This window comes from Lissotriton vulgaris, chromosome 1_2, assembly GCF_964263255.1.
Source record: "Lissotriton vulgaris chromosome 1_2, aLisVul1.2, whole genome shotgun sequence".
In the NCBI taxonomy this organism is placed as follows: domain Eukaryota; kingdom Metazoa; phylum Chordata; class Amphibia; order Caudata; family Salamandridae; genus Lissotriton; species Lissotriton vulgaris.
In genome coordinates this window covers 306,079,921-306,152,009 of record NC_141686.1, presented here as the reverse complement: position 1 = coordinate 306,152,009, position 72,089 = coordinate 306,079,921, and the positions used below count along the sequence as shown (strand labels likewise).

At 45.5% G+C, this 72,089-nt stretch overlaps 1 protein-coding gene across 1 annotated transcript; it reads left to right on the top strand.

Annotated features, from left to right (window-relative positions):
- Positions 1-12,348: 12,348 nt before the first annotated feature.
- LOC147736571 (NXPE family member 3-like) lies at positions 12,349-71,697 on the top strand. The gene is made up of 5 exons (XM_086953774.1): positions 12,349-12,420; positions 34,676-35,391; positions 63,056-63,126; positions 68,447-68,656; positions 69,967-71,697. Exons 1-5 carry the CDS (start codon positions 12,349-12,351, stop codon positions 70,491-70,493), a joined length of 1,596 nt encoding a protein of 531 aa, XP_086809900.1. The 3' UTR covers positions 70,494-71,697.
- Positions 71,698-72,089: the final 392 nt, after the last annotated feature.

Below are 72,089 nucleotides of genomic sequence, written 5' to 3'. Positions count from 1 at the left end.
GGGCCAAGTCATTCTTGTGGCTCCAGATTGGGCAAGGAGAAACTGGTATCCCGAGCTGTTGAGCATGAGCATCGATCCCCCTATCAGGCTGCCTCATCGAGAGAATCTTTTGTTGCAGCAACAAGGGAGGGTCCTGCACCCGTACCTGCACACCCTTTACCTTTATCCTTGGCGATTGAGCAGTAGCAGCTGACAGTTTTCAAACTTCCTCACAAAGTAAGTGATGTTTTTCTGGCAGTCAAGTGTATCTCTACCAAGTGGGTATTCTAAGAACTTCAATTCTCTACCTGCACCCCTTTCTCAGATTATTCTGTTTGGTCTATCCTTGGCCCAGCAGGGCCCTGCTCTAGTCACAGCTACTTATGAGGCATTTCAGCCTTTTTGTGGTTGTCAGACCAATATTCTTTGTTCAAGGCACCTGTTGTGGCTAGGTTGCTCAAAGGTCTGCAACACATATTTCCTCCCAGGCCATACATCAGGCCCCAGTGGGACTTAATGATGCACCCTTTGAGCCACTGTAGAATTGCTCCCGCAATTAATTAACCATCAAGACCGTTTTTCTAGTGCCCATTACATCGACCAGAAGGGTCAGCAAATTGCAGGCACTCTCTGCTGGTCTCCTTACACCATCTTCTATCCGGACAATCTGGTACTCCGGAACATGCCTCCTTCCTCCCAAAGGTTGTGACTGCTTTCCATGTAGGCCAGAGCATCACATTGCCTAACTTTTTTTCTCCACCTCACACTTCAAAAAGAGAGTTGTCGTTTTCACCTTGATCGCACAAAAGGGTTCCTGGTGGACGATAAACTCTTTGGGGGGTACAAAGGGGCTAAGAAAGGTAAGGCTGTGCAGAAATGGACCATCTCAAGAGGGATAGTGCTCTACATAAATATCTGCTACGAACTGGCCAGGAAGCAACCGCCTGAGGGCCTGCATGCTACTTCACCAGAGCAAAGTCTGCGACCACTGAGTTAGCCTCAGGATTCCCTGTCCTGGTCATCTGTCAGGCAGCAATGTGGGCATCTCTGCAAATGCCTAGCAAGCACTACTGCCTGAACAGTTAGGTCTGTTGTGAAAGGCACTTTGTAAATGTAAATGTGTTTGTATTTATATAGCGCACTTCTACCCTGAGGTCTCGTAGCGCTGTATTCATACCGCTGTGGAACCCTTCCTGGCTTTCCTGTGAAATGTCCACTCCTAGGCACCCCCAAGGTGCAGCCAGGCATCCAAGCGCTGCTGGGGCCGTTGTGGAGATTAAGCAAGCTATTGCCCAGAGTCACAGAGTGGGACCCATGATTAGAATAGGCACCGAGGCGAGAATGATCAGGTCCGGGGAGATTGAGTCCAAGAGCCGCCGAGGCGGGAATTGAACCCTGGTCCCGGGCCAGACCTCTGCATCAGGGTCTGCCGCTCTAACCAGTGAGCCACACTTCTCCACTTTGTCTGTTCGGGTCTGTAGGACTTCCTGGTTTAAATCAGCTTTGCATGCCCACCAACCGGGAGGCGTTGCTTTGGTTTTGTACTCTAAGGTAAGGAATTGGTGGCTAGAAGTCTTTATCAGATGAACAAGTTACTTACCTTTGGTAACGCCATACCTGATAGAGACTATGTAGCTGCAGATTGCTTACTGGTCATCCCATCCTACACATTCGCAGAACTGATTACAGTGTGAAGGTTACCCTTCTAAGGGCCTTAGAAGTTCAGTCAAGTTGTCAGTCTTCATTGTGGCTCTGCATTCCTGGAGTGGAAAGTCACGAAAGAACTGGCATCAGCTTGCGCGAGGCGCTACTCATCACCATACCCAAGCCCGGTAAACCCCCCGATCTCTGCGGCTCGTATAGACCCCTTAGTCTACTTAATGTAGACGCCAAAATCTACGCAAAGGTCCTGGCTACTCGCCTGGCCCTGTTGGTGCCCGGGTTGGTCGCCCCAGAACAGTCCGGGTTTGTCCCATGCAGGAATCTAACCTACAACATCAGAACAGTGTTAGGCACGATGCAGCACATTAAGCAGGAGAATAGCGCATTGGCGATATTTCTTGACATGGAGAAGGCGTTCGACTCGGTTGAATGGCCCTTCATGGTTCGGGTGTTGCGCAAGTTGGGATTGGGCGAGCAATTCCTTCAGCAGGTCGGCGCGCTGTACCATCGACCCTTCGCTAGGCTCCGCCTGGGTGACAGGGTGACGGACCCGATAGACATTAGCAGGGGCACCCGACAAGGCTGCCCTTTGTCGCCGCTGCTTTACGCACTGGTGGCGGAACCCCTGGCGTGTGCCATGCGGGAGTACCACAACCTGGAGGGGGTTAGCTTCCCCACATATAAGATAGGGATATCCACCTACGCGGACGACACGCTGTTGTACGTCAGAGAGCCGGAAGTTAATTTGCCTGCGGTCCTTCGCGAGGTGGTCCGCTTCGGCTTGCTATCGGGCCTGAAAGTGAACTGGGACAAGTCGATTGCGTTCCCGCTCACTCCGGTGACGCGACAATTCGACATGGACTACCCACTGCAATGGACCACCGACTCAGTTCGCTACCTGGGCATACAACTTCACTCGGACCCGGAAGTGCTCGTTCGAGACAATTACGGGGTGGCCTATAACAATCTAGTGGAGGACGTGGATAGGTGGATTCGCCTCCCACTCTCCCTCTCGGGTAGGATCGCACTAATAAAAATGGTGGTGCTCCCCCGATTTCTGTTCCTCTTCCTGAATTTGCCGGTGGTTTTATCCAAGACCTTCTTCCGACAGCTCACCTCGGTGCTGGTGAAATTAGCTTGGGGGGGGAAGCAGCCCAGGGTTAGTTGGAAGACTTTGATTCTACCTTGCGAAATGGGGGGACTGGGAGCACCGGACCTGGAACGGTATTACAGAGTTGCCCAGGCGTCACACTTATACTCATGGGTGCACGGCGACGCGCGGACCCCGCACCTTATACTGGAACGGCTGTTTGCAGATCCGCTCCCTCTACCTGCTACTGTCTGCCTGCCCACAGACCGCACAACTGGTCGGTTGGTCTCGCTGAAAGCGACCAACCACGCCTGGAATTGCCTGGTGCGCTCACGGGGCTGCACGCTGCTTTACTCCCCACTGTTACCGGTGGAATGGGCCCTGTGGCTCGACCCGCTTGGTGAGAAGGGAGTGGTCAATGCGCTGAGTTCTCTTGGCGTAACCAAACTGGAAGACCTGTTTGAGGGCGGTGTGCTTAAAACCTGGGACCAGCTATCAGTCGCCGGGGCGGGACACACCCTCATACAAAAATTCCAATACCACAGGCTCCGCTCGGCCTTTCGTGAACTACTGGGGCCGGATTTGGAGGAACCTGTAGAGATCCCGGAACTGACCTATATACTGAAGTCCACCTCCGCGGCGAAACTCATTACACAGCTTAACAAGCTGGGTGTGACACAGCAGTGTCTGCAGCCGTCGAAGGCCAGAGAGGCCTGGCAGGCGGACCTAAAATCCCCCATAGACGATGGAATGTGGCGCTACTGCTGCACAAGCACGCGCAGGATCTCCCTAAACGGCCGGCACCACTGGGTGCATTTCAAATATTTACAACGAGTGTATTATACCCCTGCTCGCCTCCATCGCTATGGCCTACGCACCTCACCCGAGTGCGAGCGCTGCCGGACTCCGTCAGCTGATTTCTTCCATTTGGCATGGCTATGCCCAGGAGTGCAGGCATTCTGGGGGGAGGTCTTTGCGGAACTTGATCAAATATTAGGGGAGCCGTTGACTCGTGCCCCGGCCTTGGCGCTACTCGGTTACTCGAAACCACTAGCTCCGGGACTGCGTCGTCTGGTGGACATGGCGTTGCTCCTTGCAAGGCGGGTGGTGGCGACCTGCTGGATGAGGGGGCCCCTCCCCACCAAGGCTAAATGGCTACGAGACCTGCAGTACTGCTGTACCCAGACGGAACTGTATAGCGATCTTCTTCCGCCCAGAAGCAGGCCCAAGAATTTTTGGGACCTCTACAAAGAGTACAAACAGAGAGGCGAGGAGGATGATACTGACATCGCGGAGGAGATGGAACTGCAGGATAGAGCGGTAGAGATCGAAGTCAATACTGAGCACGGGGACACGGGAGAGGCGGAAATGGGGAGGCCCCTGGTTGACTGAGGGTAGCTGTGAGAACCAGTAGACGAGCTGCTGTAGATGGTGGAATAAGGGTAGGTTTCTGGGGGGACGGGGTGGGGACACGGGATAGGGGCACTTGGGAGGTGGTATAGACGGGATGGGTCAGGCAGGCACACAGACACACACTAGCGGGCGGGGGGGGGAGTTTGTTGGGAGCTGTTTAAATTTTCATGGTAAACTAGACGTTGGATCGCTGACTAGCATGTAGACAATTGATTGCTAGTTGACACACCACTACGGTACACTACCGGCACTGGGTGCCCTCGATTTGAATTGTTGTGCTATTTCTTCCTACTTTGCCGCCAGGCCTCCGGGATGCTGGCACTAAGGCTGTGTACGACTAACACCTAACAAGTACTGTGTATCCGGTGTCGATCCCGGTGTTTATTCATGCACATGTGATAATGCTGGTGATGTCAATGGCTTTGCTGTCAATAAAGATCTGTTGAATAAAAATAAAAACTGGCATCAGCTCTCGGGGGTGGCATTATGCAGGCACCACACATTGAATTGCCTGCGCAGACACCGCCAACACAGATAGGAACGATGCCACCCACCGCTGCTTCAAAACCTCTGAATCTATTCTGATGCCTGGGGAATTTTCTATGCATAGGAATAGATAGAGTCTCTACCAAATAAGGCATTGCCAAATGTAAGTAACTTTTTCTTCTGGTGAAGAACAGGCTGCAATGGTTAGAGGGACCAGGTAGGCATTTTCACAAGAAGAGGGGTGTGGAAGGGGAGAGAAATATGGAGGTATGGTCTCTTCGGACCATATGATGAAAATGGCATTACTGTGCAAAATGAAGGTAGGAAGCATGAGTGTGTCTAGAAGTCCAGTCAAAAACACAGCAAAGTAAGGACAAAGCATGAAGGAAAGGAAAAAAAACAGACCGCATGGGATACACAGAGTATGTACAGTCTATATGCGGGGGCTCCCCTGTACCAAATTGAACGCCTACAAGTGGTTCAAAATGCCGCAGCAAGACTGATTGGCAATATCCCTTTTCGACACCCGATCTCTGCATTTCGTAAAAAGCTGCACTGGCTTCCTATAGCCAGCTGCATCAAGTTTAAAACGCTCACTCTTGCTTTCCGAGCTCTGAACGGAACCGGACCAGAATATCTAAGAAAGAGATTGAGACTTATCTCACTCAGTTAGAGACTTACGCTCCAACAACCTTCGTCTCACCACGCTTCCGCCGTACAAGAATTGGTGGCAGAGCCTTTGCGGTCCTTGCTGCCAAACATTGGAACAGCTTACCTTTAGACCTTAGATTTTCCCCATCCGAAGCACTGTTCCGTAGCCATTTGAAAACATGGCTATTCTCATCTAATTAGATAGATCCTTCTCCTCCTGCTGACAGCTTTAGCGCCGGGACACCCCCGTCGGGGGTAGCCGTGCGCTCTACAAAATTCATAAATAAATAAATAAATAAATACAGGGGAGTAGAAGAAAGAAATGACCCAATATTAAAGGGAGGCCAGGAAAAGAAGTCTTCTAGAGTTCATACATCTTGAGGTGGGTTGAGGCAACAATTGGGAAGGTAACGGACTAAATGCAGGGAATGGATCCAGGTTCGAATGGGATCTAAGGAGAAATGGTACATGGAAGGGTGCAAGAAGGTGGGGAAATGGACAAATACATGGGGTCAAGGCTCTGTAGGGCAGAGGACTGAATTGAAGAGATAGCCCAAGCATACAGAATACCAACCACACCACCAGGGAAGCTGGCACAAAGATACTCCCTGTCAAATTGAATGCTTGAGGTTAAAGCAACAGGATACTCACATAGGCTCCCCAAGAATTGTCTGCAAAACCTATTAAATTGCCTTCAACTAAGCTGTAGGTATCACACCCCACAATCCTCGGCTTTGGGGAAGCCACAATTGTGCCACAAGATCAGCAGCCTCAGGTATAGGGGTAGATTTACTAAGAATTAATGCAACGCAGTGCAGCAAGGCAAGTTTGTTCACAGCATTACATCAATGGGGAGAGCTCAGAAGGGCCACATTTAAAATATATGGCATTCTTCATCTCTCTTCCACTGCTTGAACACTTTTTGCTGCTTAGCACCAAATTAGGCACCCTTGCATCTGGACTGTTTATGTGCAGGATCCTACAGAAAAAACAATTCAAAGAGGCATTTTCCTTTTTCTGTGTGTGGAAATGTAGGAAGAATTTAGTCTAATTTTGGTTTCTGTTCTCATTGAAGCAAGAGAAAAAAACACCTTCCCTTTTCCCTTTGTCCTCTTTTGGATTAATCATCTGTGGAAGAAAAGCTTGGCCCTCTTCATGATGCCAGCATCAGTACAAACCATGACCATAAGATCATACACGAATTACAGTGCCCCAGATTCAGAACAGCATGTTTGCAATCACTGGCCCAGCTAGACTACGTGGTGATGGTGACTAGTCATGCTAGCTACATACTCACTGCATAAGTAATAAGAACATTGAAAGAAATATGTTAGGTATGGAAGTACATATGATTGATTGTGACTGTGTTCATGTCTAAATACAAAAGGAAAGGCTTTAGAACTACGATTACTAAAAAAGTATTTTCCATCCCTATCCTACCTGATCCACACAGCAGTAAAAGCACAGAGAGCAAGAAAAGTTTACCAACTATTGACAATCAGAGGCATTCACAGGAGGACGCTGACTCAAAAGTTAGGGGAACTTTATCGGATAAAAGAATGTCAGACATTTTTGACATCAGGGTGACCTCACCAAGTAGATTGGCTCAACTAGGGCCAATAAGTAGGCACGTTTGAAATCATTTCAAAGTAACAAACTTTTTTGTTTTTCAGAGGACTTTCAATTTGACACTAGATTTAGCGCCAGCGCTAGGAGAAACATAGGGGTGCGCAGCATTCTTGTGAATAAGGCACATCTCTGCATTTTCAGAATGACAGGTGACGTTAGCAATTTATGCTTAACGCCACACTTGGCCATTCTTCGATAAATATGCCCCTCAGTTTTTCTGGCCATCACTAACAGTGAGCTGTGGAAATAGATGAATATGGTCAAATCCGGCTCTCCGGAAGACTTGTCCCCCATGGATCCTAAAGAAATCTTCTCACGCTTCTCCAATCCTGTGATCTCCGTGCTCAATTTATCCCTAAATCAGGGCATTGTCCCCCATATTTTCAAGGTGGAGGTAGTCATCCCACTTTAAAAAAAGCTGGGGAAGATACCTCCATCTTGAAAAAACTTCACTCCTTCCTTACTTAGCCAAGACACTAGAGGCAGACATTGCAAAACTTTTAAGCGCATGCTTAGAGGACTCCACTTTTCTTGATTCCCACCAGGCGGGGATTCACCCTGCCCACTCCATGGAAACTGCTATTTTCTCCGTAATTGATGATATGAAACAAGAAGCAGACAAAGGAGTGACCCAGGCACTGGTGCTGTTAGACTTATCCGCGGCCTTTGACACAGTAGATCATGACATCTTAGTCAAGTGCGTCAAGGCCGCAGGTGTGCAGAGATAGGCATTATACTGGATAAAGTCCATCCTTTTTGGATGTTCACAATCGGTACGTATCACCCATTTTAAATCGTCAAAGTTAGAACTTATCTGCGGAGTACCACAAGGGTCCTCCTTTTCCCCCCATGTTTCAACCTCTATATCCGCTCACTGGCCCACACATTACATGGAAAGGGGGTGAAGATATATGCTGCATATATGCAGTTGCTTTTCAACATTGATGACACAACAGAATCTGCAGAATTTTTCCAAAGCACCATGTTATCCATCGGTGACTGGATGAATTGACATCAGTTAAAGTTGAATTCAGATAAGACTGAAACTGTGATGACTAAAAACAAAAGGCATATTGGAACCCTTCCATTTAGCCAGTGGAGATGGGTGCTCCTCTTCCCACCAAAAAAGCTGTCAAGAGCCCAGGGTAATCATAGATGAAGATCTATCTATGAAGCCTCATGTAAGTGTAGTAACTTCATCTTGCTTTTTTCAGCTCTGGAAAATCCCAAAAAAATCAGGAAATATTTCACTCTTGAGGCTATTACTCAGATTTTAATCATCTTAGTCATGTCCCACACGACTATGTAAACTCACTCTATCTGGGACTTCCTAAGGGATCGAGTCAGAAGCTGCAGCTGGTCGTTCCAAACCAGGCTTCCAGGGTGGTCTGGTACCAGCCTTGATACTGTACCACTAAATCTCGGATGGCAACATAACACTGGTTGCCAGTTTCCCAGAGATCATTATTTAAAACTGGGTGCATTATTTTTAAATCTCGTCACAGCAAGAATCCTACCTTTGTGACCTTCAGGGTACGGAACTTTACCCCAACGTAACATTAGATCAGCTCATCAAAATCTGGTTGTGGTTCCGAACAACAAAAAAAGACACTCGGCTGCACAAGGTTTGCTGTGACTGTCCCAAACATGTGGAATCCTCATCCTTGTAAAAATACTAAGGGCCTGATTATGAATTTGTAGACCACAGGGCCAGCGGTGGCAGGTCGACGGCGGTGGGCCATCCGCAGTGTTACGGGTTGGCAGTGTTGCCTGTGCTGGGACTGAGGTTCGACCGCTGGCACGGCCAGCACAAGGCAGACCACCGGCACAGCGTTTGCAGGAAGACAGCCTACATTGGGCTGTCCAGTGGTGCAAGATGGCTGATTGTAGCCAACCGTATTACGAGTTGGCTGTTCCATCAGCTGACCACCGCGGTTGTACCACAGCCCAATATAGAGCGAAAAGGAAGGGTTTGGGGTGCATACTCACCCCAGGCCTGATTTTTCCAGCAGATTTTGAGGTGGATCCCTTCTTTCAGATCCCTACACAGGAGCATCTTCACCCCAAGAAAAAGGACACTGTCTGTGGTGAAATACTGGTTAGTGCATATCATACCACGTACCCATTGCCGAGACTGCCTACATATGGCTCGCAACACCGTAATTGGTAGATGTTATCTTACCATATATATATATCTTGCATATGTATGCATTCGACACATATGTAGTCGAAATGTACACAGAAACATCAATATGTATGGGGATACACTACCTAGCTGCTGTAGGACTGCCGCAGCCACTCCGCTGGCCCCGCAGATAACTCGTAAAATGGAAGGCAGGAGAGCTCAAGTGCAGCGGTCTTCTGTCGGTTCAAGCTCGTAATCAGGCCTTACTCCTCACTACCAGGGAGGGCTCCAACAGTCTATTGTTTTTCTGACACTCTTTAATGCATACACAGAACACCTCTTCTCACTTCTGAATAATTCAAACATCTCCTGTTGCCTGTATGTAACAGGCAGCTCTGTCTGAGAGTCTCCTCACGAGAAGGTATGATTTGTGGGTGAGATCCTAAAAATCCTTTAGTCATTGTGTCACCGCCACCTAAAGTTAAACCCTCCAAAAATTGAGTTCCTTTTCTTCTCTGCATTGACATGCAGAACTAGAGTGAAAACATAGTTAAATGGAACTAAGATAGTGGACTGCAAAGAATTGTAATGTCTGCATGCCCCCTGAAGAAAATACACTTACAGGATCGATGCCCAAGCTCAAAATGCTCACCACCAAAACAGATCCGTAGGAGGCATTAAATTCATCCTTCCACAAAATAATCTAAGATCTGTGCTACAAACCTTTGTTCTCTCTAGAGTTTCTTATTAGGTTTCCTTGCTTTCTGAATTTTGATAATTCACTGATTGCTATATTAAAAACAGCCCTAATACTGAAGCTCGGTTTTGAACTCACTCAAACAGATTGCCATAAAAACAGATGTATTTACACAATAGCCCTCATTATCCATTGGTCTATACTCAAAGCTTCCCCCTCCTCCCCCAGCTATCTATCCGACAATCTGGTAATCTGTGGTGGATCAAGTATACTCCAGAGTGCAGACTCTCTCCTACTGTAAACTGTAGCCTTCAGGAAAACCAGAAGTCTCACCCAAGCTTTCTCAGAGAGTGGTCCTAGAGTATCAAACTTAATCCCATCTCAATGAGAATGAGTAAATCTTTTAAAACCTTGACCTTATTCATTATAAGACACAACACATTTATTTCAACTGCAGTCACATTCAAATTCAAATATATCAAATTCAGTTCAGTGTAATTAATCATTTTTATTTTAACACTAGTAGGATTAATTTTAATGCATGACATACTCATTCAATTGTGGATCACATTCATTTAGCATAGGGCAAATTAATTTGATGTTAGTTGTGATGCCTGTCTTATTCATTATGATATGAGTAATGTTTATTTCAACAGATAAAGACTTAGGGGCTGATTACATAGTTGTGGTGGTTGTGCGCCCACCTCCGCACTGGCAGTCTGACCGCCATATTACAAGTGGGGATGTGGGACCGCCACAACAACCGCCCGGGATCAGTGTTCCTGTGACGGTGGTGCAGCCGTCAGAGGCCTCAATATGCTGGTGGTGCCACTGCGGTATGCCATACATATTACAAGTTTCATCACTGCCCTCCTTATCATGGCGGTGAGCCTGTCATGAAAAGGCTGACGGTGAGGAAACCAAGGGGGCCCCAACAGGGACTCCTGTCGCCTCTGTGCAGCGGGTGCATGCCGGGTGCCCCCTGTATTTTTCCACCCCTTATTCTTGCCTGGGGAAAAATAACCAACATTGTGCGCTTCTTCCTGTGTGGGAACGGGCTGTGCTGTTATCACGGCAGTGCATGTCTAAGGCACGCCTAGTTGCCTCGGATATGCACCCCCGTGGGACCGCCGCAGCATGACCGCCCAACCTGGTAATCTAGCCGGCTGTCTGACTACAATTTTGCTGTTCTCACAGCAGGCGCTGGTATAGCGGCCCGCTGCGAGACGCCAAACCCATAATCAGGCCCTAAATATCTAATTTGTCATATTCCGTTCAAAGTGTGTAAATTCAATTCCAATGAATATGTTTATTGTGTCAACATTTGTCATGTATGTTATAACAAGTCAGAATTATTTCAAGATGTACAATTATCAGTTTAATCAATGTTGTATTTAATTCAAAGCTTTTATGTTCATTTAAGTGTGGGCCATATTCATTTTAAGGCATGCCAAATTAATTTTAACTGCAATCATCTTCATCTGAGCATATGTCATATTTAATTCAGTGTAGGTCATGTTCATTTAGATGCTAGTCATATTTATTTAATCTTATCCTACATTTGTTTAAACATGTTTTTAACAAGGCTTGTATTCATTGCTGATTGTCTGACAATCATTTCATATGTGTCACAGTCATTTGGAAAAGTGTTACATTCAATTTAGTATGTGTCATATTGATTTTAGTGGATGTTGTATTCAGTTAAAAGCTTCTCATATTCATTTCAGTGTGGGCTATATTAATTTTAACGCACAATAAGTTAATTTCAACTGCAATCATGTTCTTATTAATGAGTAATATTCAGTTCAGTGTAAGTCATATTAATTTTGACACTAGACATATTTATTTCAAATGATCTTATATTCATTTGAACACGTGTCATATTTATTTGAACACTGCTGGTATTCCTTGCTCTATGCCTGACATTCATTTAATGTGTGTCACACTCATTTTAAAGAGTGTCAAATTCAATTTAATATGTGCCATATTCGTTCCAATGTGGGTCATATACATTTCAGCACCAGTCTATATCAATTCAATAAGGTCTATATTCACTTGAGTTCTGGTATTCTTTTGAGCCAGAGTTATATTCCTTTCAGAGTAGTTGCTATACATCTTGGTATATCGTTTATCCAATTTAAGGTGTGTGATATTCGTATTGGCCACTAGGTAATATATAAAATATACATTTTGCTATGTTCCATATTTGTTTAGACAAATTTTACCTTCAATATGGTGTGTCTCAAATTTATTTTGCAGTATTTCATGCATTTCAGGCGGTGTCTTATATGGGAGAGCTGGAATTTTGACGTGAACGGCTTCCCATAGCACACTCAGTGCACGGAGTATAGGAACAAAGGGCACTCCCTCTGCTACGGCCTCCTTCCCAGTCACACCGTGACTGTGGCGCCTGGAGGCGGAGCGCTGCATGTGAGTGCTTGGACTCTGTCCCAGCAGAGCCCAGTTAAGGGACAGTTGAGACTTCTTCGTGCACGAATATGCATAGCCCCTGCTGGGACTACGTGGGACAGTGGGGCCACGCGTAAGCCTGGCACTACCCCTCCGAGGCAGCAGCTTGGCATGTGGGGTAAAAGGGGTGTGCCCTAATGCCGCCTCATGGCGCTCTCCAACATGCAGAAGTGGTATTTGTTTGCTGCCCTTGTGACTGCTGGTTTCTTCTTCGCTGAGGTGAGTCTGGAACCTGCAGACCCCATCCCCCCTGTGCCAGTTCCCCTGTGCCAGTCCGCCCTGTCACTGCCCGCACGTGACACACCGACCCCACGCCCTCTTCAGCTGTGCCCTGCATTGCTCATTTATGCATCTACGCCAGGCTTCTCCAACGAGTAGCTCCTGGGCTATTGGCAGAGCTACTAAAAGTATGCGGCAGTAGAGGGCCAAATTATGCGGCAGGGTATGCGTAAATTATGGGTCAAGAAAAGGGAAATTATGCTACACATTTTTAATAGTATTATTTAATTCTTTTGTACTTTTTACACTCGTTAACACTGTCTTGGCATTGGGTGCACCTCATTACTAGTTTAATACCTAAATATAGCAGAAAGCTATGAAAACCTGACCAGTCAACCTTTGCAAAAGGCCTTCCCACTGCGTGGCAACTTGTGCTGCTGCCTTTTTAGTAAATTTTGAACATTTTGAGTTAGATACAAAAATGTTAAAATCTACAGATTATGCATCATAACATGGACTATGTGGCAAATACGACAAATCTATAATTATACGAAAATTGCAGCGACCACACTATTGCATAATTCCAGTGGCCCTGGCTACTAGCAGCTCTCCCGTGTGCAGCTCACTATCTTAGAAATATTTGCTTGGTTGAATTAATACATTTGTCACAATTGAAAAGCGTGTATTTGAGCCAAAAATATGTGCAATTCCAGATTTATGAGGTATTGTTTGGAGAAAGAATTTTGAATTTCTAAAATATATAAAGCTGATATTTGAGTGATACATTATGCAGCATTAGTGAGAAAATTACTAATATTATTACGTTCGTGCAAGGAGCATTGCAACTAAGGCTGTTATGTACTACTCATGTAGAGGCATTACACATTGATAAACCCTTCTTTACGTCACTGCTGGCAACCCTGCCTGGTGCTGGGGCACTGAGGTGATCACCGCTGATAATCTTGCATGATGTGGTAACTACTATAATCTTGCCTGGTACTGTCACTATTACAACATTATTAACAGTAGTACCTTGGGATGATTTTCATTAAACATAAGTAGCTCCCTTCACAGAAAAGTATGAAGACCTCTATGCCAATCAACCACATCCCCCACACTCCAGTCCCCACCCCCAAGAGCGGCTTCTTATCCTGTTACTCGTTTTGAGAGTGGTAATATCTACCTGGTGCCCTCCTACTTCCTGTACATGCATGATATTGTGAGTACACGCTCACGTGAGTACATGAGCCTGAAAGTGCACACTCCTGTGAGTCCACGCTCTAGTGAGTACACACTCCAGTGAGTGCATGATACTTTGAGTGCATACTCCTGTGAGCTCACGCTCTTGTAAGTACAGACTCCTGTGAGAGCATTATCCTGCGAGTGCACACTCCTGGGAGTTCACGCTTTTGCGAGCACAGACTCCTGTGAGCGCATTATCCTGTGAGTGCATACTCCTGTGAGTTCACGCTCTTCTGGGTACAGACTTCTGTGAGTGCATGATCCTCTGAAAGCATTGTCCTCTGAGTGCACACACCTGTGAGTTTATGCTCCTGTGAGTACACACTTGCATGAGTACATTATCCTCTGAGCTCACACTCTTGTGATTCACCCTCTTGTGATTGCAGACTCCTGTGAGTGCATGATCCTGTGAGTGCGCACTCCTGTAAGTTCACACTCTTGTAAGTACAGACTCCTATGTGTGCATGATCTTGTAAGTGCAAACTCCTGGGAGTTCACGCTTTTGCAAGCACAGACTCCTGTGAGAGCATTATCCCGTGAATGCACACTCCTGTGAGTTTACGCTCTTCTGGGTACAGACTTCTGTGAGTGCATGATCCTCTGAAAGCATTGTCCTTTGAGTGCACACACCTGTGAGTTTACGCTCCTGTGAGTACACACTTACATGAATACATTATCCTCTGAGCTCACACTCTTGTGATTCACCCTCTTGTGATTGCAGACTCCTGTGAGTGCATGATCCTGTGAGTGCGCACTCCTGTAAGTTCACACTCTTGTAAGTACAGACTCCAATGTGTGTATGATCTTGTAAGTGCAAACTCCTGTGAGTTCACGCTCTTGTAAGTATAAACTCATGTGAGTGCATGATCTGTGAGTTCACACTCTCTCTCATGGGTACAGACTCCTATGTGTGCATGATCTTGTAAGTGCAAACTCCTGGGAGTTCACGCTTTTGCGAGCACAGACTCCTGTGAGAGCATTATCCTGTGAATGCACACTCCTGCGAGTTCACTCTCTTCTAGGTACAGACTTCTGTGAGTGCATGATCCTCTGAAAGCATGTGTCCTCTGAGTGCACACACCTGTGAGTTTACGCTCCTGTGAGTACACACTTACATGAATACACTATCCTCTGAGCTCACACTCTTGTGATTCACCCTCTTGTGATTGCAGACTCCTGTGAGTGCATGATCCTGTGAGTTCACACTCTTGTGGGTACAGACTCCTGTGAGTGAATGATCTGTGAGTTCACGCTCTTGTGAGTACAGAATCATAGGAATGCATGATCCTGTGAGCTCGCACTATTGTGGGTACAGATTCCTGTGAGTGCATGATTCTGTGAGTGCACACCAATGTGAGCGCATGCTCCAGTAACGCTTTTGCAGTTGATTCTTCACTGTTTTGTTTTTTTGGGCTTCAATGTTCAGCTCTTCCCCTTTCTTACAGCTCGTGGACAGAGTCATTCTCTCACATTGATTTAAATCGTGTGATCACGAGCACTGATCTGAGGATCTGTTGGGAACATGTGAACCGATTTTAGGCTAAAAGTTGCACTACAAAGCAGTCAATGTTCACAAGATCATTAATGGAAGGTCACCCTACATGGGTACAGAGGGCTCTGGGGTACCCTGGGACGGCGTTGAGGGGCTGCCTGTGATTGAACTGGTACAGCCCTTCCAGTCCCCAGTGCATTGGGTTATGAAGGCAAGGCCAGCAATCACTATTTACTTTTTATGGTGCCGCTCCCCCTTCCTCTAGTGCCTTCAGGGTTGCAAGGTGGGAAACCTTGTAATGTCATTGGAGGGAGAGTAAAGGGTGTGTGATGTCACTTCCACTACACCAGTATCCCTGGAACCTCTATCCTGGTAATAAAGTTTATTGTCGACATTGTCATATCCATTGAAATAGACAATGCCATATATATCGATGACAATGGGCATTCCCATATCTACCCATGCCTATTAAAATAGGAAATGCTAAGTCTGGTGGCTCAGTGGACTAATGCACCCAATGTGGGGGCCTTTGTTCGACCTCATGGTCTCAGGTTCAAATCCCGGCGGGTCCACTCAGCCTTTCATCCTTCTGAGGTTGGTAAAATGAGTACCATTGAGTTGGGTAAAAATAAACATCTGTTATTCAGCGCCAAGATACCCTTGGGTGAGCGCACACTTTCCAAATACACGTTATACATCAAAATGGGCAACGCTATATCTATCTATAGCTATTAAAATGTGCACATTGTGAATATAAATACATCCATGGTAAAAATCACAAAATAAATAAGAGATGGAAACAGTGCAATATGGTGATGAACACAGACAGGATTTTACGGGGGCATTTCCGTTCCCTCTGTTTACTGTTGTCGATGGTTAACCAGGCAGAGCAGATGCAGGACGCTGCTGCACTGTATATTTTATATTGATGTTTGGTCTGCTCTGTAGTAAAGTGCTAAGGGCGGCCCTGGCTGGGAAAGGCGTGACGCCCTGGTGGGAACTTGTCTTGGTGCCTCAGAGGGAGTGGGATGGTCTCTGTCCCACCCTCCCCCCACCATTCCGCCCATGCTGTAAGCACAGGGGCCTCGTGAACTTACCTGCTATGGCCCTCTCTGCCTAGTAAATCAGTTCCTTTCAGCACACATGTTTTGAAGGTGTCTTCATGTCAGCCCATTAGCAGGAGATGCTGCCATTGCATCTGAAAGGAGTTTCTACCCTCTCACCTACTGGGCTGCTTCACCTGTGACTGCCTACAAGAAAAAATGGCAAAATTCCTAGAACAAATGTTATTTTACGTTTCACTGTTCTGTGCTTTGGCACTACAAAATTGGATACCCGTACATGTATTTTTATTTAACCAGCAGCAGGTTGCATTGTGGAACTTGTAGTTTTGCCTGTAAAAGTTTCATTCTGAGCTCAAAACCCCAGCTTTCAAAGTGCTGTGAGCTAAAATACCAACATTAGTTATATATGTGATACATGACATGGAACTACTTGTGAGCTAAGTTCTAAAATTTTACCAAGCTGCCTCCTCCATATAAAAAAATGCTTGCTTGTGGCTTAAAACCAAAAGTAAACTTCTCACATATGTTCTGAGGGTTCACTCTTTCGCTTACAAGCATTAGCAATGTGGGTGAAATTGTCTTGTGTGTAGTGAAAAGTTGTATGCCGAGCCTCACAACACAAAGCCATTACATGGACAGCCGCAGCACAACCTTTCCTAACACTAAGTATAAGTAAAGGATGGGCGAGTGAGAGGCGTCAAAGGATGTGTGTGGTTTCAATAAACTGGCATAAACATACAAGAAGAAAAAACTCCTGCAATAAACAGCTGATCCTCTTATGGAATTACCATACATTAATGTTCTCATATAGGATGATGAACAGTCACCTACCTACTATGGTAATTACCTAACATTTATGTTCTCCTTTTATTAAATTGTCTGACTTTTATTTACATTTTATGCATGTGATCCAAAAATAATTTTTACTGGCGTCTCCTTACCACAAAATAGTAGACCAAAGTAAATAGCCCCCACCCATCTTTTCTATCAACATGTTTCGGTGCTTGAATATTGCCCCTTTGTGCTCAGACGTCTTTTCCAGGAATACAGGTATTTCACATCAAATATTGTGAAATAATCCCTGCATTACAGTGCATATTCACCAGCCTCAGAAGGGTGGCAGGGATGATGTGGCAAATTTTCTCATGTCCCACTCCTTGGAAAGGTTACCCAACATGATACTGGTGAGGCTGTCGGCACATGCAGCACGTTTCACAGTGCAAGTCACTGTAATCGTAGTCAGCGGTATGGAACAGGCCATACCCAGGCTGTCAAGCCACACTCACAACTGACTGGGTATGGACAGGGTAGTTCATAGGCCATGACACTGCGTACTATGCGCCCACCTCCAATGCATCTACTACCGTGCTACCAACATCAGTGGGGCAGTGGAAGTTAGGCAGTGACGGCCAGGTCCCATAACTCTCCACGGTCCCATCTGTGATGCAACATATCTGGAAAAGCAGCAGCATGAATGCTGAGGAAAACAGCTCTTAGGTCAGCATGGACCACCTGACCTGCTGCAAGTGTCACCGACTGCTACTTTATTCGGCAGATTAGATACCAAATATGTATTGTGAATTGTTTCTCTTTAGCACCTTAGATTACATCAGTGCACTGAGAGGTCTTTTTTAAAATCAATGCGTAATTTGAGCCGGGGCTTACCGGTGCTTGGCACCGGCACTTAATTGTCAACACCAGCACTTATGACAGTCTGCCACATGGTGGTGCTGTTTATATAATTTAGATATAAGCACAACAGTTGTTTATTAATTAAATATGCATTACAAATATTTATAACTGCCGCCCAAACCACTCTTATTGCTCTGGGGGCCTGGAATAGTCTGAATTGTCACACTTGTAGGACTGTGATGGTTGCAGTTGTTTTGGTACTGACATTGGAGGCTCCTGATGTGGGCCCGCGTTTATTTGTTTGCAAATTCAGCACTGATTGAAATCAGTGAACAACATCCTCTCTGCGGTGCCAATTGTATTAATGACGAAAGAGGCAAGTAAGTTGTTTTGTTTCTTCTATATAAGCGTTTATTTTTTTATAGAAGGAGCAACATTATCGTCTATTAAACCATACGTAAGAGAGGTTGTATAAGATGCTTCCTGAACTATTTGAAGGAGCTCTAAATGTGTTAATCATGGTAAAGGATGCACAGTCAAGAAAGGTAAGAGCCTGGGGTCACTCTCTTTGGCCAAGCCTGGACACTCGTTTTAAAACCAGGTTCCCCGATTAGACATTGTGCACTTCAGATCCCGGATGGATAGCACATTCTTTCCCTTGTCTCCCCAGATGAAAATGTCTTACTGACCCAAGAGGCAAGTTGGTTGTCTTCTGCATCCTATGAAAGGCCTTTGGTGTTGCTATAGATGGAGCAACGTTTTAGGCTATTAAACAATATACAAGAGGGATTTTCTTACAGTGCACATCTTGAACTGAATTATTTGAAGGTTTTCTCAAATGTGGTGAAGACAGAAAAGGGGTAGTATGAAGAAAGGTAATTGCCCAGGGTCACACAGTTTGGGTAAGCTGGGATGCTATGATTGAAACCAGGGTCTCAGGGTTATGGCCTTACAACTAGTTTTGCCCTGGGTCCAATAACAAATCAATTCTGACTGACCTGGGCATTTAAAATACCATTTGTTTTTCAACAGGATAGAGCAACAGCAGAGGAAATACATCTCTTCATACAAAACCTACACCCTGGGTAGAAACAGTGCAAGCTTCCGTCATTCAGCGGGCAGGTACATCTAGGGTAGCATCAGCACAAGCTTTTTCCATGATATGACAGATACAATTCAGGCATCGTTGGTTCTTGGAATAAAGACAGCATTGCTTTAGCAAAGCAAGTTTCCCTCTCTCACAGAAGGCATAAGCGCAGTCTTTAATTTCCCGCAGAAGATATCCAGCAGGACAGAGTTGTGCAAACTTTCATGGCTGACAGAGTAGGTACATTTAAGACGTGAGTGACATGTAGGATTCTTTAGTTTTTCAAGTATTAAGACACTTTAGTAACCTAGTAGGTCATTGTTATTTAAAGCTGTCTTGCTGCTTCCTAAGTCCCTTTTCTATAGACAGGCACAGAGGTGCCAACTTCTTGGAAAAGGTATTGAATGCATATGCTCCAGACTCTGTGTAATCCCAGCCTCGGGGCTGCACCTGCTCAGAATAATGAGGGACGTCAGTGGTTTGGCTTCCTTTGTTTGGCTCTACGGACCTTCATCAGGAGGCTTTTCCAACCTGGATCTGAGGTTTAAGGCATGCCCTCCTGAGGCTGGACTGTGTCCAGATAAGGTCCAAGACCTGTGGTTTCGTTCAACAGGTGAGAAGTGTTAAACAAGGAGCCATGTTTTGTAGCAGACACTTCTGTCTCTAGTTGTGAGAGAAGAGATCCTCCTTGATTGAGTTTAATACATCATTTGTGATTCATGCAGGATTTTTATAGATATGGTTTAAGTCCCACCTCTGAGAGAGTCCTCTTTACATGTGCCATCAGCTCTGGGAAAAGACAACTGTCATGCAGTGGAAATATGTTCTGGCTAGAGGATTCCTACACAGCATAGTCCAGTATAAGATAGTAACACTTATGGGTGTGATACTAAGTTCTATATATGGGGATGTCCATGGGGTACCCGGCCACAGACATAGTACTGCTATTAGGAAGCCATTTTCTACCATCTGTAGTTCCTTTAACTTGGTGCATTCCCATATTTCGGTCCCATAAGTACTTTCGGAGTCTGCTTTTGCTGTGTACACTTGGAGGTGTATACTCATTTTCTTCCTCATAGGAGTCACGCAGCACTGTGCCTCAGGGTGCTGGCAGCTTCAACCTTGGAATTAAACCAAATAGTGGGTAATCATAGTTGTTCACACGTTCGACAAGTTGATTATTAACCCTAAATTGCTTCTACGGAGAAGGTGTGGGTTTATTGGGCTCTATTTTTATAACATCAATTTCCAGGTCTTTTGCTTGACAACCGTCAGTAAACCGACTGATTAGCTTCTGTACTGATGTAATGTTATGTTAAGATAGTTTGTAGAGCGCGCAGCTGCCCCAGCAACTGGGTTTCTCAGTTAGAGAGCAAGACCAGCATCATCGGCTAACAGGACTACTCACACTGGCTATTCATGCTCTGTTTCATTTAGTGCTATTTCTTAGTGCAAAATTTATCTTTGCGTCCCTTTTGAACACAAGGGGGAATTTTTGCACAAAGAAATAGCACTAAACGCAGAATTAATCTTCTTGCATAATTCCCCGTAATCCTTCTGAAATCTTAGGTAATTCTGTGTGACTTATGCTCACTCCTACCCATAATTCTCAAATCCCGCTGACCCTCCTTTAACTCCTCTCACCACCGAACCCTCAAGAAATGCTGCTTTACCTCTATCGAACCCATAGCCCTCAAGTCACCCACACTTTACTTTACCTCTACTAACCCCTGAGCCCTCAAGTTAACCTTAACTAATTTTATCTCAACACAGCCCTGAACCCTAGTCACCCTCAACTTCCTTTACCTCCATCCAGACCAGAACCCTAGTCACACCCACCTACTTTTACCTCTACCCACCCTTAAGCCCCCAAGACACCTTTACCTTCCTTTACCTCTACTCACCTCTGAGCTCTCAAGTCATTCTCACCTACTTTTACCTCTGCCTACCCCTGAGCCCTCATCACCCTCAGCTATCTTTATCTCTACCCCCCTGAGCCCTCAAGTCACTCTCCCCTCCCCTACCTTTACCTTTACCCACATCTGAGCCCTCAAGTCACCCTCACCTCCCTTCCCCTCTAATCACCCCGAACCCTCAAGCCGCGCTCACCTCCCGCTACCTCAACCCACTACATTTATCAACAACCACTACATTTCACCTCCTTCTTGTCATGAGTAAAGCGTATACCATTCTTCTGAAACAAAGCCCTCTTCTCGAATTCCATGTTTCATCATTTTTATACTTCACCACATTACTAACTACTTTTCCCACCTTGTATGGCCCATTAAACTTGGATAATCCATGTCCAGCAGCACCTGGTTTCACCTTTACCCAATCCCATATACTGATGAGTCTCTTCACAGGAACCTGTGTTGCCGTCTCATTCCTCACATGCGCATTCCAATAACGCATCCAAGGGAACAGTTTTTTTTTATTTTATTTTTTTTATTCTCATTTGCGTTCATTGGCTCCAATCTGTCAAGACAGAAGACTACCGCAGAGCAGAAAGTCAGGCAGTGCCTCTGTACTGACTCAGCTTCAGCTGGCGGGGATAGCGTAGGAGGGATGGTGAACAAAACCCCTTCAGTATCAGCTGGCAGGCCGTGAGGTTCTAGCATCCTGGCTGCTCTGTTAGACAATAGTGCCCGGAATACCGAGGCCCTTTAAGCAACGACACAACTGTGGCGGAGCCAGAAAGTGAGCCATGTCAGCATTAATCATCGGACCTGGGGGAAAAAAAAACCCAGGTGTCAACATGGCCTCTCCAGCAGCTTCCAAAAGGCTCTTTTCACCAGATTTCCCCCCTTGCCAAATCAAGTTTCGAGATCTGGAGGATTGAAGCACGCCATTCATAGAAGGTGGGTGGCAAAGCGTCTTTCCAGTGTCTACAAATTTCCCTGCGGGCCGCCAGAATGGAGTAGAACACTAAGTTGGAGGCAGCATTACGAGTTTTTCCACTCAGGCCAAAAATGACTAAGCCCAAATCGATGGTGACCTGACAATCCAAAATCATAGACAAATTACTACTTATGGAATCCCAGAATGGAGTGATTTGTGGGCATTCAAAAAACATGTGGATGTCGGACGCCGCCACCAATCCGCATCTTGGGCAGGAGACAGGCCCTGTCTGAGATAATTTTGACAGGCGGATATCGAAAACAGTAGTGATGACAGTAATCATGATCTATCGCTGAAACACGCTAAAATGATGGAATTGAAGAATACATTGACATCAGTATTAGATAAACGAATCATGCAGAGATGGGAGGCGAGCAAACTAGCTCATTTCCAATATGGGGAGGGGGCTGGAAGGCTCCTGGCCTGGAAAGTAAAATCGGACCGAGTGCGAAATCATATTGATTCAGTGACAACTGATTGCGTCACCTTCACAAATGATGCTGACATTAGAGACACTTTTAAAGATTTCTTCCAAACAATATATCAGGAAGACCTGAGTGTCACCTCTGAAGATGCTGCTAATTGGTTAAAAGATCTATCTTTACCATCTTTGACTGATGAACAGAGCACATTCTTAGATAGGGATATAACGAAAAAAATAGACCTAATCTATGACAAAATCACCAAAACCTCTTATAACAATAGAGATAACATAGACAGTCTCAAAGATGAACCCACCCAAAATGGAATATGTGGGCCCACTCTGACCTCAATCCCAGAAATTAGTCTTGCTGAAGTAGAAATGCTTCTCAAATCAATCAAATCCGGATCACCGACTGACTTATTACCAGCTTCGGTGGCTGTGCTATTGGGCAGCATTCTTGCCCCAAGCCTTAGAGCACTGATCAATATCTCCCTTAGGGAAGGTAGAATTCCCCACGATTGGAAAATGGCGGTCGTGAACCCCATTCGTAAAAACACCACGTTACCGTGGTCAGATCTCAATAATCTGCGTCCCATATCCCTCCTACCCCACATCAGTAAGATGACTGAGAGACACGTTAACATCCATCTCTCTAAATTCATCGAGGCAGCGGACGGTCTGGACCCCTCTCAATCTGGGTTCAGACCAAATCATAGCACAGAATCAGCTCTCCTTTCCGTGACCAATACCATCCGAATGGCACAGGATGGGGGAGGTTCTATGATTCTGGTGCTATTAGATTTGTCCGCTGCCTTCGACACGGTGTCTCATGACACCTTGATCAGTCGTCTGGAGGGAGTAGGAGTGCAAGGAACTGCTCTATCTTGGTTGGAAAGCTTCATTTCCAACCGATCCCAAAATGTTCGCTTGGGCTCTCACTATTCCATCTCTAGAGAGCTCACCAAGGGGGTTCCACAGGGCTCATGCCTAAGCCCCACATTATTTAATGTGTATGTGGCCCCCCTGGCGAAGGTCGCTAGGAAATTTGGTTTCATACCAATATCCTATGCAGACGACACCCAGCTGTTGTTCCCATTCCAAAATATGACCCCTACAGTAAGGAATTCCTTCTCTGCTGGAATGAGAGCCATTGCTGGATGGATGACCTCCAATTGCCTACAGTGCAATGTGGGCAAGACGGAGGTCATGCTTTTTGGGAACGCACCACTCCTCTGGACACCTGAGTGGTGGCCTCCAGAATTGGGCACAGCTCCTTGTCCTAAGGAAAGCGTGAAAAATTTGGGCGTTAAGTTAGATCAATCCCTGGTACTAAAAGATCATGCCACACAGGTTACAGGAACCTGCATGAGAGTCATTGGCCTACTCAGAAGGGTGTTCCCATACTTAGCTGACCATCACCGGAGAACACTCGTACAAACCCTAGTCATGAGTAGGGTAGACTACTGTAACGGATTGCTCATCTCCGCTAACACAGAACAGTTGAAGAGATTGCAGGTTGTTCAGAACACTGCTGCTAGATTGATCCTCAATGCCCCTGCGAGATCTCCCTCACATCCTTTACTGAGCAAGCTACACTGGCTCCCAATTCGCCAGAGAGTGCTATTCAAGATTTGTTGTACCATCCACAAATGCTTGTACGGTACTGGCCCTAGGTACCTAAATGAAATCTTCCAACTGTATCAGCCAGGTAGATCCTTAAGATCTGAAAATCAAGCCCTGCTGCAGATCCCTAGGATCAGAAGAGAAAGACAGGAAGGCCGAGCCCTAGCTTTCAGAGGTCCTACTTTATGGAACTCATTACCCCCATTCATAAGACTGAACTCCAATCTTACCACCTTCAGAAAATATCTAAAAACGTATCTGTTTCCCACCCAGCAACCCTAGTTAAGTCACTCATTCCTCTTGCTTCCACTGATCCTCAGTACAACACAGCGCGGAGATATCTCTTCGGAGATCGAATTCCTGCGCTTTACAAGAACCTAAATAAATAAATAAATAAATAAACGAAGCAAGAGGTAGAGCAGGCCATACAGGGAGCCAAGGGAGGTAAGGCTGCGGGAACAGACGGTTTACCATCAGAAATCTATAAAATCCTGTTATTGGTGGTGTCTCCGGTTATGGTGGAACTGTTCAATAAGATCTTGAGGGAGGGAGAGGCCCCCCCGGCATCCTGGGACAGCGCCTCGATAACACTAATCCCGAAGCCTGGAAAGCCCCTATCTGACTGTGGTTCGTATCGGCCTATTTCAATTCTAAATGCCGATTATAAAATCTTGGCAGCAATATTGGCTAAAAGGCTCGGTCAGGTAGCTCCGGATATACTAAATCCTAATCAAAAAGGTTTCGTAAAGGGGAGGCAGCTGTTCGAGCTCACATATGACCTGGTGGGAGCTATAGATCTGGCTACTAAGGAGACTCTGCCCCTCTCGGTCCTCACCTTGGACGCCACCAAGGCCTTCGACAGGGTAAATTGGCAATACCTGTCGGAGGCCTTGTTGAAGTTCAACGTGGGAAATAAATTCCGTAGAGCAATAAAACTGCTGTATGGAAGCCCCTCGGCCTCTATTTTGATCAATGGAGGTTTGTCCGAATCATTCAGGGTAACGAGGGGAACGAGACAGGGTTGCCCCCTGTCCACTCTATTATTCGATCTGTATATAGAGCCGTTCGCACAAAAACTGAGAGAGAACCAATAAATTAAACCATTTGTCTACTGCGATTGGACCAAAAAAGTGGCCCTTTACGCAGATGACATCATGATTTTCACACCAGATATAAATACTGCGTTTCCGGTGATTATAGATCTCGCTTTGGAGTTTGGAAAGGTGTCAGGATACGAGGTGAATGCCTCAAAAACAGAGTCAATGTCATGGAATGTTGACCTAAATACACATAGCGCGACATCGAGGGCTAACTTGAGATACCTTGGGATAGTCATAGATAAAAATATAAACACAATAGCCGCCCTAAATTTTGCAAAAGTAGCAGCGCAGTGCCGAAAATTGATGAGAGCATGGGCTCATCTTCCTCTCACCATCTTGGGGAAGGTAAATCTAGTAAAATGTCCATACTGCCAAAGATAACATTTCTATTTACCTCAATACCACTGTTTTTTGATCCTAAATTAATTGCAAAACTGCAGAGTGAGATATCCTCTTTCATCTGGAATAACAAAAATCCAAGAATTGCTTGGAAAAAGATAAGGCGTCGGAGGGAGAAGGGCGGGCTGGCGGGCCCAGACCTTCAGGCTTATGCATGGGCATTCCAGCTAACACATGTACGCATGCTTTTTAAAACACCAGCTGATTCAGGCCTGGGCCTTATGTTTTCTACTTTGTTGAGTTGTGAGGGAGTTGGGCAAGCCAGCTTCCTTTTTAAGTTTGGAGATCCCAAATTCTTTAAAAAGATAAAGTTGAAGATACTACAGGGGATGGCCAATACATGGTACAGAGTGAGATACTCGATTAATCTAGGATATTTTTCAAGCAGAGCTCCAATATGGGACCTACCTGCACCCCCTTCCTGGGCGGAAGACGCACTAGCTCTACCACTCAAAGAGGCAGGTATCGCATCTTGGGAGACTTATTTTCTGATGGATCTCTGCTTCCATGGAACTACTTTACTAACAAAGTCGGACCGAGATTTTCAAGATTTAAATACTTACAAATTTCAAGTTGGGCCCAGGCGCAGAATACACCGCCCTCGCGTGACAGCAGACTCCCTTTAGGGGGAGTGAGCGAACTAGAAGTATGCCTGCTTGACAAACCACCTTTTAAAAAAGAGATCTCGCTCTGGTACAACATGATCATAGAGGAATCAGACGGTAAATTCTGTCTTCCAACGCAATTGTGGGCGGAGTCTATGCCAGGAGTAGATGTGGAAGAACTTTGGCTAACCTCATGCATAGTATTGTGGGATTTGGTTAAGCCTGCTTGGCTTCGAAGGAACCACGTATTTACAATACATAGAGCTTATTACTCCCCGCAGAGACTGTCAAAATTTTCTCAGCCAAGGGAACAGTTTTGTCCCTGTTCTTCCTCCTCTTACCATCTCAAAAGACAACTTCCTGTGTTGGCATTTATAGTAGTCCGGTGGGCCCACAACATGTCCTTAATGGCATCCTGGACTACCTGGACTACCAAGCCAGCATTGCAAGCTAACTCCAAAGTTCCTTTCACAAATCTATTAAACCTCTCCACCTGGCCATTTACTTGATGATTATAAAGAGAGGTACGTATTAACACAAAGAGAGGTAGGGAGAGTAGGGACACCCTCTTAGTCCCCGGTATGCACGTTTCATGCCAATATCATTTAGAAACTCATTTGCATCCAATTATGTTCATTGTGTCCTGCTGTCAGTTACCAACACAGCTAGTATGCCCTCTGTCCTTAGAACATTACCCATCATTGCTATATTGGAACTGGTGGTAACATTCCTCGACAATACCACTACAACCTACCTTAACCCCACATCCAACATGATAGCAGCACACATTTCCTGTTCAGGTAAATTTGCGAAAGTTCCAATAAAACCTAAGCGCACTTTCTCCCAAACGAAACTAGCCTCACGCATGCCTTTCTCATCATCAATGGCTCCCACACCATTGATGACGTTTCTCAGAATTCAAACAAATCTCACATTCCTCCACCCACTATTTCACCTTCCCATCTAATGCTCGCCAGCAAAACGCCTCTTTCAATCTCTTAAGAGTCAATGTATTTCCCAAATGTCCTTCATGTGGCAGATGAGTCAACTTAGATCATACTCCAAACGGCAGTACAAGACTATCACTCCTCATCACCACCTTATCTCGACACAAGGACAACTCATCAATTACTTAGCAAAATGTAGATTTTCCACAGCCTTGGTGGGCTGAAAAAATGGATTTTATTGAAGGCACCGAGACTACTAGTATGCAATAATCCTTTATTGCCACCACTCAGCAGCATCTTAAAAGCTTCTAGAACTTAGAACTTTATAAATTCCAAACATATTATTTCTGGACGCATACCCTTGACTTTCTTTTTGACCAGCATTATATTGCTCACAAAACCGTCCACTCAATCTTTCTCTCTCACAACTGCACCTTTCGTAATCAACTCCTGAATCTCTAAATCTATCAACTTCATTTGATCTCTCGGAAAGACAAGCCTTCTTGGCATACAATATCGCACCAGACTCCCTACAAACTCTATGCAAAACCCACATACAGTCTCTAACACCCAAGGATCCCTTGTGATCCCCAACCAATTGTGATAAAACTGGGCAAGTCTGAAGCCCAATTTTAAGGGGGTAACAGAAAGTTCTAGACTTACCGGATGATCCGCTGCTCCATCTGTCCCCACAGTTGTATCTTCCCCTTGCTCTCTGCCTCAAGGGGTAAAATCCGCCTCCGCGGAACGAATGTTGTCCCTGATAACCTCTATATCCTCTTGAAAAGGAGCCTCTTGTGATTCCTTGACCAAAGCCATTTCAAAACACACTCTTGAAACACTTACTTAATCTCTTTCTTATATTCCTTCATAAAAGCTTTTCCGAAGAGGAGACCATCAGCCGAAGGTCTTTCTTTCTTTCTTACCTGCAAGATCTACTAATTTTGGATCTATTTTCAACAGGATACTCTTTCTTCTTTTTTCGATAATGCTGTATTGGCATTACCCATGAGGCATATAGCCCTCTGAACACATTGACAAAGTTCCTCTCCATCAATGTCACTCATAAACACATTATCTTCTTCAGCCATTTCAAATATTTTTGTGAGTGGGCCCATCACGTCTAATAGCCTGTCCTGGCATGAGCTCAAGCCTTTATCAAGGCCTTTTTAGGGGTCACGACCCCTTTTTTCAATAAATGCAATTATTTAGGCATCCAGGTCTGGAGTTGCCAAAACGTACTTATCTATAGAGGAGCGTGTGCACTCCAACCTCATTCTGACACAGACCTCTTTAGGTGTCTCACTCCTAATCCAATGCTGAATGTATTGTGCCACATGATCTGAGGGTGTCCACTTAGGTGAAAGTGGATGTTCAATTAAAAGGGGATCAAACTTGTTTTCACCCAAAGGATCCAACAGTGAGCCAACCTCCTTTTTCAACAGGCAAGTTACCATTATTGGATTCATCCGCCTCAGACTCAAAGTCTGATGAGCAACTGAGTTCAACCTCCGCATTACCGCAGGAATGAACGCACCCTTACACCCTTTGGAGCTCAAAGCAATTTCATTTTTACAGGACTTTTTATTGCCCATCCGTGATGGCCTCAGAATCTACCCCTTGCCTGTCATTGCAGCATACATACTCTACCAAGGTAGATTTTTCTTTTTAGCCAGCCCATCGCTGGTTGATACTTGTTTCCTCTTACGAGTTAATTTTTTTGCAGATCTATGGGCCCCTTCAGCTTCAGTAGCTGACCAAAAGCATTCCCCATCCACCTGGGATGATTTTAAAGCCAACAGTTCGAACTTTCTCTCCATTCTCATAGACACCTCAGTGGTGATTTTCTCTGTAGCCTTGTTAAGCTTCTCTTCCAAAGAGAGCTCCATAGAACCTTTACCCTGCTCCATAATACCTCAACAAAAAGAATACTAAAGTAATGGCAAGGTACAAAAAATTGAAATTAATTCAGCAATCTTAAACTAACACAATAAAACAAATAAGCCTACTGACTCCAAAGAGAAAATGTGCACCAATACCAAAGGGAATATCAATAATAAATACGAGCTGATCTGATCTTTCTCTGAAAACCAGAAGAACCTGCGCGTCCTCTCTCCTCTCTAAGCCTTTCTCTCCTCACAAAAAAACAATCCTTTCAGAACGCTCACGAACGTTCACATAGGAGCTGCCTCTACGGGGTTTATGCGCGGACAAATGAATTCCTATTGAGTTAGCGGTCTAGCCTTAAAGTTTTGCACACACATGCTCAGGGAACGTCACAAAGCATGCTCCTGAGCACTTGCCAACATCTGCCTCGCTCGCCACCAGGAGGAGTGCGCAGCAGTAACAAAGGTCCCCACTGAGGTAGCAAAAAAACCCAGCCAGAGTTACGAACGTTCCAGCAACGGTAAGATTGTTCTCATGACAACACGCATATCGCAAGTCCTAACCAGGAAATTGACGGTTAAGGGACATGATCGCCGGGTCTGACAGACGCAAAATCTCTCTAAAGATGTTAATTCTAGTTTACAAATACTACGGAAAAAACCCTAAAAATTACAAATGTACACACAAACAAAATCAATTCCCACAAAAGGTCAAAACTAACCCAAAAAGGGCATACAGGTATAACAACAACTGTAATAACCTCACATTAATAACCAAGTGCAAGTCAGTCAAACATGTCCCACCCAAAACAGAAATACATCACTAAAAACAAGTAAGGTATATTTGAAAGAATAGTATATTTATTATACTTATCTGAGTGAGCAGCAGCAATAAAAGAAGGAAGAGGACTGGTTCCTGGTTTGTTTTATTATGTTTGGAATGTTTTAAAGTTCTAAGTTTCTAGAAGCTTTTAGGATAATGCTGAGTGGTGGCAGTAAAGGATTATTGCATTCCAGTCTTGACATAAAATGGTCTCACACTAACACATACTCTCATGCCTGACTCTGCCTTTTATCAAAGTAACCACTACATTCAGAGTATTGTCCTCATCCATCCCTACCATCCAATCCTCTTTGGAAACCCTGCTCTCGAAGCCTTCCATGGCATACATCCCATCCTCATCACCAAACATAAGTAGTAAATACCTGCAGGATACACGGAGATCTTGATAGAATATAAAGTTAATTCACCTCCAAACCCTGTCATACCCAAGGCCAGGCACCACAAGACACCTGCCACTAGAAAATTCTAAAAACAACCTACATGGAACACACTGGTGGCATTTTAATACATAGCTAACATTCCTTTCCTAAATGTACAGCAGCATAAGAGGAGGTTTCATTGACAGAATGGAATGCCGACAATGCAAGCTCACAACACCGCTGTGCATTTGGAGATAAGTGTTTGCTTCTTTAGGTTTAGAAATCAGAGAGTACTGGCAGCAGCATACAAATACAGGCCAGTCCGATAGAAAGAAGTTCAAGTAGTGTCCGAGCTGAGTGTGAATTTCCAGAAGGCAAGGGAGATGACATGAGAGATGGTAGGTGGGTTTTCAGATTCAGTACACCCAACCCAGAACCAGGTACCTACCAGAAGTCCAAATAGAGGATCTAGGGACTTCGAAAGCAGACACATTTTGTACAGCTTCATCTGCTGATGGTGTTAATGTGATGGACGTTGTTACCTTTGTTGATGAAAGACGACCATCATTTGGAAGCTTGAGTTGTATACAATTAAAAGCCAGAGCTTGAGTTCTGGGGAGCTCACACAGGCAATTGAAGTCCAGAGGTGAAAAACACTAGCTCCCCCTTCAGCCTGCTGGTGCTTGGAATGGCAGCGAGTCCTCTCCGTCGCCACACCACAGAGGCTGAAAGCCATGTCAGGGTGAATCCCTGACCTGAGGAATGGTCCAGGCTGGCGAGGCCTTGGGTGACGTCTGGACACTATTCACGTGAGGCAGGCCCTTGCCATGAGACTTTGGTGATGGTCACAATCAGGATGCACAGACTGAAGGTCCTTGAGGTACCAGTGATGAAAAGCAGCCCAGCTGAGGGAGATGCCTCGGGTGAAGAGAGGCCCCGGTAGATGGCAGAGTTCAGGAATATGAGGTTATGTGGTGGGAGGAATGCATAGTAAAGTATTGGTGAGTTTGGTGCCACAAGGATGGTTAACAGTGGAGGTTATGTGATGATGTTGTTATGCTAGGGTGATATTTAACATATAGGTGTGAACTATGGATCTCCTACAGTGAGAGGCATAGATGCCGTCTGATTTCCTTGCCTCCAGCTGAGTCTTTTCCGTGCTATACAAACCTGCAAAAATATATAAATAGAAATTATCACTCAGGCCTTCAGAACAACGAATGCAGGCAAACTGCACTGGAAGTACCGCATCCAGAATTAACAATACCACAGGATTACATAATTCCTACATGCGCTATTATAACATTATTACAACTTTTTGCTCAATGAATGAATGAATGAATTTTTATTGTTGGTTAATAAAAACCATTACATAAAACCAAAGATACAAAAGTCACAACATTACAAAAGTTAAAATCAAGAGAGTTTCAAACAGATCAAGTTATCTGGTTGCCCCGAGAGTACTGAAATGCCAAGGAAAAGGTTCAAGGGCCGGCAAAGGGCTCTATGATCCGACCAGTGGAAGTCTTCAGCATTGTCCGTGCTTGAAAGATAAACTTCCCAAAGGCGGCCATGTGCTTTACCGTGGTCAGGGTATAGAGATGAAAGATCCCATCCTTTGCAGAGCGTAACCCTGAATGTCTTAGTAGTGGCCTAAGGTAAAGAATGCGGGGCAAGCGCAGGGCCGGGCAACAGAAGAGGAGATGGGTCAATGACTCCCGTTTGTAGCTGCAGAGCCTGCATTCCTGCGCTCCTGGGCTGTCCTTGCCGCACTGGAATAATTCCTTGAGGGGCAATGGGTGTAATCTGTAAGCCAAGATCTTATAAAGGGCTGCACTGCCCACTGCCTGCGTGAGATGCTGTTTAGGAGTGTGCTGGGTGTGCGGGAAACACAGGGTCTCATGCAAGTCTTTTCTTCTCCTGAGGGACTCCAGATCCAGTTTCCGTGATCACACACACACTTGTTTTTTAATCACTTTTTTGATGGCAGAGTATGTAACATATTCTGGATTCCAGGAGTCCATGGCAAGGTTGAGATGAACCTTAGCCGCTTCGAGGGTGGCCGACCAGAGGTTCCCTAGCTCTCTGAAGATACATTTCAAGACTGTCTTCAGTGTGTTCTCTTGTGCCGCCGTTGTTAAAAAATAATATTTACTTAAGGCGGCCAGCTCTTCCAGGTTTTGCTGGTTGAGTGAGAACTCCAGGCGAACAAGGGTGTTTCTGGTGCAGCTTAGGAGGTGGAAAAGTCTCTTGTATGCCCTGCCACAAATTTTTTCTAATTCATTGCTCAGTTTGCCCAGGAATGCCTGGAGGGCATAGTTGACTTTTTGCTCAAGATATAGCAAATAACTGCAGGAACATGCATCATTTCCCCTCATTCCCATGCCCTTTCCCCATAACCATTTTGCTAAATTTTACCTAATGAAAGGAGAGATTAAATTGTCTCTTCGGTGAGAAATCCCAGTCTTGGGAAGTCCCACTCTAGAAAGGATCCGTATCAGGTTCTGCTTTTGATTCTATATTTGCTGATACCAACTGCTTTAGAAATTGCACGACCAACCCATAAAATTAGCTTAGAACTAGAGCGTTTCCTTTATAGAAACGAGTCAGTGCTTCGCTTTGCACATGATGCTTTTGATATACTACATCTTTGTATTATTAATTGTACTACCTGGATTATATTTATGCATGCTGTATCCCAGAGAAAATCGATTTCACTCGATTGATCACTTTGAAATGTCATTTTACTAATCTTCTAATAAACCTTCATGGTTTGTAATCTATATCTCTCTGTTATTACTGAGGGGCAAAATCTGCGTCACTGTCAACGAAATGCTAACAAATGTGTGACTTCAGCCTCAGTTCAAGACAAAACACTTCTAGGTAGAAATTAATAATGCAGGCACCCCCGCCCGCCCCAAAATAAACACATTCTATAATAGATGTTGAATTCAACTGCTTCTGAGTCTAAATGTAAACAATTTATTTACGTGAAATTTGTTTTCAAATGCAATGGGATTCTGCATCTATCATGAAATTCGTTTTTGGGGGTCCTCCTACAATATTATTTTTTGTTTTTGAATTAATGGTGGTATTTAGCTACTACTACTTGGGCTGCACTCTGCGCTGGGCAGTATAGCTCTTTCCTTTACCTTATCCCTTTGGGTACAGATAGCGGAGTATCAAGATTACGCCAAGATTAGTGAGGCGCAGAGCCCATCCTTTATCTTAGCTTTATCTATCAGGGATACGCTTCCTTCACCAGCCACACTGACCAGTGATCAGGAAAGAGACACAGGCCCCTTCACCTACAGGACTGTTCTCACTCTGAGCAACAGAGACTGCAGTCCCACCCTTCACCCACACTATCTTGCAAATGGCAACGCTCAGGAAGACTAATCGGGATCTTCTCTTAGTAAAAGGACTAATCAAATTTCTAAGGAAGCCCTATCTCCTATTCCTCCACTTCAGCGTCTAGGTCTGCTCCCTCCCGCTTTAGGAATATCTATAATACAATTATATTGTCTGGGGAAAACAACCTCACTTCTGTCTCCTGCACAGGAACAGGTCATTGGCAACCGAACTGAAACCTGAAGGCTTCCATTACTCTGGTTCACTCATACGCACAATGCATGCTCCACGCAGACCACATACATACAGTACATAAAAGCACAATTTTACACAACTGGGCAGCAGGACTCCCCATCAGTGGCATAATCAATCAATCAATCAGGGGTTTATATAGCGTGCTAGTCACCCGTGAGGGTCTCAAGGCGCTTGGATAAAGAGGTTTGGTCACAAATACCGATTCAAAAAATATCTGCGCTGCTACCACCACTTTACATGCTAAAGCCACGACAGGGGAGGCTGTCGACTGTCTAAAAAACATGGGAGCACCCTTAGTGCACATTTACACATCACTGGACAGGTCAAGACTTTGCTCATATCAGGGAGCAGACCTAGGGGTACACACACACTTTCATCTACTTCATATACCTGTGCATGGTCTCAAAGCAATCTGCCTCAGCCTTCTTGGACCCATCACCATCTTCAGACGTTCCACATGCTTGCCAAAGACCTAGATGTTTGGGCTTGAGTAGAGAACTGTAGATAATTGGGCCACTTAGGGTTAGTGTATAGCTATTTCCGTGCTCTCACCTAGTGTTCTCTCCCCAGAATACTGAATACAGGAGTGATTGGGTACAGTGCATGGTTTAAAATGTTTCTTGCTACAAAGGTGTGTTACGGCATTGTGCATTGTCAGGAATAAGCATTCTCTCTTATTAAAGGGTCTAAATCGGGTCCCAGTCAGGTCTGTATCCAATATTCTTGCAACACGTTGATGCTGAGCATGATGGGAGCACACTCTCCTAACATACTTACAATCAGAGTGGGGGACCCTTACAAACCCCCCTGGAGACAGGCATCATCACCCTCACTTTCACTACTAGCCTCAGCTCAGGTCATCAATCCTTCCCTAGGTCAGACATACCCGGGGTGAACGGCAATTGGAACTACCATTAACTACCAGGTTGACTGACAAGCTGCAAAAACCACTACAAAAAGGGTCCTGATGTAAAATGATCATAGTTATAACTAATTATTCCTTTCTGTTTGATTATCCAGTTATTTCTACCCTTTGTGTCCCCACAGGTAAGCCCCATTTGGAAATGGACATTGAATCATTTTCAAGAACTGACTCCTAAGATTCTGGTTCCCACCACAGACGAGCACTCACCTCCATCCTCTGAGACTGAAGAAGATAAGCTCCTTAAAGTACTCATCGAGTGGCCGGAACCCCTGGGTGCTCTGACATTCAGCTCATCCACCAGTCCACAGAACTCCCACTTTGGAATTCAGCACAGCAAGTCCAGCTATTCTGTAGGAGAGACCCTGGAGTTGTCCGTCACTGCCAGAGACCACCAGCGGAAACCAAAGACATATGGTGGAGACTTCCTCCAGGCAAAGCTCCACTCTCCGCTGCTGAAGGCCGGGGTGACGGGGTCTGTGAGGGACCACCAGAATGGGACATACACTGTATCCTTCCAGCTTCTGTGGCCGGGGAAGGTGGAAATATCCATCCGGCTCATACACTCCAGCGAGGCCATTCATATCCTCAAGCGACTAAGGGATTCCCGTCCAGATAAAATCTACTTTCTGGGATATTTTCAAAAGAACGGAACCATGGAGACCACTGAGTGCAACATTGAAATCTTGAGAAAGCCTGTGTGTGAGTACCGAGACCCCAGGACTGGAGAGAAGTGGGTCTGTGAGCGGCCAAAGCAGCTTCCATGCAGTGCCTATGTTTATCAGAGCGCAGGAGAGATCCGGAACATCACAACTTTACAGGAAGACACCTTCTTTCATAAGTATGGTTTCTTCAATCACTCTCCTATTACTTGTAAGAGAAGTCTATTTTAGTTGAGCAAGTGGCAGTCTTCTTCAGAAAACACAACATAACATGCGCTGGATGTCCATAACAAATAGACTTAGGACTTGCAAGAGATAGCGATTGCTTAAACTACCACAATTTCCATGAATTTGTCACAGGGAAGACTGCAGTGAAATGAATGACAGTAACTTGGTCAAGTGGCCAAGGCTTTTATTAGGGAGGTAGCGATAGCCTTTGAATTCAGGAGCGGTATAGTATAGTACTTACACACAAGTAAGGTCATAGCTGCTTGAATAGGTCTAATGCACAAGCACCTTGAGTTTCAGAAACAAAGCTGACTGCTTGTTATTCTAGAGTAGAATATATGAGCAGCAACAACCGTAAGACAGTAGTAGAGATAAATGATTAGAAGCACTAAGAAAGTAAATGGATGGTAAAGCTCTACCATCTTGCAGTAATCATGAATATAAACAGATGATACTAAAAGTTCGTACTCCTACAATGCCTTCCTAACTAGATGTACCTAAGGTACCTAGCATGTGTGTAGGTGTTAAGCCAAGAATCCCTTTAGGATTTAGTCAACCCATTACCTTAAGTGAGAAACTGTGGGACCCCGTACTGGTCTCAAGTTGGACACCCTGCTAGGGATGTTAGACCAATGTGAGTGTCTGCATGCAGGAACCTCAGCGTCTCTGGTCAGTGTGTCGGCCGGGAAGTCTCAGTCTCCTCTGTCTGTCTAAGCAAAATGTGATGTTTATGTACCCATAGGTCTTCCCAGGGGTCCTACCTCGCTTTATTACTTTGTCGGCCTAAGGATGACGTCGCACCTGAGCTTTATACATAGATATTATACAGGAGATGGTAGTCCTGCTGTGCTTCCAAGAAACCTCATGCATAATGTATGAGATTCGAACTAGGGAAAAACCTGCGTTCTGAATGCAGTGTCGTATCTAGGTAAAAGGTCAGTCCCTGTAAACCGTTGTGTGTGTATTTAGGTGAAAGGTTGCAATGTTACCTGTGCCTATATTAGAGTAACTATATGGAAAATAACAATAGTATTCAACACAAATTACCCCACAGCACGTTTTCAAACCTCACCCAATGCGTCCCATAGAGGACAACCATACTTTATCAACTCTACACTCTTACAAGGGTGCCCAGGAACACGCTGAGTGCTATGTGACCTCTTCAGGGATGCAAAGTGCCACCTAAATGCAAAATGACAATGCAATCTCCAGTCAAAGTTATGTTATGTTATGTTCACAAGTTTTATAAAGCGCACAGCTGCCTCAGCAAAGAGGCGTCCCAGCACTGAAGCAGAACATAGAGGCTGGAGATCAGAAGGTACTTGGCTGTGGGGAAGAGATGGGTTTTAATAGCTCTGCGAAAGACCACTACTTGTACATATACATTAGTTTATGTACAACATTGAATTTAAAATAAACACAACAAAAACATAGGGTCCTGGCAGCTTCTTGGGCTGAGATATAATCCCAAGCACAATTCTAGCGCTTACAGAACTCTTGCACAAGATAAATCATTTATACTTCAACTTGTGTTAGGCTGGAGTTATGATAATGAACAACAGAGGTCTTCAGGCAGTGATCCTTGCAACTTGAAGACAGGTGAAATATTTTACATGCGTACAGCACTATCACCTGAGGCATATCCTAATCACTATTCACTCTAGAAGAGGTCCTGAGGAAGGTGGCTATTAATGAATAAGACCACCGAAACAAAGATGTGTTGATCATGTGTTTACTCCCTTGGCCAAGACACATTGATGGAAGACGGAAGCTGGATTTCCTCTCCGTGTCTTGATGAGAACTTTAGGAGAGTAGTGATTAGTATCTGGAGAATGCATTATTGAATGAATGGTAAGAATGGTTGGGGGTTTGTGGCTTGGTTTTATTATTCTGTCTAGAGATAAAATTATTACTATGGCATATTGCACTTTTAATGTAAAATTGGACAGACATGAAGCAATCACGCTGAATGTATGCACCAAAGGAGTTTTGTGTATTATATTGCAATACATTTTTATGAACATTTACCAGTCAATGAAAAAAACAAATAGTTTTTAAATAATAGTGGGTTAATAATGATTAAGGTAATTGATTAATTGAAAAGTAATCGGCTAGCAGGTTTTTTGTCTATCCATTGTTTTGTTATCCCATGATCCTGAGCCGCTAAATAATTACTTTGGGGTACCCTTCATAGAACGAAACTGATCTGTTCGTCAGACCAGCGGTTAGCTGTTTTTCATATTTAAGGTTTGGACTGATGAACCACCATCTGTCATGACGGAGGATGGACCATCAGCTGTCCTTCAGTCCTCAGTCGTCTATCCCCTCCATTATCCATCTCCAGAAAGCACTCCATCAACACTGGAATGACAGACATCCATCCATCAAAATTAGAATTGTCCTCATCAGAGTGGAAAAGAGGGACCCTCATAACTGAGGACAGAAATGGTGGATGGGCTTTCCAATGGCGGAAGTGTCCGTCAATATTGATGCTTCAACACACCCCTTCTCAAATTTAATTCAGCAACAACACCAGCAAGCCCACACAACAAAATACACTCCACAAACCATTCACCACTCACAACACGAAGCAGCAGTAAAGCTTCTCACTACAAAATTATAAAGATGGCTGGAAGAAAACTCGCCAGATTCTCAGAAAATGAAATATTCATGATTGAGGATGAGATAATAAGGGTTGAGCCCTAGTTCTAAGGAGCACAGGTCCAGATAACAAACATGAGCCAGTGAAGGGAAACATTGTCTGGAATCATGGATAATATGAATGCGATCTCCGACATCAGATTCTCACAGGAGACATCTGCAAGCAGTGAAACGACCTGTGGGGGAGAGTCCATTACCTTTGTCCCATGGCACACCAAGAGGGCCTGGCCACTGATGTAGCAACTCTTCTAACTCATGCCATGGGAGGAGAACATGTTATTCATACACTGCCATGATAGCATTATGGGGATTGCAGGTGAAGTAGAGACTGGTAAGTACAAACACAAGCTTCGCACCACTAACAAACTCATCTTCCCTGTATACTAGTGACGCAAATCTCTGCAATAATGACAACTTATTTACATAAGTATGCTACCTGATGTATTCCACAACTCATTACATTCCCTACCTAATGTTAATGTTAACTAGACTTATATAGGACACAGCTGCCTCAGCGAAGAGGCGTCCTGGTGCTCAAAGCAGTGTAACATAGAGGCGAAGATCTTGGCGTCCCGGCGCTAAAAGCAGTGAACATAGAGGGTAAGAACTAAGCCACAGGGAAAAGATATGTCTTAATGGCTTTTTGGAAGGCTAGAAGGCTTTCCAGACTGTGAATCTGAAAGGGCAGGGAGTTCCACAATTTGGCTGCCAAACAACGGAAGGACCGCCCCCTGGCACGGATACGGTTCACTCGAGGGACAACAACCAAGTATTGCCCCAAAGAGCGCAGCTGGCACATAGGGACATAAGGTACCAGCAAGTTGGCCAAAATCAAAGGAGATGCAAGCTTCAGAACTTTAAATGTCAAGCAGAGAGCCTTGAATTCGATCTGCTTGGCCATAAGCAACAAATGTAGCCGCCGGATGACACCGGACGTGGGGCAGGTTCACAGGATCCTCAGAAGGGCTCAGGCGGCTGCATTTTGAACTCACTGCAGGCGCACTACCTCTGTCTGATCTCGCATTGTCTGCTTGGCCGATCAACTGACGGGTGGGTGGATCAAAAAACCATAGCAGGGGGCTAAGTCCCTGGAGGAGGCCGAAACAAGTACTGGCCACTTACTTGGTGTGATCCTGAAAGCTGAGTGTAGAGTCCATCCATACCCCTAGGTTTTTTACCACCGCCTTAGGGGTGGGTGCCCTACCAAGGGTATGGGCCACCATTGCTCACTCAATAGTCCCTCGCCTCTCCCCACCAACAACACCTCAGATTTATTGGCATTAAACTAGAGGCAGTTAGCGGTCATCCACTCCGCAAAAGCCGTCAGCCACTCCAAAATTTGGAGGCGACATGCTTGGAGTCGTCGGAGAGGGCCAGCACCGACTGCGTGTCGTCAGCATATGAGACCATGGTAGGACCTTTGTCCCTAGCCACCATAGCAAGAGGTTGAATGTACAGATTAAATAGTACAGGACTCAGAGAAGAGCCCTGAGGCACACCCTGCTCGATGGACTGGACATGGGAGAGAACAGGGGGGCAGTCACTTGGAATGTTCTCTCTGACAGGAAAGATCTGAACCATTCCAAAGAAAGGCCAATGACACCGACCTCCTCCAAACGATGTAAATGAATTTTGTGGGAGACTGTGTCAAATGCGGCACTGAGGTCAAGCAGTATCAGTGCCGCAGTGTGCCCTGAATCAAGAATGGTCCAGAGATGTTCGGTCACAGCCAAGAGAGCAGTCTCCGTACTGTGACGAGGGCGGAAGCCATTCTGGGAGGGGCAATGGTGCCATTAATATTAAAGAACCCCGTTAAGATGTTATTAGTGTGAGCCTCTGCAATCTTGGCTACCCATGGTTGGAGAGATATAGGACGAAAGTTTTCCAACTTAGCCGGACCCAGTGAAGGTTTCATAAGTAGAGGAACTACCGTGGCCTGCTTCCGTAGCTCAGGGACAACAGCTGTGGAAAAAGAAGTATTAACAAGCTGGCACAAAGGTGCCCAGAGCACAGAAAGGGAGTCTCTGAACTGGGCAGGCTTCAGAGGGTCTGCAGGAGAGCCAGTTTTAACTTTACCACTCAGTGGTATTTTGAAGATACACTTTGCCGGGTTGCGACTAACTTGATTTCCTTGGCGAAGAGAGCAGCACGGACAGAGTGTATAGAGCGGCCTGATATCATTTTTTAGCCAAGGGGTCAGAGGCCTTTCTTCAGGCAAGCTCCAACTGTTTACAAAATTTACATTAAGCGGCCAGAGAATCATTAAACCATGGGTTAGAGTCAGAGTTACGGCCTTTAGACCATTTGGCTGGAATGAGGAAATCAAGAGCATGAAGGATCCAATTACAGAGTGATTTATACAACAAATAAGGGTCACTGAGCAGTTTAGGAGGGTGTAAAGAGAGAAGGGCATGAAAATCCTCAAGCATCAGTTTACGCCAAGGGCGTTTAAAAGAGGGCTGCTGATAGCCTCTGTACGGGGCCTGAAGGCCGGGAAAGACATAGAGACCAGAAAGTGGTCAGACCAACATACTGGACTGGGTGTCTTGACAGAAGTGGAGGGAATATTTGAAAAGACGGGGTCAAGCAAATGGCCGACAATGTGTATAGGACCTGAAACCAATCAAATTAAATGGCAAGCCGCCAGGTCTGCAAGCAAGCTGTCAATTTCATTATCATGTTGGAGGTCAAAGTGTAGATCAAGGTCTCCCACAATACAAAAATTAGCTGCGCTCATTGCCAGAGTACTGGTGACATCAATAAGTGCAGATTTGAACTCCTAATGGCAATCTATGATTTTCTCACTCGTTCTCCTTAACACAATTCATATTGGAAACCCAATCAAACACGTGTGACATCATATTTCACAAGAAATCACACCCTTACACAATGGAACAGCAACCTCTATCTAGTTACTTGTCCCACTGTAAGGTGCACCCACTCTGATATTTAGACAGCACATACTACCTTTCTGGTACCATGGGGGGCGTGGCCACGAAGGCGACTAGGATGGCCGCCTGTGCTTGAAGCTCATTTGGCCGGGCTACCTTGAAAGCCCGATTTCTTCATGTTGGACATCACCGATTAACTCAGAACCCTCATTGTTATGCCCAGAAAAAGAAGAGGAACACAGCGATATCCGCCACGAGCCGCAGCGACGAGTCAATCCGAGTTTTCAGTGGCCTGAGCAGAGAATATCCGAGCGCTGAGACCGGGGCCTGCACCTTCCGGACGCTGACGAGAGAGCCCTGATCTGAGAGCAGCGAGGTGAGCGGAAGCCCCCGGTCGGCGCCCTTTGCCTGTTTCGCTACCCCATCAGTTGTGCAGCTGCCCTCCCCCCGCCCCCTTTCCCAGCTTAGTGCAGTGGGCGGTGTGGCGTGCACGATGGCTGCGGGGCTCTGCTGGCCTCGCGGTCGCGGCCTTTGGGACAGGGCCTTCCGGTACCGGAGCGGCTCCGGCGGTGCGGTGGGCTAGCGGGGGCCGCCCGCTTGGTTACGCTCCGGGAGCCGGATCGCCGCTGGGCCTGGTTGGGTGTGCTGGCTCCCTCCCCTCTTTGCGGCCCCGAGGACAGGGTGCGATTGAGACTCGGCTGCACTGCTGCGGCAGCCCTGGGGCTCAGTCTGGTGTTTCCATCAATACAGGGCCCCACTAGCGACTTCCCACGGCGATACTGGACATGGAGGGGTGGAGATCCGTCCCTAGGCCTCACACAGTAATCACACAGTAGAGCGCTGAGCACATCTACAGTGCTGTTGGGTGCCGCTTTGGACTGCTGTACTGTCAGGCGAAGAGTGATCAACTAGGGCTTCACAGCTAACATTCGCTATTCCACCCTGGATTAATCGAGAAGGACCCGTTCTTCCTGTTGTGTTGGCAGCATACTGTAGAAGCCACGAGTACAATGGAATAATCGCCAGGCCTGTGAAGTCTGCGGCCTGCTTGCTATGTACAAGACACGATTGGGCTCACTCTGTGTGACGGCTGCGTGAATCGGTTGCATGGGCTAACTGCTGTGAAGAGGCCAGACCACTGAGCGATCGAACCTGACACATCACCACTTCAGAGTTTTGCTCGCCAGTCTGAGCGTCCGTGGCCCTACCTATACTGTCACAGCTGGGTGGAGGGTCCCACTTCTCCGCGCTGTTCCTGGGGCACGCTTCTGCCACTTTGTGCCTGCCCTTAGTGGCGCAATCCACAAGCAATGGACACTGCCGTTTGAGAGGGTCACTGAAACCGCGACCGGAGAAACTGCGGACATGGCAGAGGGAGCTCAGGGAGCTGATGATCCATGTTAGACCTGTCAGCCCTAGGGTGGTCTTTCCCCGTTTTTTTTCGCCCTTGCCTTGTTTTTTCCATTCTCTTTTTCGTGGAACCTAGGTCTCCGGGCGCCTTACCATTGCTAATCAGTGCTAAGGTGCAGGTGCTCTCTTCTCCAACATGGCTGCCACAGGCCCCTGCTACTGCGGAGTGGTCTTTTTAGTAGCACCCTAGTAGCCAGGAGCTGGCTGGGCCCTTAAGATACTGTTGCAACCCCAGCCCACCTTTTCTGCCCATAGCTAGACTAGGGAAGCTCCTGGAACCTTCCGGAACAGGGGAGGGGTCTTCGTTTGCCGCCTTAGAGGGTGGTCACCTGACCTGGGAATATTTAAGGAAAGAAGGGAAATCCTTTAGTTAGTTGGGGCATCACTGACCTGGGGGAACCTACGCAGAAGACTTAGGCGGTAAAGCCTAGGGGGAAACCTATACCACTGGGATTGACAGGGCTTAGGCGCTGCCTTCCAAGTTGTGTAAGGGACTCTAACTAAACCCACTGATCTGGCCCAGCGTGAGGAGAACCCAGGGACCCACCTGCAGTGAGCTAGAGTCCAATCTTTCTCCAGCCACCAACTCAACCCCCCTCCTGAAGAAACTACCTACCAAGGGCGCAGGAACCATCAAGCACCAAGAAGAACGCTTATCTGCCAGAAGGTCTGCTGGGGGATCAACCAGGTACTGGCGCTGTGTCGTGGAGAGGTGTGGCTCACTGGTTAGAGGCGGCAGACCCGAGTGCAGAGAACGGCCCGGGACCAGGGTTCGATTCCCGACGCGGCAGGGTCTTGGACCAGGATCAGCGGACTGATAATTCTCGCATCGGTGCCTACTCCGACCAGGGAGCACACTCGGCAACTCTGGGCATTAGCTTGCCTCATCTCCACAACGGCCCCACACAAACGCCGGGGATGCCTGGTTTCACCTTGGAGACCCCCAGGAGGGACTATCTCACAGGGAAAGCCAGGACGGGTTCCCCAGCGGTCTATAGCGCTACGAGGCCTCCGGGTAGCAGTGCGCTTTACAAGACACAACAATTTACAATTTACAATCTCTGCGCTCCTTGGCCCAACCTGTGCCCCAGTGTTGTCCTGCCACGGCCGTGTGGCCTGTCCTGCATAAACTGCTTAAATTACCTGAGCTAGCTGAACTGCCAAAGCGCTCCCCTGCTGTGTTCCCCTGGAGTGTTGCGGCTCTAGAGACTTCCTTTGTGCTCCCAGCTTACCGGACTGATTGAAGCGCTGTTGTCCATTCTAGCGCTGTACCCAGTTAAGCGCTGTGTCTGCAAGCACTGCTGGCCGATATCACCGCCGTAACCCTGGTCCCACAGGGGTGCGGGATAAGTACTGTGCCCCGAGAAACTGTGCTTGCCCCCAAAGCGCAGCTGCCTCCCAGCGCTGCTGTGCCTGTGCAGCGCTCGTCGGAGAACTCACCGCTGAGGCACTCTGTGTCCCACCGTCACCGCCGTGGGCCTGGAGAGATCCCCGCTGCTGCTTGCGTTGTTCCCGGCGGCCCTTGGAGCCAGGAGAGGGCCGCGGCTGCGCAGGGGTAGACCGCACTAGGCCACGCTAGGCCTCGCGAAGCCCGCCACCATCCCCACGTGAGGGGGCTTCGGCCGTGTCATTGGCCACGCCCCTGCCCAACACTTGGCTTCGGGCTGACGCGCCCCGGGAGCTGCTGGGCCAATGGCTGCTGTGGGCGAGCCCCTCCCATGAGGCCTCCTGATTGGTTCCCGGGCCGCCAGAGCTAGGGGAGGCCCGGGATCCACATCCATCTCGGAGGAGTATGCGAGCCCCCCTGACCTGCCACAGCCCTCGAAGAGGGGCTCAGCGGAGCGCACCAGCCCCTGATGTGTGTAGGCCTGAAACACTGGATAGGGGACTGCCGAGCAAGTGCGAGCCCCCCTCCCTTAGATGGCAGATTCGATGCACTGGATAAGAGACTGGCAGACATGGGCGCTAAAGTTCAGGCACATGACCATTGCTTGGATATAGCAGAGGGGCGGATTTCGGATGTGGAAGATGGAGCGGCTCAGTCGCAGAAAAGGTTAGAAAGAGTGGAACGAATTTTGAAGGAGGTTGCGTTCAAGAATGAGGACTTGGAGGCTCGCAGTCGGCGCAACAATGTGCGCATTCTTGGCGTACCAGGGACGCCCAACACAGGCTGCATGCATGTCTTTGTGGAACAATTACTGTCTGATTTGTTTGGCAGAGAGTCCTTCACGCAGGGTTTTGTAGTGGAATGAGCCCACAGATCGCTGGGTCCCCGACCCAAACCTGGATTGCCACCGAGACCCATCATTGCGAGACTTATGAACTTCAGAGACAGAGACACTGCCCTACGGGCCGCTCGTGATCGTGGTGAAATACAGTAAGCTTTTGTTTTTCACAGACTTCACAGTTGAGGTCATAGATGCTCGCTGCAAATTCAATGATGTGAAGGCCACTCTATGGAATCTGGGGCTAAGGTATGGAATGCTCTACCCTGACAGATTAAAGGTTGATGTAGGCGGTAGATCCCGCATTTGTGATACACCGACTGAAGCACAAGAGTTCTGCCACAACTATAAGAAGGATAACAACGAAGCAGTGGCAACCGAGTGAGTAGTGTCTCCTCCTCACAGTACCTTGGAAGCCAGTATGGAACTCTTCTCTAACACTGGGACTGGATGATCCTTCCTTGAGTTTTGAGGTTTCTGTAATCCATATTTCTCTTTTTGGTTTTTCACTAATTGCTATTGTCATGCTCATCGATGCCCGGTCGGCGTGGCATTGCTGCACCTCATGGTGTACACCAGCATATGTTTGTTGTATTTGCTAAGGTTACAGTGTATATGTGCAGTTTCCACAATTCAATGTACATTCCTATGGTACCGTCAAAGTGTCCGTGGGGCATGGTCTTGCCTCGCTAGGGAAAGGGTGAGACTGGGTGATGGGTGGAGGGGGGAACACTTGCTGTTTGTTCATGGTTTTTCAGGAATTGGTACACAGGTCCTTCCTATATGGCATTTAGTTAGCTAGCACACTCACATGATCATTGTTTCAATCCTAGAATGATTCAGAAAAGGGGGTGGTGATGAACAGATCCTAGAATGGCACAGTTAAGTAATCGGCCTGGTCCCTCCAGGCTGTCTCTGAAGTCCTGGAATGTCAGAGGCCTGAACAATACTCGGAAAAGATGCCAGGTTCTCAATGACATAGCATGACACAACGTCGACATAGCTTGTTTGCAGGAGACACACTTGCCCAAATCCGACGCGCCCCCCGTAGCTGCGAGCTGGGGGGGTCCCAAAGATATTTTTCCAGTTACAGCAGATACGCAAGAGGGGTGGCCATATTTATTCACAAACGGGTTCCCTTCTCCCCGAGCAGAGTTATAGACGATGGTGAAGGCCGCTTATTGATTGTTACTGGCTCTCTAATGGGCCACTCTGTGGCACTAATAGGTATCGACGGTCCTAACGTGGAGTCTCCAGAGTTTTTCCACTCGTTACAAGTACACCTTTTGGCACTGGATCCCTGCCTGATCATAATGGGGGGTGATTTTAATTTATTATTAGATCTCACTAGAGATAGCACCTCCATTTCCCCGTACACTACGCACCGCTCATGCCTTGCTCTACAGGATATCTGCCGGCAATTCTCACTGGTTAATATAGAGCGTACACACCACTTGTCCTCCACTTCATACACGGGAAACAACACTTACATGTCAACTTTTACAACACACTACCTTTACAGCAAAACTTTTACAACACAACATCCATTACAACGCATGCCATTACAACGCAACCGTTACAACGCATGTCACTACAACGCATACTGCTACAACCCATGTCATTGCAACGCAGTCATTACAACGCATACCATTACAACGCATACCTACACTATCCAACACTTACCCTACTGTTGCACCCCCTGGAGTTAGACTAGTCATTTTTACCCCTACACTGTCCAATACTTACCATACATGCTATGTAATGGTATGCCTTGTAATGGTATGCGCTGTAAATATAGTATGCGCTGTAGTGGAATGCGTTGTAAAGGTAGTTTCAAAGAATTTGTTGTAATGGCATGCGTTGTAATGGAATGCGTTGTAATGGATGTTAGGGTGTAAAAAATGCGTTGTAAATGTAGGCGTTGTAAAAGTATGCGTTGTAACTGCATACATCCTTCATACACACATTACTCAGGGTTCCATGACACCTGGACTAGAATAGACTACTGGGTGGTGTCATGCTCCACCGTTCGATCCTCAGGATGGTGTAGATGTTGTTAAGAAGCCCACCTTTAGATCGCCCCAAATCTGGCTCGTGAAACAACACAGACTTAGAGGAAATCAAGCGAGGGGCGCGGGGAGGGAAGGGGACAGCGGGGAGGGAGATCTTGTGTGAGACAAAAGAATGAAACAATCGTAAATATCACTCTGCTACTTACAGTACAAACAATAACAACAGTACCATGATTAAGTCCTTCCCCTCACCTGTAAAGTAAAATACGTTGTGCTGTAACCATAGAAGAAAGAACAGGGCAGTATAAGGCCGCTTCACACTCTATGAAAGTAATACCAAAAGACAAGGAACACAAAATTATCCGCTGTAACTGTGTACAAGTGTCACACTTCATGTATATCTTAAGGAGAGCATGCATACCATAACAACTGCGGTGCGAGGCTTAGCCTTATCTCTCCGGGAGCACTGACCCCCTTACTCTCTCCTGTAATATAGAAACAAAGGAAATGTTGAAGTCTTGTAACCCAAGACCACAGTGAGCAACACGAAGAATGAGTTCATAAACAAGAGCACATCCGGTGGTATGCTTATAGGTAAGTATTTAGTCTTTAGTGAATTAACACAGTTCGAAATGTAAGGTAACCAATAGATATGGCGTTATCCCCATGTGAGAAGTCCCACTAAAATGCCATTGTAGCAAATCTCTCTTTGCTGAAGACCTTTAAACAGTTTCTCTGCCTGAGACCGTGAGGCGGGTCTCATCTACTAGAGGAGAATTCCAGACCCGATTCGACTCTGCATGAGACCGTTGGAAATCACGGTCTCCTCCAACAGAGGAATCGGTCTGGACTCACAACGAACACTGAAACAAAGCACCGCTCTCGGAGAACACCAAGCGGTCAACTGGAACCCCGAGTGATTTCACCCGGCTGGAAGCGATCTTAGGGATGGTGCAGGTGCACCCTTACTGCCTCTCCGAAGTTCACGAGAAAAGCTGCTGGCTGGAATCCGCCAACAACACCGGTCACTATAGTATTATCGGCACTCTCTTCCTCGGGCGCCGCCATGTTATTGCGGCCGCGGAGATGACGCCGCTCACGTGCTACGTGCCCCGCAAGGAGTCTGGGTAATGTAGTTCTGCCAGCTCCCGTACTCCGACGGCAAACAGTGATTGCCGGTAGCCTAAGCCTGACAGGTGGTCTCACCGGGAATTGCTGGTTGTTTCAGTGTATTAGATACGATGCCACCAACGTTTTCAGATCACTCTCCTGTGGTGCTTCGGCTCTTTGTCCCTAGACCTGGGGGATATGAGAGACAATTGTGATTCCCCGGTAGAGCACTTCAGGACCAGGTGTTTCTTGAAGAGGTGCGGGTTGCCATCAAAGACTACTTTGAAATCCATACTGGGTCGGTGGATACATGGGCGGTGTTGTGGGAGGGGTTTAAAGCGTATATTCGGGGGATATGTATTGCTAAGAATGCAGGTGTCCTAAAGGATCTACGTAACATAGCGAAGTAGCGGCCTTAGATTTGGAATTGCTAAAATACGCGTCAACTGAAGGGGATGCTAGGCGGTTGACTTTGATGGTGGAGTTCTGTGATGCTGCGGAACGGGAACTATTATACCTGAGTAAACACCATATGGCCAGGAGGTATGGAGAAGGCAAGCGTCCTGGCAAAATACTGGAGCACACGCTCCCCCCTCCTTACAGTAAAGCCTACATTACTGAAATCAGTGGCCCGGGCGACCAATTGATATACTCCACTCTGGGAATATGCGACACATTCCTGACTCACTTTAAATCCCTTTACATCTCTAGAATAAGTAAGGACCTCTGCGCACAAAAAGAGTACCTACTGGAAATTGTGCTAGCCTACCTCAAGAGATACATGCAAGATCTCCTTGCCATACCCATATCTCAAAAAACGTGGTTGAGGCAATAGAGGCGCTTATGGGTTCCTCAGCACCTGGCCTGGATGGGTTTTAATGTGGATTTCTACAAAACATACACATATATATTGGTCCCGCGGCTGATGAAGGTCTACGTGGAGGCACTTGAGGTTGGCATTGTCCCGCCAACTTTCAGAGAGGCTGTCATTATCCTGCTCCCTAAGCCCGGCAAAGACCCTTCGCAGTGTGGCTCATATAGGCCCCTATCACTGTTGAATCTAGATCATAAAATATTGGCTAAGGTGATTGCAATCCGGCTTTCTTTATTAATGGAATATATTATCTCTCCAGCCCAGTCTGGGTTCGCCCCACATAAGTCCACTTTGCTTAATTTACGGACCCTATATACAGTAATCCACAAGATAGACCCAAGATCCCGGCCACGGCGGTACTACTAGACGCCGAAAAGGCCTTCGATTCCCTAGAAGGGCCCTTTTATCTTTCAGTGATGTGCCGTATGGGGATGCCAGAGGGCTTTGTTTCTACCACCGCCCTCCTGTACACTGAACCCTCTGCCATACTGCGCCTCAATGGTACGATATCCCAACCTTTTCGCTTGACTCGCGGTACATGGCAGGGTTGTCCTCTGTCCCCATTACTTTTTAATTTAGCGATGGACCCCTTGGTAAGGCATTTTCAGGAGAACCATTTACACTGCGGTCTGCAGATTAAACAGGCCATCTACTGGTGTCCCTTTATGAAGATGATACAATTTTATACGTGAGACACCTGCAACTTAACCTTGACCCAATTATCAGGGAAATCCTACGGTTTGGCCGTTTTTCAGGGCTTAGTGTTAACTGGCATAAGTCTGTGATATTTCCGTTAACAAGCAGCGCAACTCCATGGGAATGTGAGTATCCACTAGAATGGTGCCATGACGTGGTCAAATATCTTGGTGTCCACTTACATTTGGATTCGGCTACTATCATTAGGTTGAGTTATGGACGTGTGATTAGCTCTTTGGAAACACAAATAGATCGGTGGCTTTGTCTGCCTTTATCAAGGGCGGGTAGAGTCGCCATTATCAAAATGTTAGTCCTGAGGTTTTTATATCTTTTTAATAACATTCCCTTTCCACTCACATTTTTTGTGCAGCTGCGACAACAACTTTTAAGACTGGTATGGGGGGTAAGAGACCAAGGGTGAACTGGCAGACTCTGATTCTCCGTATGAGAGGGGTGGTTTTGGGGTCCCAGATATGTATTTATATTATTTAACGGCTCGGTGCAGTTACTCATTTGCATGGTATCACCCAGACGCACGTATTCCTTACTTGAGACCTGAGGCAGATTTTTTACTCCCGCAGACATTGTCACAGTTTTACCCAAAGGGAAACCCACGGGACCCGCGGGACATACAGGCGGTACCCACCACAAGCTGGGCATGGAAGAAGCTGCGACGGCTGTTGGGGTTGGATATATTATACTCTCCGGCATTACCACTCCCGAATCCCTCATTGCTTCCTATCACGGGAGAAACATTAGTGCAATGTACAGTGGCTAAGTTTCAAATCCATAAGATGGGTGACCTATTCCTCGAAGATCATGTATTTTTGGTGACAGAGGAGGCTCGGTTCCAAGACTGCTCCATCATGGACACCTTCGTACTACGACGTATGCATTCCATACTAAGAGCCACCTATCCCACATATCCTGTTGCTCCCGAACCTGCCACTCCATTAACGCTACTTATTGAAAGTGAATTGGGCGCGCATTTGATTTCCAAAATATATAAGCAGTGTGTCATGGAACGCCCTTCATTGATGTCCTTACGGCATGGGAACAGGATTTGGGCCGGCCCATTTCTGATGGCCAATGGGAACAGTGCTGTAGAGTTACGTAGGAGGCTTCCCTGAATAGTAGGCATAAACTGTTGCATTTTAAATTTCTTCGTAGAATGTACCACACCCCCGCCTGGTCCCACAAGATAGACCCATCTAGACCACACCATTGCTGGAAATGCTTTGCTCCACATGCAGATTTTGCGCACCTTACCTGGACTTGCCCAGAATTACAACTGTATTGGGTGAAGGTGCATGCCACACTGGGGGACTGTTGGGATCTGGGCCTGGGCATTCCTTTCAAGAACGTTCCCTGCGTGAAACAGAGTGTGAGTTCTAGTCTCGACAGTTGCTGCCGAGGAGTCGCTGTTACTGGACCAGCTCACTTCTTTTCATTGGCGACGATCGTTCCAGTTTCCAGCCTCCCCATCGAGGAAGTTGCTGTATTTCCAGTCCTGCTTCCTGCTGGCTTGTCTGGTTAAACCGGCCCTGGTGTCCACGGCTCTCCGGAGTTGCTGCGCTTTTCTGGTGTTTTCTCTCCTGCCTTCCGCTGTGGTGCTGGAGCTAGTTCGAGCTCCGTGAGGTACTTTTTGTGGGGTGCTGTGCCACGCACTGTTGGGGACACCGAGCTCTGTTGTGCGAGTGCGCTTTGCCACGTGCTGCTGGTGACCCCTTGATCTCGCGCTGCTGATTTTCTTGAACAGCATTCTTCTGTGACGTTGCAGCGTCACGTTGCTTTGCCTGTTTTTGCCTGATTTGCCGCACGTAACTTGGGGACGTTGCATGCGGCCATTTTGTGAATCCTGCCAAGCTTGTGTTGGTATGGCAACGCAACACATCGGATTGTCGCGCTGATGCGCACAGCTTTATTTTCAATGTGCTCTGTGTTGATTCCTTCGCTGATGTGCACAGCGGTTCTATGTCATTAAAGCCATTTCAATACGCTCAGTGTTGATTCCTTCGCTGATGCGCACAGCAATTCTATGTCATTCAAGATATTTCAATGCGCTCAGTGTTGATTCCTTCGCTGATGCGCACAGCAGTTCTATGCCATTCAAGCCATTTCGAGGCTTTTCTCATAGTTGATAGCGTTTTCCCAACTGTGACACACACTTTGTCCTGACTAATACAGTAGTGTTGAACATTCCTTTGCTTATTTATTGTTTATGCTGGTTTAACTGCGACACTTCTATTGTACATTTTTTTACTGTGGGGCAGCCACTCACCCACGCACATGGATCGTATATTGGCTCCTCCTCTTTTTTTGCAAGCAGCTGGCACACCACCTGTACCAGGGGAACAGTGGAAAGATACTTTTGAGGCATACTTAGAAGCTATTGATGGTGACTCTTTCCCTTCTAAGAAGAAAAAAGCTCTTTTGATTTAAAATCTTGGCAACGAACGTAGAAACATTTTGAAGACTTTGACACTTGAAATTGTCAGCTCTATGGTTAGTGGTTGAGATAACGGCGATTCTCTTCTGATTGATGACTATGCCTCTTTGATAAAAACCCTTGATAAGAAATTTTCTCCAAAAAGGAATGTTGTACATGGGCGTCATAAGTTTCTCCAACGTACTTAAACGCCAGGCGAATCTATTGACGATTTTGTGGCAGCCCTTCGAATACTTGCTATTAACTGCAATTATAGGGAATTTAGAGCCAAAATTATACGCGATCAAATAACTGAAAGAACTTGCAACAAAAAGATTCAAGAAAAACTACTTGCTTCTGGTGATCATGATTTAGAGACCGCTCTCACACTAGCTAAAAGCATTGAGCATTCTCAATTCTGTGTTAAGGAAATGAGTTCAACTTCTTCAACTGCGGAAGTGAAACTTTTAAACTCCAAACCCCCTCCTAAACCCAAACCCAATGTACCTATGACTACGGCTACTCGTTCTACCACATCTAGTGCTCCATCCAAAACTAAACCTGTGCGAAATGAACTTGTGTGTTTTCGTTGTGGCAGTAAGTCACATCTTGGCTCTGCCAAATTCTGTTTTGCCCTCAACCAAACCTGTTACAAATGTGGGAACAAGGGCCACTACTCTAGAATGTGCATAGCTGCTTCTACAAAAAAAACCTGTTCAAACTGTGAAAACCATTTCTCAAGAATCTGATGAAGAATGTTATGATTTATTGATGTTGTCCTCTTCTTCCCACGAGGCTGGTGTTGTCGAATTGTCTTCTTTGTCTGGCCTCCAAAAAAGGAAATCTCCTTCTTGCCATATAACTGTAAATGGCGTATGTTGTAAATTTCTGGCGGATTCTGGGTCCCCCTTTACCTTGTTAAACCTTGTGGACTTTAGTAAAATTTCTGGTGTGCTTTTGGAACCCTCCAATATTAAGATTTTTGCATATGGCGGCAAAAAAGTAGAAGTACCTGGGAAATCTACTGCTGAATTGAATTTCAATTCCGATCATACTACAGGTGTAGTAGTTGTGGTTAAAGAAGGCGCTAATTTGTTAGGGTGGGACGAGCAAGGTGATTTGAATATCATCGTGGATCCCAATCATCCTGATATGGTGGTATCCCGCAGTGCCTTATGTGAATTTTACAATTCCACTTCTGTAACATCTAAAGCTCAGACTGTTTCTCAAGTGTCTAATATTAAGTGGGCGCAAATGTTTCCGGAAGTATTTAATGGAGAGCTTGGTAAGCTCAAAGAGTTCCAGCATTGTATACTTCTAAAAGAGAATGCCAAACCTGTTGCCCACAAGGTACGTAATGTGCCTTTGAGTTTACGTCCGGAATTAAAGAAAGAGTTGGAACGACTATGTGCTGCAGGGGTAATCGAGCCAATTGAAGGTTCTGAATGGCTTGATTACCCATAGTTTTGGCACGGAAATCTGATAAATGCCTGAGAATGTGTGTTGACTTGCGTGAAATCAACGCAAACTTCTTGATCGATCGTCAACCACTTCCAAACATCAATGAGATGTTGGCCACTCTTGAAGAAAAGAGTCCACACCTCATGTCTTTTGTTCCCCCGGATGGTGCATATCGTTATATTCGTATGCCGTTTGGATTAGCCTCAGCCTCGGCTGTTTTCCAGAGACTGATGAACAATTTGTTTAAAGATATTCCCGGCGTCGTCTTTTTCCAAGTTGACATTTTGATTCATGGTAAGACTGAACTGGAGCATGATGAACGAGTTAAACTGATTCTAAGCATCATAAGGTCCAGTGGTCTAACTCTGAGGGAAGACAAGTACAAGTTTCTTCAAGACGTAGTAGGCTATCTTGGCCACCATATTTCCCACAATGGTATTGAACCTAAAGTTAAGATCATTGATGCCATTCAGAATGCTCCTGTTCCTGTGAACAAAGATCAGCTGCGTTCATACCTTGATTTGGTGGAGTACTACTCCAAATTTGTCAGGAACTTTTCCACCAAAACTGCTGCCATGTGAAATTTACTTATGAAAAATGTTAAATTTATTTGGGCCGATGATTGTAATAGTAATTTTGATACTATTAAGCAGGAAATTGTTTGTGCTCGCCCTTTGAAACTGTTTAATATCAACGATTTATGCATGTTATCCACAGATGCCAGCAATGTGGGTTTAGATGCTGTTCTCATGCAGAGAAGGGGTGATGGTCGTGAGGAAACCATTGCTTTTGCTTCCAGAACTTTAAGGGGTTCTGAAGGGACGTATTCCACTATAGAGAAGGAAGCTTTGGCAATGTGGTGGGGTGTTCTACATTTTAGGAATTTTCTCTGGGGTAACAAATTTATTTTAAGAACTGACCACAAGCCGCTGGTTGATTTATTCACGACCAAGGGTGGGGGCAGGGCTACCCCGTGCATCTCTTAATGGCAATTTAGGTTGCAGGAATTTCAATATCAGCTTGAGTATGTGGCTGGAGCGAAAAACGTAGTCGCTGATTGTTTGTCCAGACTTCCTCTTCCGAACAATGATGACAGCTCTGAGTGTGATGATTTAGAGGTGGTTTGCGTTGTGGGTTCCTTGAATGCCAGTGTGGGTTGTGCTTTCTCTGAACATGAGTGGTTGGAAGGCATTACCTTAGATGCTGATATGGGGAAGGTCATCGACCTCATGTGTAAAGTGTGGCCGAGTGACAAGGATTGTTCTCCAGAACTTGTTCCTTATAAGAGGGATAAGGATGAGTTATCTCTAGTGGATGGTATATTGAGAAGAGGGGGGTTATTGATAGTCCCTTCTTCTATTCGGAAAAGGATTCTGTGTTTGGCTCACGAAGGTCATCCTGGTATTGGGTCTATGAAACGCAGAGTGAGGCAAGATTTTTGGTGGCCTTCTATCGACAAGGATGTTGAGCATTTTGTCTGTGATTGTTGTGAGTGTATTGTCAGCGACAAATCTCAGGTAACTCATTCTTCGCCAGTTGAACCTATTGTTGTGAATAACATTCCCTGGTCCAAGTTAGCCTTGGATATTTCTAGTCCGTTTGGTCTTGTAGGAACCTCTCCAAAGTATGTTCTGGTGTTAATTGATTACATGACAAAGTGCCCAGGTTAGATTTGTTTACTCTATTAGTACATCTGTTGTAATTAAGTTTTTACAGGATGTTTTCTCAAGGGAGGGTTTTCCAGAGCAAATCGTGTCTGACAACGGGACATAGCTGGTCTTGTCTGAAATGTCTTTCTTTCTCAAAGAAGCTGGGATTAAACATATCCTTACGTCGCTCTATCATCCCCGCAGCAACGGTTTGGTTGAGCGCTTCAACCGTGTTGTTAAGGAACACCTTCAGCTTGCTTTGGTGAATGGGTTGCATTGGCGTCAGGCAATTAGTGATATGTTGTGGGCTGTGAGGACTACTCCTCATGTTTCTACTGGTGTTGCTCCTTTCACTTTGTTGCGGGGAAGGGTTGCAGGTTCCAAATTAAACAAAGAATGGATGTCAAGAAAAGTTGTGGATGCCCTGTGTTTTTCTGTTGTGGCAGATGTCAGGGCTTCTGTCCAGGGAAAATATGACACTAGACCGGCAGTTTTGTCTCCTTCCAAAGTGAAGGTATGTGATAGGGTAAGGATAAAAAAACCTGGTTTTCTCCACAAGGGGGAGTCATGATTTTCATCTCCCAAGAGAGTGTCTGTTGTGAAAGATGATGTTGTTGTGTTGGATGATGGGAAGGTTTGCAACAAAAATACCAGATCTATTGTGACAGGTTCCATAACAGATTGTGTCAACAAGAGGTTTGGGGTTAATACTTCTCTTGATTCCTGCTCTACCAACGTTGATAATAGAAGAGTTTTACACTCTGACCCTATTTCTCCGAGGGAAATCTTTTCCATGGTTAGATCTATTCCTGCTAAATTTCAGGACTACAAAATGTGGTAATTTGTTGCTTTGCTGATTTCATCCTGTTACTGCATGACATAATTGTTTTCTTTATTGTATGATTATTCTTGTCTCTTGTCTTTCTCTCTTTAGTTTCCTTCTATCTTTTCTTATTTTCTTCATGTAGAAGGGGAGGAGTGTTGGGATCTGGTCCTGGGCATTCCTTTCAAGAACGTTCCCTGCGTGGAACAGAGTGGGAGTTCTGGTCTCGGCAGTTGCTGCCGGGGAGTCGCTGTTACTGGACCTGATTAAACGAGCTCCCACTTACCTGCTGTCTGAGCTCACTTCTTTTCAGAGACATTCTCTCATTGGCTTTGACTACTGGGATACATGATTAATTTCCCCAAGAAAGTTATGAGGTTCGCAGCCCTTGGGTTCCTGTTAGCAAAGCGAGAGATAGCACTAATGTGAGGCAAGAAAAAGGCACCTACACTACAGGCATGGCTTCGCAGCCTAGCGTATTGTAATGTGAATTGTGAATAATATGCGCCCCTTATGCTCAGATCATCACATCCTAAAGACATCTGGGGCCCGTATAGAGCATTTATTGCAGAGAAGCACAGAGATCCTGATACACAGGTGGAGAATGGCATTGTACCTGAGAGGGTGGGCTAGGTGTAGAAATTAGGGGTAGGTCATTTATGCTAATGTTTTACTCTGTATTCATAACAGGGCACCATGCCGATCTGGAGGGAGATTCTTGTTAGAAACTACTGTATGTGCGGTGATGCCCTGGGGAAAGGGTCTGAAATATGGTAAACTGTGTGACACATATGCAGGCTACAGGCTATTTTGAGATGACCTAAATTCAAGTTTATATATACTGTTGCCATATGATATGTCATGTAAATAACAGTACATTATGACTGTATGAGAAAACGCCTAACAATGTACCGCTTTACCATTGATTCACTGATCACTGTGTATAAAAGCGGAAAAATAACGATTTAAAAAAAAAAAAAACTTTCGGGTACCACTACAATGCTATATTAAAAATACCCTGGAGTAGTAGGGTGGCAAGACGAATACATGCCACTGGGACAAAATGTTCCAGCTCTGGAGCTAGATTTTAACATATTTCTGCATTCTGGTAGTCTGTTTTTACTATTTTATTTAGTGCACTGAACTAATACACATAATTCTAATGATACGTAAGACCAAAGTGAAGGAATCGAAATGTGGTTTCACAGTGACACTGATGCATCTTGTTGCCTAAGTACACACTACTGAGGCAACTATAACGGTGAGTACACCGGAGCGTGAAAAGTGCCAGGTCTCCTCAGTTTTATTTTAAAAACCAAACCACATCCATCGACACTGAACTGGAAGTAGAGTGGTGTATATATAAGTCACTCAGTGGACTCTCTCAAATGTGGCACATCATACCGTGGAAGTGGAAGGGACACTGATGACTGCTGATGGTCATAGACAGATAGGAGAGTCTGCAGCAAAACCACAGCCTCAGATACTATATATGAACTGAGTCTCAGTGCATCATCTGCAGTGTGTATCTTTCAAAAAGACCCAACACTACAAAAGGGGCTGAGTACCAGGGAACTACCAACCCTAGATGCCTTTGCCTTACACCTACCTATCTGAAATATTGTGTTATTTGTGCGTATTTGTTTAATTAACAGCAATCCTTTTTTACTGAAATATGTTGCTACTCAACATCCAGAGGCGGTGCGAGGAAGGAGTACAGACACACTACGGCTTCGGTTCGTGCATTTGGGCCCTTATCAAGGAGGCTCTCTTTGTCCTCTGAGCCACCACACCACCCGTGACCGCTCCTGCACTGTCTAACGGTCAATTCCTACCAGGAGACTTTGTCATTATGGAACTTACTTGAACCCTCGAGCACATACACATGCCCTGAAAAAGATAAATTCTGTTGAAAGAAATTCGTTGGCTGAGGCTTTTTTGCACATATCTGTTGGAATATCTGAATAAAGAACATTTTCTAACAAAAGGAAAGAGACTACTTGTTACTGAAACAAACGACCAGGGTGGTGTACAGCTCAATTTTTTTAATGCACTCTATCACGTATGTTGTGATCTGATCTGCGTGTGCTGTATGCTCACACTAACCTCCCTGAGAAGCCTATGACTGATCGCCATTACTAACACTGACAGTCGAGTGCTTGAAGTGTTGCACTTGGCACAGTTGGACGGACCATGATAAAGGAGAACCAAACAATTCTAGGCTCCACGGCTGAGGCCTGCTAGGCCAAATGCCTTCATGTCACTCTGTATCAACAGGCCAATCAATATATCATAAGGATTTGACTTAAAATCAAAATTAGGCCCCTCAATTGCATCAGTAGGGTGAGGAATATTAATGATGGACTGCCTGACCGTACAAGTATCAATAAAAGAAAATGTTGAATAGCAAATCACTGAAATGTATATAGTAACAGCAATCATTTCCAAAAAATCACATTACTTCATTGTTATATTTTCTTCAAGGAGGTGCAGCAAGATCACTGTCTATTCTTCTTGAGGATCCCAAGGTTTCAGTGGGATCAGTGCTCCTGCCAACGAAGATCCTGATGCCAGCCTGGCTCATCAGGTTTGGGTGGCCTGCCCGCTAGGCCTCTTCCTAGATGAAGACCTTCCAGCAGAGTCCTGTCCCGTTAGCCTTCATCAGAGGCCCCAGAACCCACTGGCTCCTGTGACAACCACAGCCATAACATCTTCTGTTCAGCCAGCTTAGCTTAGGTCTAAACCAAGTTTATTTGGAAAATTGTCCATAAAACATATTGCAACAGTAAGACAGCAGTACAATATAACAAGCATTTGCAATGCAATAGGTCTCACATTTACGCGAGTTTGAGCTATTGACATTGCAAATGACAATGCCTTTTATTTTTGTTTTCGTTTTTAAAAAATAAATAAAAGGCATTGTCATTTACAATGCCAATAGCTTAAACTCAAGTAAATGCGAGACCTATTTGCATTGCAAATGCTTGTTGTAGATGGAGGTACTTTTAATACTTCGCAACAGAGCGTTTTGCACGTGCAATGCCTGACATCATTTTCGCCACAGGTGTGAGCGTAACCAGGTATTTTGTTTGCATTTCAGAGCAACCAATAGATATGCAAATAATCTCTCAAGGATTTCAATATATGTAAATTCGCTTCGTAAATATTCATTGAGAATGTCTCAAAAATTGAACTGGATTTTCAAGTTCATAGGTCACAGAGCCCAGCCATGATTGGATAGGATGTGTGTGTGTACATTAGCAGAGCTGTATTTAACACCAGTCCTTTGGGTGCTTCTGTCCATACAGAGAGGGGAGCTTTGGTGGCGCTCTGTATATACAGTTATGAGCGTTTTAAACCGTGGTTTCCTTGTTGTGACGTGCGTGCACCCTGCTGCTAAAAAAAAACGTTTCCTTCATTTCCACAGACTCTGCCCGTGGTGTTCTCGCGCAGCCAGACTTTCCCGCTCATTATAATCAGCAGATTTCACACAGTTTGCGTAACGTGTTAGAAGTCGTAACTGGTCACATCTCCTCCTCATCAAGGGGTAAATGTCTGATTCGCGAGAACGAAGGACAATTCCCAGTGGTTGACATATGAAGAGAAGACACCAATTAGCTTTTTCCCGCCTACAAACTGCAATTATTGTTTATGCTTTTTGTCACAGTGTCTTGTAAAAAACAAGCTGATACTGTATCGTAACCTACCAGCGGGCTCAGAACACCCGACCTCCGCTCTGACATCCCCGGGCGTATCCATCTCCAGCAGCCTTCAGCGCCAAGTGTAAGGTAGTACTTTGTATCATTCTGACCTCGAACTATAATTTTGACGTGAAGCTGTGCGGTTTCGTGTATTTAACACTTGTACTTTTCTTGAAAAGGCCACATTTGTGTGGTTGTAACTTTCATCTACCCCTTCTAACGCCAGATGGAACGTTCTGTCTCAGGGTTTCCCTGGAAAGAGAGGATGAAGGCCGGGTACGGCTATAACCGAATACACTGAAAAGCTGCGTTATCAGAAGCGAGATCGTGCGCGCTCATAAAGGAAAAAAAGATGGTGTTGGCCTGTCGAAATAGGCTGTAGAAAAGAGGACAAGGCGGCAACAAGTAAGCTCAATTGACATATCACACACCAGCCTTTAACATAAACGCTGATGCAAGCCAATTAAAAAAGAAGGGCTTGGCTTAAACCACTTCTCGAACCGTATTGATTCCAAAAGCCCTTGCATGGCGAGAGCAGCCCATGCAAGCTGCTAATGCCAGGTGAGACCTTAAAACCCCTGGGACCCCCGATCCCCCATAGCAAACCTATTCTTAAAATTCAGGTTGATAGTGAGTATAAAATGTGCAATTCCAATGGCCACATTGCAATAACGCATTTCAGACAACTCTATCGCCTCCAACCTTTGAAGTGTTTTGTATTTTAAAAACAAGGGTCTTAAAAACTTGATACAAACAGAAATATACAAAAGACAATCCACAAGTACATGAGACAAAGAGCATTCTGCATTCAGGGAGCAAGTAAAGAATCCATTATAATCCCGAACATCGCTGCCCCATTTCCAAGAGGGGCAAACTGGATTACACCCTATTCTCACTTTTAGAATTCATTGCATAATTTAGGGTCAGACATCTGAGCCCATTAGGGGAAAACAGTGTCTTGGCCAACAGTATTCAATGAGACGCTGATGGAAGGATTCTTCCTCAGATAGGCCAGGTCCAGAGAGCCGTCAACCTTTCTCAAACAATCTCTCAAATCTATTCTGCTGGGAAAGGGGGCCAGTTTTTGTCTGTACCCCAATAGCAATGTATTTGTTTGAAATCCTTTATCCCCTTTCGTGCATTCCTTGCCCACCTACGTTCAAAGCCACAAATTTCTTTCCAACACGATTTAAATACCTTTAGGATTTTGCTATCCACAGTTATTAATAAATCTCAAAACATGGGAAATCGTCAGCGAGTTCCAGGAAACCCAGTTAAATTCTCTCACTTATACCCTGAACAGTGTTCCAGGTGGCAGCCAAAAGAAAATCCTACTGACCGCACCCTCCATGGGTTCTGAGCAGCCAGGACTAACTAAACCTGTGGCCAACCGGTCTAGGTCACTGGCCGATTTGGAAAGGTCTGTGGCAGGACCTCCTGCGGGGAGTTAGGCTTAGCATGTTTTTCAATGTTTACTGACAGATAGGGAGGGCATGCATGAGTTGGGAAGGGCTTTGAAAATGTACAGTTCATCAGACCAAACCGGCAAAAAAACTGATGAAGCGTGACACTGAAATTTAGCACCTTGTTTGCTTGATTTTCAATGTGTGTATTGATAATGGCTTCATTTATTTCATGAACGGATTCAGATATGACACATATAGATTATAACTTGTAAAGAAATGTTTGTTTATTTCCCACAAATGTGATTGCTCTTTGCAATTTTGTTTAACTAAGATAAGACCCTGTTGGTTCCATCGTGTCATATGCAGTGTAAAGTGGGGCGGTGATTTGTGTCATTCACCAATGTGAACATTGTAAATAGAGTCATAGAGGATGGAGGATCAGCTAGGGAAGAATATTGACCTCCTAAAGACCTAGAAGAATCTCCTGAGGGCACATAAAGAGATCTAGAGGGTCCAGACTGATCTTCTGGAGGGTCACCCAAACTCTAAATTCTAGGACAGGTTAGGATGGCTTAAGAACACTAACTGTAGCAGTGTGTGATTTTGCTGCCACTTCCAGTGGCCAAGTACAATTTGCTGCCAGCTTTGTTCCCAAAACCTCTACAGCTAGTAGCTCTATGGTAAGTAGGACACCAAAGCCTCTGGAGCCTCCCGTCACATCCCACCCTCCAATCCCCTGATTGTCAGGCTGCTTCAGTGGCCCTTAAGAGCGGTGTTCATCTGGCCCAGTTGAGGACAGCACCAAAGAACCTACCACCAAGAGACGAAAATAGTGATCTAATGGGAACATCTGGACTATTTTACTTATCAACCTGATGACCACACATTTCCCATCTGCTCATGGACTGGAAAAGGACTCTAATAACTGTTGGCTGATAGTAATTTTCTCATCCAACATCCAGTTCCCTTATTTTCTGTGAATCTTACTAAGTATTTTCCAAAACATTGTTTTGATTATAACTAATCTCACAAATGAAGAAAAATGATATCATTTTTTTGTCATAACCCGTACATACTGTGCATCAAAGTTAAAACATTTGACAATCACATAGTCTAGACATCAGTATGCAAAACAACAGCAACTTTTCTTTGTCAACATTTTTATTAAATCTGATGCTATCCAGAAACCCAGCAAGGGAGAAGGACACTCCAAAGATGCACAGAGATACCTGTCCAAACACGGACCATACAGAGAAGACTCAATAGGTAGCAGAGATCTGAATATAAAAGTTGTATGAGGCATTAAAAAAATAAAACAGGACTGTGCCAATGCAAGGTAGGCAAGGACTCTAACTACTGTTAAGATATAACATCAGTTTTACATATCAGTGAAAACAGACCATCCAAATACATTTTCAGCACAAATGGAAGCCTTTACCCACACATTTAGGTGACGTCATGTTTTCAACAGACATTATTCTCATACACAAGCATTAAGTACACCAAATTTCCAGAACGAGTGTACAGCTGATAACATCAAGATCAAGGTCTAGGCTTTGTCACACACACCATATGTGTCCATCTGATTAAAACTCATGGACTTTGGCATCGCTGCATGACTGAGAGGAAGTGTAGAGTCAAATGAATCATAACCATTCCACAAGTGGGCAGCAAAATTTGTCATACATCTGTGGAAGTTGGTTCTGTTGGGTGTGGGGTCATCGGTGAGTGAGAGGATGAGTTGGGTGTTGTCTGCATGGGAAATTATGTTGAGACCGGGAGATCTGATGATCTCCTTGGGTTCAGAAATGTAGGGTGCGAGTTGGAACCTCTTAGTTCTTCCAGTGAGGAAGGGGTGATCTATCTCAGCACGTCGCCTTAGATGCCAATGTGAGGGGGTCTTTCGATCAGCGTAAGGTGGGGTACAGTGTTGAAGGCTGCAGAGAAGTCAAGGAGGATCAAAGCTGCTGTTTCTCCTCCTTTCCAGCAGTGCTTGGATGTTGTTGGCTGCATTCAGGGTGGTTTTGGTGCTGTGATTGCTGTGGAAGCGTGATTGGGAGGTGTGGAGTAGCTGGTTCTGCTCCAGGTGTATCATGAGCTGATTGTTGATGATCTTTCCCAGCACCTACGCTGGGAATGGGAGCAGGAAGAATGGCCGGTAGGTTTTGAGTTTGCTAGGGTCGGTGGAGCGTTTTTTGAGTAGTAGTCTGACTTTGGCCTTCGTGTTCAAAGACAACTGTCAGTGATGTTTACTTCTTTTACCCAAAGGAACGTGACTAAACAGATGATTTCTGGGCCTATCTCAGCTCTCCAGGTACTCTCCAGAGAACATGCCTTAGGTAAGTGTGAGTCCTGCATGTGGTGTTGCACCATCTGCTACCAAGTTTTTATTTATTCTCTTTTAAACTGAGGAGCTTTCTAAGGCTGGTTGCTGGAGAGGGGTGGGTCCTTCATTAATGCACAGGATGTGCTGCTTCAAAGGGTCAGGGCCCTCAAGCATACAAATGACAAAAATTAGGCCACTGTAAACTACTTCATGAGGGCTACAGTCCACATCCTCATTCCATTGACGGCTCCATGGTTTCATCTCGATCAACTTATAAGTCTCTGCTCTTGTTCTTTGTATAAATCCCTTCCAAATATCCCCCTTAATGGTTTGTGTAAACCAAACATTTCACCATGTGAGAGCCTTATAGCACCACGTCTTTATGCAAGACTCTGAGATCTGCATGTAGGTCATTGTTTTCTTGTAGTCAGAAATATTGATATTTTACACATATCTTTATTCTCTTTTCCCTAATAAAATGTTGCATATTTAATGCAGGCCAATGAGCAAACAAAATACTCATTGAGTTCTGACTTCAGTCACTGTTGCTACCAATTGTATATAAAATACAGAGTAGGGTTTGGCTCCACAAATAAGATAAAACATCTTTTTCACCTTATGCTATCGGCTGCGGCAAATCTTAACTTCAAGCAAAAAGATAACCGATACACTGTTTTGTTAAGCCAAAGCCCTTGGAGGACTTGTCTGCAGCACTCCAGTAGTTACCCTTAAGTCTGGGACATTCCCCCGGCTCATCGGAGTAAGAAATGCTTCGGGTCTCACACACCTTGATGAAGTTACAGAAATGGATGGTAGAGCACCATTTAAGACTGAAATCACAAATAACTATATTTATGTTAATGTTCTCTGCCACTTCCAGCCTCCCTGTTCTCTCCACAGTGTTTCAGCTTAATTCTGAAGACGCTAAAACTTGGGAGAAACTGCAAACACAATGCCACGTCAGTGACATGACCAAGAATTGCAAAACAAACAAGATGACGGACGGAATGTTGCACAATGGCAAAACATTCACCACCAGTCACAGATCTGGGTTTAATCCATCGTTATTTTGCTCACCAAGCCACCCCAGTTCAGACATGGCCAAGAATTGCAACATGGTCTCCAAGGAAAGTTTCCAGTTGAGATCCAAACACTAGAAAGTGTCAGGCGGACCTATGAACATTTTCTTCTCTTTGTATTACGCATGGTCTGCCTTCTACCCATAAATGCCCTCCATGCTGCTGCCACTCAAGTCCTGACAGTGCCTTTTGTCCAAATCATTCACTTGTCAACTCCTCCCATTTGATTCTAATTGGTACCAGATACATCTTTAAAGCAGCCTGCTTTGGACACAAACTACTCCGCTCTGAGTCTCCAGGACCCTATGAGGAATCCCGAGGCGCTATGGAGGGCACTGGCATCTGTGTAACATTGAAACTATGAGCTTTGAGAACCTAAGCTTAAAAAAACAGCAACATTGGCTCAGTCCTTCTCCATATCTGCTTTCAAAAACCTAAAAATCCCCACACAAGGCCTTTGTCGGACTGCTTCGCACACAGTGGAAACTGGAAACAGGTACTGCTTTGTAGTCACCTTTCAGGCCAACCTTCTGTGCTCCCGTAAACCTGAAACTGCTCCATGCTTTCAAACCTCTCCCCACCTTCCTCCAACCAATTTCGTGTTTCCCACTCTGGATCCTGATAAATTGTCAAACTGACTTCCCTCCCTCCTACTGTGTTTAGATGACGTCTCATCTGGAGAGTTAATTTGGTGGCAGAACCATCTGTATTGTAGAAGTCCGACTGTGATCATGTCTGTTACAGGTTCCATCTTGTTGTTCCTATGTACTTTCATATGTATTTAAGCCAGTATAAAGTTAGAAGTCCTAACTTTACTACTACTAAACTGAGAAAATCCCAATTTTAAGACTTTAGGTATTCACAAAAGGCATTTAGGAGTCCTAAAGTTAGGAGTCTTAACTTTAATACTACTAAACTGAGAAAAATCCTAACTTTAAGACTTTCGGTATACAAAGAAGGCATTTAGGAGTCCTAAAATTAGGAGTCTTAACTTCTGTGAATACCAAAATGAGTAAGTGCCTTCTGTGAATACCAAAATGAGTAAGTGCCTTCTGTGAATACCAAAATGAGTAAGTGCCTTCTGTGAATTCCAAAATGGTAGTAAGTTTAGGATTTTGTCTTAAGTTAGTTCTGTGAATCGGGCCCATTGATTTCATTCTATTGGGAGACTTCAATTTTCACCTGGAAAAGAGCAATGACAGCAACGCCACCACCCTTCTGGACAATCTCGCCAACCTCAAACTCAAACAACTTGTCAATACGCCCACCCACAATGCAGGTCACACACTTGACCCTATCTTCACCTCCAGCAAATATGTCTCCTTCAGTCACACCACAGCTCTCCATTGGACGGACCACAGCTGCGTTCACTTTATCTACAAAAAGACCACAACCCACAACTATCCTCAACCTACTCTGCAAAGAAACTGGAACAAAATCACCATCGACCAGATCTCCTCATCGCTTCTTCAAAACTCCCCTGCCCACTCCTCAAACCCCAACCAAGCAGCCATTAACCTCACCCAATGGCTAACTAACAGCGCTGACAACCTAGCACCATTGAAAAAACGTCAAATCAGACTAGGCAGCAAAAACGCCTCCTGGTTCAACGATGATCTTAAGAAATCCAAGAAACTCTGTCGCTCCCTCGAGAAGGCATGGAAAAAAGACCCAAACACCAGCACCAGGGACGCCTTCAAAAACGCCACCCGCATACACCACCAACTAATCCGATCTGCCAAGAAAGCCGCATTCAAAGACCGACTAGATAACAACGCACACAACAGCAAGGAATTATTCAACATCGTCAAAGAATTTACCAACCCCTCAGCCAACTCCAACGACATCACCCCCTCTCAAGCCCTTTGCGACTCCCTAGCTTCATTCTTCCACAACAAAATCGCAGACATCCACAACAGCTTCAACAACCAACCCGGAGACCAACCCATCCAACCTTCTGCAGTACCTTCACCCCCCTTGAACATCCTTAATGACTGGAACCCAATCTCCACTGAGGACACCATCCGCCTGATGAACTCCATCCACTCAGGATCCCCCACAGACCCATGCCCTCACCACATCTTCAACAAAGCAGACTCCATCATAGCACCACACCTCCGAGACGTCATCAACTGCTCCCTCAACTCCGCCATCTTCCCGGAAAGCTGGAAACACGCAGAACTCAGCGCCCTTCTGAAAAAACCCACAGCTGACCCCACCGAACTCAAAAACTACCGCCCCATCTCGCTCCTTCCATTCCCAGCCAAAGTCATCGAGAAAGCTGTCAACAATCAGCTCGCCGCCTTCCTCGAAACCAACAAATCCCTCGACTCCTCACAGTCCGGCTTCCGAGCCAAACACAGCACTGAGACCGCCCTCATCGCAGCAACAGACGACATTCGAACTCTACTGGACAATAGATACACAGTCGCCCTCATCCTCCTCGACCTCTCCGCAGCCTTCGACACAGTATGCCATAGCACCCTACTACAACACCTCAGAAACATCGGAATCCAAGGAAAAGCATTGGACTGGATCACCTCGTTCCTCACCGGAAGAACTCAAAGAGTCCGCCTCCCACCATTCAAATCAGAGGCCTCTGGAGTCATTTGCGGCGTACCACAAGGTTCTTCACTAAGCCCCACCCTCTTCAACGTATACATGAGCCCCCTCGCGCCCATCGCACGCCAACACAACCTCAACATCATCTCCTACGCTGATGACACTCAACTGATCCTCTCACTCACCAATGACCCGAACACTGCCAAAACCAACCTACATGAAGGAATGAAAAAAGTAGCCGAGTGGATGAAGCACAGCCGTCTGAAACTGAACTCAGACAAAACAGAAGTCCTTATCTTAGGTACCTCCCCCTCCGCCTGGGATGACTCTTGGTGGCCAGAGGCCCTTGGAAAAGCACCCACCCCGATGGACCACACACGAAACCTGGGCGTCATCCTGGACTCCTCACTCTCAATGAACAGACAAGTCAACGCCGTTTCATTATCTTGCTTCAACATTCTTCGCATGCTCAAAAAAACATTTCGCTGGATCCCCACCGAAACTAGAAAAACGGTCACCCACGCACTGGTCACGAGCCGCCTGGACTACGGAAACACCCTATACGCCGGTACCACCGCAAAACTCCAGAAAAAACTACAACCCATCCAGAACGCTTCAGCCAGACTCATACTAGACATCCCGCGTAAAGACCACATCTCTGGTCACCTGAAAAACCTCCACTGGCTCCCCGTCAATAAGAGGATTACATTCCGCCTCCTAACCCACGCACACAAAGCACTTTACGAACTTGGACCCGAATGCCTCAACTCACGACTTTCCTTCTACACCCCCTCCCGCCAGCTACGCTCCTCCTACCAAGCCCTTGCTGCTGTACCTCGCATCAACAAAACCATCATGGGAGGAAGATCCTTCTCCTACCTAGCGGCTCAAACCTGGAACTCACTTCCCATCCACCTTCGCCTCACTCAGAACCACCTAGCATTCAGAAAGCAACTTAAAACTTGGATATTCGACAAGTAATTCCCCACCCTTCTTCAAGCGCCTTGAGACCCTCTGGGAATGTAGCGCGCTATATAAATTATTTGACTTGACTTGACTTTGTGTCTGCTGCCAGGGCCTATGAAGTGCTCACCATTGTATACATATTTCTTTGTGTTCAAAGTGCACTGGTAGAGATGATACTCCGACAGATACATTTTTTATTCTTTATTTTTTAATCACTTCCTGTTCAGCACTTAGCCGAGGATGGGGTGCCTGATGTCCCAGCTGTGAACATGGGAAGGGTCAGTGTTTCTGGGTCCTAATGTGCTTCCCATAACATCACTCCTCGCTTTGAAACAACATGAAAGGGTTCTAGTCTCCTCTGTGATCGTCTATAAAGGGGTTACACGTCAGCACCATACTATAGGAGCCGCCGATGAGGTTAAAGAAATCTACCGTGTCATTTTATTACCTTGATTCTGGTTGGAAATATTGCACTGACTGTTCTTAACCCTATATATATATTCATCTTCTTCTGAAAATGAAGGTACTGAAAGACATGTTGCTGAGTGCCAGAAGACAGCTCTTCCCCTCCACTTTAGCCCATGTCACAACACATACACATACTTGGTGTAGGGCACACCTCCTTTGACATACAGCATTTTATGTCTAGTCATAGCATGCTAGAATAACAGCAAGAAATAACTTTCGCTTTGAGAATTCACATTTGATGTCTTTCTGTATCCCTAGCAAAGAAGCTGCCGGCCTGCACCCCAGGCCAGCAGATAACACATCCATCCGGATACTATTATAAGGGCACCTGGGCCTCTCTTTCCTGCACCAACAAGAGATTCCGCACCCAGCTGGAGGCCAGCAGCTGCTTGAGGGGGAAGAATGTGTATATGTTTGGCGACTCCACACTGAGGCAGTGGTGGTACTACCTTGTGGACTTCATTCCATGTAAGATAAGTAAGCCGTTAGGCACAAGCTGTAAAGGGAGTGGGAAGGGGCTGGTAGGTATTGGGTGACTATTGTTGAAGTAAACCTGGATAATCTTTAACCCCTTGAGTGCTGATGACGGCCCCCGTCCGTCATGCACTGCGGTGGGTGTGTGCTGATGAAGGCTGGGGGCCGTCATGAACCCACCCACTGCGGAAAACGCCACACAGGTGCAGAATCGCGGCCGCGCCCAAGGGGTTAATACTAGTCTTGTTTATAATGGCAGATATAGAAACGTTTCATGTGTCTTGTGGTCTTCAGAGGTTTCTGGACTCAGCTAGTGTGAAACTGTGTATACGACCGGTGTCTCAGGGCTTAACCCCACTATTGGGCTTGAAACTGATCACCAAGCACACTTTGCCACTTGACTCTCATGGTAGGAAGGTCAGTGCTTACTCAGGGAGGTAGTGTGTGGGCGTACAGATTTAGCACTCAACAACCACCAAACAGAAGTTAACAAATCACTGTACTTGTGTTGATAATAAGAAAATGTTTACTTATTCACATAGCTAACAAATTACAGGCATTATCCACAGAGAGCAATTCTTATGGGTACTAATGGGAACAGTATCCATTGTGATCACAGAGAGAGTCTCTGGCAGTAGATGTACATTAGTTTTTTTTAAAAAATATTTTTATTTTATATTTAACATAGCAATCAGGGTAGCTATACATACAGTCGATACATCATTTAGTGCGGTTCTTGCGGGCACATCTCAACTTTGTTCAGTGTTAAGATACAAGTAGAAACTGACATTTTGACACAACAACATTTCATCATTCCAATAGAGCAGGATTCTACTAGTCTGAGTCAGCCTCCTCCCCTCAATGCGTGGAGGCTCACAAATATAACCCCAAAACTTGTTCCAAGCCCCCCATATTTTTTCCCATTTCCCAGGGCAGCCTCGGTGGATAAAGACAGCTTTCTCCGCCACCATCACCTCGTCCATGTCCCTGCACCACTTTCTGAGTGTTGGTAGCACTGCTGAACCCCGCATCCTGCATTCATACATTGCTCTTTGCAATGGCAGATTTAGTTGCATGTCTGTGGAATGTTTATGGGAGGACAAATTGAATTGCAGTACATTAAGAAGATGAATGTTGTACGTGCTTGTAGTATGTAATGTTCAAATAAAAGGTTAAAAAAGCCGCTGCACATAAAAGAAAAGGAGTAATCATAAGTATCAGGATTGATTTAAGAATTTATCTTTGTCTGGGCTAGTGTCGCGAATCAGTGTCCACGATAACTCTCTTGTTTCTTGACTCTGCAGCGCTGAAGAAAATTGATCTGCACGTCGAGTACCAAGCAGGGCCTCTTTTGGCAACTGATGCAGGAAACGGTTTGCTGGTGCAATGGAGGTCTCATGGGAAACCTCTTCGTATGGCGAAAACAATGGCAGCAGATCTGCACTACATGGCCAATGACATTGCTGGTCTTGGCGGAGGACCTAATATGGTGATTGCTATTAACCTCTGGGCTCACTTCACGTCCTTCCCGGTGGAGGTGTACATCAGGCGGCTGAGAAACATCCGCAGGGCTGTGGTGGAGCTCCTGGAGAGGAGCCCCAATACCACGGTGATCCTCAAAACTGCTAACACTGGACATAACTACGGCAGCAACTGGCTTTCGCTCCAATTGGATCTTATTATGCGGAACATGTTTTCTGGACTCCGGGTGGGCATTGTAGATGCTTGGGAAATGACTTCCTGTCACTACCTTCAAGAGAGCCTTCATCCACAGAGAGCTATTGTCCAAAATCAAGTAGACATGTTCTTGTCTTTTATCTGCCCCAGTTGAGTCTGGTAGAGAGGCAGGAACACAAAGAAGAGAGTGAAAGCTATAGCAATACATAGCTTGAGGTGTCTTATTACACCGTAAGAATTGTAATTGGAGACAGGCATGCAATCGTGTGGGAGAGCAACCATTTTTTCATGAAACCCGTCAAGAATAGGGTGCAAGCCATGGTACTGGAAAGACGTGAGCAATATTGGGCCAAAGTACTAAAGGGTCCTGTTCAAGCTGCTTGTGTGCCATGGGGTGCCTGTGCAGACATATGTTTAGCTGTTGTCAGTATAGAGCATTGTGTAAATTAGAGACAAGTATATACTGGTAGGTCAACGTGGTGATGAGGCGTGCACACTTGTCCTTCAGTGTTGTGAAGAGGCCTGCACCTATTGGTGACAGTAGCCTGCTGAGCCTGAAGTTGGAGTCTGTACGGACTAGTGAAGGTGATGCAGAATGGTGCCAGGGAAGGTAATTATATAGAGACTTGCACCTGGTTGGGGAATTGCCTGGACTTATCGGGAGCACATATAACAAGGTATCCATCTTTTTTTTCAGCATGAATGTCTATGAGATTGCATTCTTTCATGGAGCGTGTTCAGAAGCTGAAGTGCGCAGACAGAACAGAATAAATGAATGAATGTAGAAGATCAGTTGTGTGTGGATTATCATTGGTTTGGAAGAGGGGAAAAGTACAGTTTGTAGACGACTAGTAGACTTACTTTATAAAAATGTCTTGGGAGATACATAGTTTGCTGACTAAATCCTAGTTTATACAGTGAACACCTGTGTATCATATTCCCTCCTAGTTTAAGTAATCAGAGTCCTATCCGAACCATGTAATTAATGCTAACAAGGATAAGTGATGCCAGAGATAACGGCAAGCTGTTCTTACAGGAAGTGTGCCTAAAGTGTCTGGGTTGGGAGAACATGATTATATTGATGCAGAAGTGTGTGAGATATACAAGTACAAACTGCATTATAGAGTTTCTTCAGCTAGGAATGAAGTTCATGACAAGTGTGGGTCTGAGCGAGTTTGCACTCATCAGCAGGACCCAACATTAAGCCAGAGTAATGAACTTTCTATTATTGCAATAAATACCTAGACATGTTTTCAAACTTCATTGTCTTCTGAGCTCCATTTGAAGTGTTAAAAAAGTATGGTGGTGTAAAGACTTAAAAATGAGTTTAATCAAGAGAATAAAATCTAACTCAGAAATGATTAAGTCATGACTATTTATAAATCCAGGTCTTTGTCAGACAGCAGGTCAAAGTTGGTGCAATGGCTATTTACATTCATAGGCTGGTTGGTTATACAAAACTAACTTCAACGCTACACATCAGTTCATTACGTGGACAGTGAGGAACCAGAGTATCGTTGTCAGATACTGCCTGCCAGAAATATTGCCTTATTAGATATGATCATATAAGAGCTATACTAATTGCGGCAATATGCCAGTAATAAATATGATATTTATGTCAGATAACATTTCTGTGTAGGATATTCTGACCTACAAATAAATGAAAAGGATTTTACTGATATTATACCCTAAATCCACAGCTAAGATCATATCTGTGCTAACCACTATATATTAATAGTTGGAGAATTTA

Bases quoted from the DNA above. Each gene is read 5' to 3' on its own strand.
- LOC147736571 (XM_086953774.1), top strand. From the start codon at position 12,349: ATGGCGCTCTCCAACATGCAGAAGTGGTATTTGTTTGCTGCCCTTGTG. The intron at 35,392-63,055 runs GTATGGTTTCTT...TTTTACCCAAAG, and splicing joins GAAGACACCTTCTTTCATAA to GAACGTGACTAAACAGATGA. The intron at 68,657-69,966 runs GTAAGATAAGTA...TTGACTCTGCAG, and splicing joins CCTTGTGGACTTCATTCCAT to CGCTGAAGAAAATTGATCTG.